The sequence below is a fragment of the Lycium barbarum genome, chromosome 3 (genome assembly GCF_019175385.1).
Source record: "Lycium barbarum isolate Lr01 chromosome 3, ASM1917538v2, whole genome shotgun sequence".
Lineage (NCBI taxonomy): Eukaryota > Viridiplantae > Streptophyta > Magnoliopsida > Solanales > Solanaceae > Lycium > Lycium barbarum.
The window spans coordinates 65,107,214-65,179,302 of NC_083339.1; the positions used below are offsets into that span (position 1 = coordinate 65,107,214).

Sequence of the window (72,089 nt, forward strand, 5' to 3'; positions counted from 1 at the left end):
TCGGGTCATTATGGACCATCCCTTATGAATCACCAATAATTTGCCAATAATATTATATAATTGTTATATCCCGTACTTTCGCGTATTCGGAAAAATTTGAGATAATTTTGATTTGTAAGGAATAAGGCCATATGTTGATTTGAATTAGTATATGTGTGTGTTGTTCATGAAAGATATTGGGGTGGAAACACGGAGGAAGGCCGAGGGCAAAAATTGGAATTTTGAAAATTAGTTTCGGGAATTACAAAACGAGAATTATCATTAATTGGGCTCAAATAAAAGAGCAAAATGAGGCCCAAAATGAGGTGGGGTGGCCGGCCATGTGCCTTGGCCCAACCACCAAATTAATGAATATTTTTCCATGTGACATAATTAATATAAGAGTCTTCATCTATTAGAAGACTCAAGAAGCAAAACGAAGAGAGAGAAAAACAAAAGATGAAGAGCAAGGAGATAAGGGCCATTTCGGCCAAGGCAAGGGGAATTTCACCCCTCAAAATCTTGCCTCTAAAATTATTGTTTTGTGATTTTCCTACTATATTAAAGGCCCTCTACAACATGGTGCAATTGTTTGGGAAGAAAGAGCACTAGTTCCTCCAATATGACAACATGGTTGAGTGAAGGAGATTGAAGAAAAAGGTAAGAATTCATTCCATGTTATTATGTTATGAAGGTTTGTTTGTGTTGTAGTGTATGAAAATGAGTAGAATTCATGAAAACATGAAAGTTTGCAAAGTGGGTGTGTATGTATATATGTGGCCGTGTACGTGCTTGGTTGTGTAGTTAAGATGTGTTGAATTTTATGTTGTATTCTAGTTGTGTGTAGGGTGGAATGTATATTGGAAATGAAATTTGAATGAATTTGGTTGGAGTTGGAAAGATGATATGTGGTCGTGAGGTGTATTGGAATTGGAATGGGAATGAATCACTTTTGTTTAATATGTTAGTTGTGTTGTTGTGATGCTTGCAATGTAAATGAAGATAAAATGATATAAGTTTGCACTGAAATGGAATGTAGAAGTTTGTGTCGTTTAGTATGATTTTATGACATTATGAAAATGGAGTTGTTAAGGTGCAAATTATGATAATTGTTGATGAATTTGGGATATGGAAGCATGTTATGAATAAGTATGTTAAAGATTAGAAGTTTTGAATGAATTATGACTCGGGCGGAAAGTTTGTATATTATGTATATCTTGTGAATATTTTGTAGAAATGATATGAAATGCTTCTAAATTGTATTGTAATGATCTTGAGTAGTGATGAATATGAAAATATTGAGCTTAGTTTGGAAGTGTGAAGTCGGAATGAACGTTATTGCATTATGTCGGAAAGTAGAACTAGTTGCCTTATATTGCGATGATTGTTGACATTGTTGATGTTGTTGGGTTGTTGTTGCTACTATTTGAGCCGAGATGATTCTCGGGGGCGCTATATTTATAGGGGAGGTGCTGCCGAAATTTCGGTAGAAAAAACTGAAGTTAAGTGCATTCTTAAGTCTTGAAATTCCTAATTGGTAACAATGACCAATTGCAGATTTTGGACGAAACGGGAATCGAGTTTGAACGAGCGTACGAAGTGAGAAAGGTATGTAAGGCTACCCCATTCCTTCTTTTGGAATGTCCTAGGTATACTAGGTCGATATCGGAGCCTTGGAGGCCATTCTGTTCTTGGAAATCCGAACTAGAAATTGGGTACTATTCATTCAATTCAATTGAAGCATAAAACTCTCATTTGTGTTAAAAAAGTGATCTAATGCCTGAAGCGTTTGTAAATGTATTCGAATCGCTTCGAAACTTCCCCGTATGATCTCATAGACCCCAAATGTCCGTAACTCATGTCCGCCACCTCGACTTGACCCGAGGTGGGCCCGCTAACTCTGAAACTCTTTTGTTTGCTCTATAAAGCTCATTTTTGTATAACGTCGGCAAAAGACTTTTGTTTATGAACTTGGCTATTGTAAAATAATGTTTGGATTGCCACGATGTCCTAAATTATATTTTGAACTATAATTACCGTTTTGGAAATACTTTTGTGAAATGAACCCCGTTTTGATTAATTGTTCGAACTATTTTGACTAATGAGTCAACATGTGATTTTATCAAGTTTGCAAAAGTATTTTGTTATATGAATTGCATTGTTTGCTCACGACTCCGCTCGTGCCCTTATTATGATTTCGTTCACTGGTTCCCGGGCCGGTTATGATTCGTGCGCCCTATGATTAATTCGGCCGTATGCTGTGTTACGGTTCCCGAGACCTCGCCATAGGGCCGGGTTCCGTTTGGAGTTATGCTGTGATATGGCTGGTGATATGTTATGATGATATGTGTGTTCGGGGATGTACGGAGATTTGAACCTTCTGGTGTTATGCTGTGTGTGGCACCTGCGTCGGAGGGGTGACCAGGTTCCTGAGCTTTGCATGATTTTTAACTGCATTATGCACATACGTTTTGGTACAGATTTTGATATACTGGTCAGTATTCCTTTTTTTGTATCCTGTTTGGTTTCAGTTGCGGTTTACACTTCTGCACTCTATGCTTTATATACTCAGTACATCTTTCGTACTGACCCCCTTTCTTCGGGGGCTGCGTTTCATGTCCGCAGGTACAGAGATCCGTGATCTGCCAGCATAGGCCACACGTCCTGCTATTACAGAGTGCTCCTTTTGATTCGGAGCCCATATGTCGGTATAAATATTTTGTGAGGTATATGTATCTGTATATTTGACTATTTGGGGTACGGCGGGGGCCTGTCCCGTCATATGTTTTCGTTTTGTATTTATAGAGGCTTGTAGTCATGTTTGTGGGTCGAGGGTCCTATATGTGTCTGTTGGATTAAGATCTGTGTCTTAATGCGGTCCGTCTGTTAAGGTGGCCAGAATGGCTCTTATGTTTATATTTATACATATGATCGGCGATGTGCATTCCGCCGCTTCTATTTGTTCTGGTATGATATTTTGGTATGCGACCGCTTAAGATAAGTTTTGTTTTAAACTATGTTTAAAATAACTATTATGAAATCTGAGCTAAGCTTTGATTTGACGATTTGGATCGTATGTCCGTTTGGGGTGCCCAAGTAGGGCGCCAGTCGCGGCCCACGGGGATGGGTCGTGACAGAAGTGGTATCAGAGCGGTTTGTCCTCGGAATGTCTACAGGCCGTGTCTCGTAGAGTCTTGTTTATCGGTGTGTTGTGCACCACATCTATAAACAGGAGGCTACAGGACATTTAGGGTGTTACTTTTCTTTGGATCTTAGATCGTGCGATAGAGCCAGCTGTAGGAAATGAATTTCTTTTTCTAACCTTTGATTGCAGCTGGAGAACGGTATCGACGTAAGACAGCGACTGCTGATATTGGAAGCTACACAGTACTCAGGTAAGCAATGATATGAAAGATGTATGTGGGGTAAGGTGTTTGAAATGCGATTGGAACATAAAGTCGAACATTGAAAGGAGAAATAAAACATGAAAAGTGTAGCAGGTGCAGTTGAGTTGGGCATGTGAGGTAAGCCTCGACATCTGTATACTTCTATCAGAAATTGTTAACCCCGTGTGGCTATGATGTGATATGATATGATATGTATATACGTATATGTGTTGGCCCTGCGAGGCATGGTTGGTATTTCCTGTGTACAGGTTTGGGATAGTAAGAAATACAGGGGAATCTCTGCCCAAATTTTTCTAGAAATACGAAAAGAAAAATGGGATATAAATTCCTAACATGTCTTAAAGGTCGATACCGATAGGATAAATCTATTATGGTGGATTAAAAGATTAAGAGGTACCCTCCATGTCATCCGTAAGAAGCATTACCCTTATCGGGAAGGTTTGATCTCGAGAAAACATATACGAGTAGTAAACTCGCAATTTAATTGGAGGGACCAGAAATATGTTCCAATCCATTTTGTCTTAGTACAGCCCATGTGAAGGGCAAAAAAAAATGTCCGACGATCAAGTTTCCTCTAATTGAAAGAATACAAAATGTGTGACAAGCAGTTGAGAATTGAGCGGTTCGCTCTCGGCTTAAGTATATAGATATATATATAAACGTGGAGGTAATTATGTGAATTAAGTATTAAAAGATTCCGCGAAGTTCGTCGGACTCTAGCTTTCTGTTGCGGGTGGTCGGAAGATACCCTACCGTAACATTTTATCAGTTCTCCTCGACTGAGTGGAGATAAAATTTATGGAATAAAAATTTAAACTCGTGGGCTGTTTGAAATTATATATATATATATGCATGAAGGTAAATATTGAGGATTTACAAGGGGCGACACGGAAATCATAAAGTCAGAAAAGTAATAGAATTGCCGAGGTGGGACCCGCTACGAGAACGTTTTGAAACATTGTTAAGGCCCCGACTTGTCTCAAATTATGTGACAAAGGCTGTGTGGGGCAATCGGTGAAATTACACCCGTCTTAACGTGCCTAAATTCATTAAAGTTGTAAGGTTAAGCGTGCCAGGGCCAGAGCAATTCTGGGATGGGTGACCCCCTGGGAAATGTACAAAAATTTTTGCAAACATAGGCATAAAAGACGAATAGGAAATTCTGGGTAATCAAAAGGGAATTAGGATGTGTGATATGGCTAGAAACTTTATAGGGGCCACACGAGCTGAGACGGATTAGATTGCTAAAACGGGAAGAAAAAGAAGCGCAGCTCTGAAACTAGGGTAAGTATGAACAAGTGATTGAAGATGTATTGTAAAAGAAATGGTAGTGATATATATGTGTATGTATAGGGCCCCATTTATGACTGTGTTGATTGATTGGCGGATCTTGATAGCCATTATTGTAATATATGGAAAACATTAACCGAACAGAATCTATGAGATAAAGTGAAAAGTATGGTACAGATGTTACGAAATAAACTAAGATTCATTTTGCTACCGGTTGAGATTGGAAGATTCTAATACGACGATTGTTGGAAAGAAAAGAGAATGATTGAGTGGAAGGTAATCAAATGTCAGAAAAAGTGAACCGTAAGAAACATAGTTGAGTAGAACCTCTAAGAGAGTCAACGGGGAAAGCACGAGAATTATTTGTGAAAGCGGACTAAAATGAAGCAGTGCAGGACAAAGGAAACCTATGGTATGGAATGACGAATCGTGTGTGTATCGAGTAATTCGAATATAAAAAAGAACAGAACAACGGATAAGGAACGGGTATGAAAGAAGGAATAACTTGGCCAAATCATCCAATGAGGAAGGATATAATTATTAAAAGATAAATTGCTATATTAATTACGTTATCTGAGCGTCAGCTATTGGATAAGATGGTGTACTATGTAATTATGATTCTGTTAAGGTTTCGTACGAAGATAACCAAGTTGTAGATTAGAAAGAAAAGATACGAATATGGTGTAAGTATAACTCCAAAGAGGGGTAGCGAAGGAGAGTGAGCAAAGTAAGTGTACATGCAAACAACTGACATACAGAAGACTGAAGCGATAAAGGACTGGCTTAGGCCTTAGACATCGACAGAAATATGTAGTTCTTTGAGAATGGTCAGATTATGGCCTATGTTCCCCGGCAGCAGACCGCACGAGGGAAAATTAGTTCGCTCATGAACTGGAATTAGCTACGGTGACTCATGCCTTAAAGATACGGCGGCATTACTTACACGGGGTCCGCGTTGATATTTATACGGACCCTAAGAGCTTTCAGTATACATATATTTTAAGAAAAAGGAGCTGAACTTGCAGCAAGAAAAGATGGTTCGAATTATTGAAGGATTATGATGTTAATATTTTGTACCACCCTAGGAAAGCTAACATTGTGGCAGACGCACTTAGTCGTGAACCCATGGACGGCATTGACCGGCGTACATGCAGAAACAAAGAATTGGTTTGTAAAACTCATCAGTCGGCTAGCCTTGGAGTCTGTTTGGTCGGTTCTGAAGATATTGAAATTTTCGTCTGAGAAGTTACAGAATCATCGATTATAGAATAGGTAAATCAGCGTCAGTTTGAGGACTTTATTCTTGCATGATACAGAGATACGATCTTTGACAAGGAAAATACTCAGTTTGAGGTTTCGTTTGATGAGTATTATTATACCGAGGTAGATTATGTGTGCCCGACATCGTAGGGCGGCAACGGCCAATTATGAGCGGAGCGCATAATGTTCGGTATTTCGTTTATCCCGGATCCACTAAAAGGTACCATGACCTCGGATGTCTATATTGGCGGAATAGTATAAGATGGGACATCGCAAGGCTCGTGGCCCAGTACCCGAATTGCCAACCAGTCAAAAATTGAGCATCAGAAACGGGGTGGACTGTTCAGGAAATGGGAATTTTGATATGGAAGTGGGAAATAGTCAATATGGATTCCATTACGGGTTTGCCCCGTATTCCACGGAAGTATGATTTCCATATGGGGTATGGTTAATAGGCTGACAAAATCAGTCCATTTTCTCCCCGTCAGAGCCACTTATTCAGTTGAGGATTATGCCAGACTATATGTATTAAAGGAATAGTGAGACTCCACGGAGTTCCTATATCTATTGTCACTGACAGAAGTACTCAGTTATGACTAATTTCGGGGGATCTGTTCCCAGGAAGGATTAAGGGCTCAGGTAAGTCTGAGCACAGTATTCCACCCTCAGAGCAGACAGGCCAAACACACTAGGCAAACGCTAGAAGATATGTTGTGGGCCTGTATTATTGACTTCGTAGGTAGCTGGGATGATCACCGCCATGGATTGAGTTGCTTATAATAACAACTACTATTCTAACATCCAGAGGGCTCATATGAGGCTTTGTATGGCAGAAAAATTCAGGTCACTGAACGGCTAGTTCGATACTGGCGAAACAGAATTAATCGGTCCAGATATGATCCAATAAGCCGTTGATAAAGTGAAACTTATCCGAGAGAGACAATTAGGAGCTTCGAGTCGACAGAAGTCATATTCTGATAAGTGACATCGACCCTGGGAGTTCCAGGTCGGTAATTGAGCATTTTTTTTAAAGGATCGCCTATGAAAGGCATAATGCAATTCGGCAAGAAAAAAGGGTAAGCTCAGTCCGCGACGTATCGGACTTTATTGGATTGTTTGAAGAATTAAGAATGTCGCCTATGGATTAGATTTACCATCTGATCTGGAAGTGGTACATCGGGCATTTCATGTATCTATACTTCGCGAATGCGTCGGTGGCCCTCCCAAAATATTTCCAGTAGAAGCGATTCAAGTGACGGAGGAATTGTTTGATGAAGAACAATCTATAATTATTCTGGATCGCCAGGGGTAGAGATTACACACTAAATATATACCCCCTATTAAGGTCTTGTGGCAAGACAATAATGGAGAAGTAATGACCTTGGAAGTTGAGGACTGAATGAAAAAGAAGTGCCCTCACTTGTCTCTTATGCCCACCGGTAATCTAAATTCCTTACTTGGCTAAATTCAAAGATGAATGCGTATAAATTGTGTTGACCATAAAAAGAAACTCCCCCGAAGTGCTTACAGACCCTACAAGACTAATCTAACATTCGAGGACGAATGTTTTAAAGGGGGGAGGATGTTATATCCCGTACTTTCGCGTATTCGGAAAAATTTGAGATAATTTTGATTTGTAAGGAATAAGGCCATATGTTGATTTGAATTAGTATATATGTGTGTGTTGTTCATGAAAGATATTGGGGTGGAAACACGGAGGAAGGCCGAGGGCAAAAATTGGAATTTTGAAAATTAGTTTCGGGAATTACAAAACGAGAATTATCATTAATTGGGCTCAAATAAAAGAGCAAAATGAGGCCCAAAATGAGGTGGGGTGGCCGGCCATGTGCCTTGGCCCAACCACCAAATTAATGAATATTTTTCCATGTGACATAATTAATATAAGAGTCTTCATCTATTAGAAGACTCAAGAAGCAAAACGAAGAGAGAGAAAAACAAAAGATGAAGAGCAAGGAGATAAGGGCCATTTCGGCCAAGGCAAGGGGAATTTCACCCCTCAAAATCTTGCCTCTAAAATTATTGTTTTGTGATTTTCCTACTATATTAAAGGCCCTCTACAACATGGTGCAATTGTTTGGGAAGAAAGAGCACTAGTTCCTCCAATATGACAACATGGTTGAGTGAAGGAGATTGAAGAAAAAGGTAAGAATTCATTCCATGTTATTATGTTATGAAGGTTTGTTTGTGTTGTAGTGTATGAAAATGAGTAGAATTCATGAAAACATGAAAGTTTGCAAAGTGGGTGTGTATGTATATATGTGGCCGTGTACGTGCTTGGTTGTGTAGTTAAGATGTGTTGAATTTTATGTTGTATTCTAGTTGTGTGTAGGGTGGAATGTATATTGGAAATGAAATTTGAATGAATTTGGTTGGAGTTGGAAAGATGATATGTGGTCGTGAGGTGTATTGGAATTGGAATGGGAATGAATCACTTTTGTTTAATATGTTAGTTGTGTTGTTGTGATGCTTGCAATGTAAATGAAGATAAAATGATATAAGTTTGCATTGAAATGGAATGTAGAAGTTTGTGTCGTTTAGTATGATTTTATGACATTATGACAATGGAGTTGTTAAGGTGCAAATTATGATAATTGTTGATGAATTTGGGATATGGAAGCATGTTATGAATAAGTATGTTAAAGATTAGAAGTTTTGAATGAATTATGACTCGGGCGGAAAGTTTGTATATTATGTATATCTTGTCAATATTTTGTAGAAATGATATGAAATGCTTCTAAATTGTATTGTAATGATCTCGAGTAGTGATGAATATGAAAATATTGAGCTTAGTTTGGAAGTGTGAAGTCGGAATGAACGTTATTGCATTATGTCGGAAAGTAGAACTAGTTGCCTTATATTGCGATGATTGTTGACATTGTTGATGTTGTTGGGTTGTTGTTGCGACTATTTGAGCCGAGATGATTCTCGGGGGCGCTATATTTATAGGGGAGGTGCTGCCGAAATTTCGGTAGACAAAACTGAAGTTAAGTGCATTCTTAAGTCTTGAAATTCCTAATTGGTAACAATGACCAATTGCAGATTTTGGACGAAACGGGAATCGAGTTTGAACGAGCGTACGAAGTGAGAAAGGTATGTAAGGCTACCCCATTCCTTCTTTTGGAATGTCCTAGGTATACTAGGTCGATATCGGAGCCTTGGAGGCCATTCTGTTCTTGGAAATCCAAACTAGAAATTGGGTACTATTCATTCAATTCAATTGAAGCATAAAACTCTCATTTGTGTTAAAAAAGTGATCTAATGCCTGAAACGTTTGTAAATGTATTCGAATCGCTTCGAAACTTCCCCGTATGATCTCATAGACCCCAAATGTCCGTAACTCATGTCCGCCACCTCGACTTGACCCGAGGTGGGCCCGCTAACTCCGAAACTCTTTTGTTTGCCCTATAAAGCTCATTTTTGTATAACGTCGGCAAAAGACTTTTGTTTATGAACTTGGCTATTGTAAAATAATGTTTGGATTGCCACGATGTCCTAAATTATATTTTGAACTATAATTACCGTTTTGGAAATACTTTTGTGAAATGAACCCCGTTTTGATTAATTGTTCGAACTATTTTGACTAATGAGTCAACATGTGATTTTATCAAGTTTGCAAAAGTATTTTGTTATATGAATTGCATTGTTTGCTCACGACTCCGCTCGTGCCCTTATTATGATTTCGTTCACCGGTTCCCGGGCCGGTTATGATTCGTGCGCCCTATGATTAATTCGGTCGTATGCTGTGTTACGGTTCCCGAGACCTCGCCATAGGGTCGGGTTCCGTTTGGAGTTATGCTGTGATATGGCTGGTGATATGTTATGATGATCTGTGTGTTCGGGGATGTACGGAGATTTGAACCTTCTGGTGTTATGCTGTGTGTGGCACCTGCGTCGGAGGGGTGACCACGTTCCTGAGCTTTGCATGATTTTTAACTGCATTATGTACATACGTTTTGGTACAGATTTTGATATACTGGTCAGTATTCCTTTTTTTGTATCCTGTTTGGTTTCAGTTGCGGTTTACACTTCTGCACTCTATGCTTTACATACTCAGTACATCTTTCGTACTGACCCCCTTTCTTCGGGGGCTGCGTTTCATGTCCGCAGGTACAGAGATCCGTGATCTGCCAGCATAGGCCACACGTCCTGCTATTACAGAGTGCTCCTTTTGATTCGGAGCCCATATGTCGGTATAAATATTTTGTGAGGTATATGTATCTGTATATTTGACTATTTGGGGTACGGCGGGGGCCTGTCCCGTCATATGTTTTCGTTTTGTATTTATAGAGGCTTGTAGTCATGTTTGTGGGTCGAGGGTCCTATATGTGTCTGTTGGATTAAGATCTGTGTCTTAATGCGGTCCGTCTGTTAAGGTGGCCAGAATGGCTCTTATGTTTATATTTATACATATGATCGGCGATGTGCATTCCGCCGCTTCTATTTGTTCCGGTATGATATTTTGGTATGCGACCGCTTAAGACAAGTTTTGTTTTAAACTATGTTTAAAATAACTATTATGAAATCTGAGTTAAGCTTTGATTTGACGATTTGGCTCGTATGTCCGTTTGGGGTGCCCAAGTAGGGCGCCAGTCGCGGCCCACGGGGATGGGTCGTGACAATAATGCATGGAATGAATATGCGTACAACATGCAATTGCATAATATCAAGTCAATGCCAAATATCTTTTTTCATGATTTAGACAAGGTGTGGAGTGATGAATGCACAATGAATCAATATCACAAGTATTAAACAAACATGGCTATCATAGGCCCATTTCATCAACAACCATACTGATCAAGTAGATTTAACGCTACCAACTCATGCCCATAAGCTTGGCATACATTACGTTATACAATTAATTTGTTTTTATTGATTTACCCATAACATGACACCGGTACCCGCACAAGTACTCGTCACCTCATGAGTACTTAATTACATTAACCAACACAATCACCTCATAAGAGTCTAGTAAGACTCAACTTGCCTTAGATTTGAAGTCCCAAAACTCACGAACGGACTTGCCCTTCCTCGACATCACCTGACGATCCCAAACTCGATCTGAGCGAGAATTAATCCTTTCGGAAGCTCTACCACATCCAAATTCACCAAATGAGTTTAATCTAGTAAAAATGGTACTCTATGAGGTTAGACGAGTCCAAGGATACCCATATTGCAATACTTTATTTCGAAACGCAAAAACGAACCCAAAAGGATAACCCAGAGCCCCCAAGGGAAAAACTGCAATTTTATTAAAAAAAATTGACACATAACCCGGGTTTCAAATTCAGAAAACCAACCATGAATCGACATCCAATCCAAGGAATTACCATTTCTCAACTTTAGGGCTCAAAACCAATTTCTACAACCCAAACACGGATAAAAATGATAACCAACAGAAGTAATCATCAGAAAATACCAAAATAAAGGTTAGATACTTAGCCCCTTTCGATAATGAGAAGAACACCATGAAAATCGCTCAAATCAGAACTTTAAAAAATATGATGAAAATGCCAAATGGACGAAGTCTGAAATTTAATACACAAGGGTTTCACATTTGCGACCGGAATTTCGCTTTTTGCGACTGGAATCTGGCATTTGCGACCATATTCTCGCATTTGCGACCACACCAGACACTAGCAACAGCCCAAACTTCGTTTTAGCACTCGAAACTCATCCAGAACCTCCCGGACACAAACCATATATGCATTTTGATCATAAAATAAGCTACGAACCTGCTCGCATACTCAAAACATGGAAAAGAGGTCGTCTTGAACCGTGGTCAACTCCAATTCCTTAACTTAACTAGTTTCTCAACCAATGACCCAAATCAAAATCACACCGAAACCCTCGGGACCCGAAACAACGAGTCAACTAAGTCATAAGTCACATTCCGCACCTAATGGAATTGACAAAACTCTTATATGGACCCATTTACCCCCGATGTTGACTTTGATCAAACTTTTTCATTTCTTAACTTAAGAACTTTAAACTTTGCTAAAATTGATCTGAAACTCACCCGATTGCCTCGGGAACAATGCCATCCATCTCCGCAAGTCATAAATACCAAGATGAAACTACGGGAAGATTTTGTTGAAAAAAAAAAGAGTTCAAAAGCTCAAAACGACCAAGCGGGTCGCTACAACATATTATTATTAAATGATAAGTGGGGTACTGTTATATATATTAATATATGTAAGTATTATTTAATAATAATATAATATTAGTAATATTTAAATACTCTAATTAATTAGTTACTATACATAATTTACTTATACTTTCTGGATTTGCCAGATTAGGTTCTATAAATAGTATTTTTCTTTTTTCACTCTTTCTATCTCTGTGTACAAGCATCCACCTATATATGTGCACATCAAAAGAAACAAATTAACAATATATGCTTTGATTTGGAGCCTAAATACAAGGTTTCATGCTTATCTTTTTGTTATTCATTTCATATATACTCTTTATCTATTCAATACTAGGTGAAATTATCATAATTTCATTAGTTCATGTGTATTTTTATCTTTAAACATTTCCATCACAGTCAAGATTCGAGATGCATCTATACTAAGCACGTTTCGTTTCAAATATATTTATGTTTTTGATCTGTTAAATTTTATTTCTTGGTCGGTTTGACAATTCTACTCATGTACAAAAACTCCCATATATGTTATTGATTCATTATTTAAGTAACTTTATGTCATGTTTGTAAATTATTAGCTTAATATAAAAAGAACATGGGAGCTAATTATGAGGATAAACACATATATTTTATAGGGTAAATGGATACATTCATGTATTGGCGAAAGCCATGATGTTTTAAAAAGTTACTCTTCCGTTTTTTTTTTTTAGCCAAATAATTTTAATCTAACATAATTTTATTTTAAAAATTAAGAAGATATATTTTTTTTTAAATTTAGTCATTCTCCAATAAGTGAGAGATACAAGTTTCTAAAAAAAAATCTTACCAATTTATCGATCCTTTGACAAAAAATGTTTAGTAGAAATAAATAGTAATTTAATCAAAAAAACTTTCAATACTATTAGAGAAAATACACAAATACCCCTCCCCCACCAACATATACTCGGATTAGTTATGACGCACCCAACCTTTGCGGGCGACCTATTACCCCCCTGGCCTTATTTTTTCTGTATTTTTGTACCCTTTTTCGGCTGACGTGGCACAAAAATAATTAGATGCCCAGTTGCAACACTCTCCGCCACATCGGCGCCACATCACTAAACCCTTCATCTTCTTCTTCTTCTTATTCATTAAACCCTCCATTAATTTTATCTTCTTCATCACTAAACCCTTCTTCTTCTTCATTTCAAGAAATCAATCAATTAACCATTAAACCCTCTATTAAATTTATCTTCTTCATCACTAAACCCTTCTTCTTCTTCTTCTTCTTCTTCTTCTTCTTCTTCTTCTTCTTCTTCTTCTTCTTCTTCTTCTTCTTCTTCTTCTTCGTCTTCATTTCAAGAAATCAATCAACCCATTTTCTTCCTCCATTAACACACACACATTCAACCCATTTTCTTCCTCCATTAACACACACATTCAACCCATTTTCAACATCATCTCAGAAGCTGGGCACAAAAAAAGACAATCTCATATACATAAACAGCAATCAAAAAGGGAAGTCGAATAAGAAAAATCCCATAAACCTTAAAGGACAAGAGAAAACAGCATACAAACTGTTCCATGTTCGAAATCAAAAGTCAAGATTAGATCTTTAACAAAAAAAAATTGAATCCGATAGAAATTAAAGATCATATGTGCATTGATGCAAACCAAAGAAAAAACAAAATGAAGGTAAGCGCTTAAGGGAAAACGAAATTCCCAAAATAAAGGTTCAGTGGAGTTATAAGACGCCGTATAGAATACGTGCATAATTGGAAAAATAATAATAGGTTCGTGGCGGTGGGGGGGGGGGTTGCCATTTTCTCTAATTAATTAGTTACTATTTACATATATGTCATTGATTCATTATTTAAGTAACTTTATGTCATGTTTGTAAATAATTAGCTTAATATAAAAAGAACGTGGGAGTAATTATGAGGATAAACACACACACACACACATATATATATATATATATATATATATAGATAGATAGAGAGAGAGAGAGAGAGAGTAAATGGATACATTCATGTATTGGCTAAAGCCATGACGTGTTAAAAAGTTACTCCCTCCATCTTTATTTTTTATTTTTATCCAAATAAATTTAATCTAACATAATTATATTTTAAAAATTAAGAGGATATTAATTATTATTTTTAATTTAGTCTTGCTCCAATAAGTGATAGATACAATTTTCTAAACAAATATTATTTATCAATCTTTTGACGAAAAATGTTTAGCAGAAATAAATAGTAATTTAATAAAAAAGTTTTAATACTATTAAATAGGTTTCTCAATTAATATGTAAAAAAATTTGATAATACAAGGTTAAAGTGTTCTATATAATTGGTTTTCGTGGACAGGTAAGCGTTTAAGGGTTACGACATTCTCAAAATAGGAATTCTCAAAATAAAAGGTTCAGGGGAGTTATAGGACGCCGTATAGAATACCTGCATAATTGGTAAAATTACTACTATATAGAAACTCAAGTTTCTATACAATAGTAAAGTTCGTCGTCGGTCTCCCCACCAAAAAAAAAAATAAGGATGGGCCCCAATCTTTAAAAAAAACTAATAGTAGAAAAAATGTTTTAAAAAAAAATTATATATTCTAACATGAGTTTCTATATAGTAGTAAAGTTTCGTCGTCAGTCAAAAAATGTTAAAAAAAAATAATAATAAGGTGGGCCCCAATCTTTTATAATAGTAGAGATTATAAAAAAAACAAATTTAAGGTGGGGCCCACTATTCTATAATAGTAGAGATTAAAAAACAATTAAGGTAGGGTTCACGCAGAGAATTAGGAGACAATTGCAAAAATAAAAATAAAAAATTAAGGTGTGGTCCACGTGAAGAATTAGGAGACAATTGCTAGGAAAATATTAAGGTGGGGTCCGCGTGAAGAAGTTGAAGACAATTGCAACAGAAGAAATTATGATATTTAAATGATGATAATAAGTTCAGAAAATGGTAAAGGTACGCTTAGAGAAAATGTAAAGAGGAGAAGTTCGGGAAAAAAAAATAACGATTTAAATTGAACACAAAAACTGCTAAAGAAGTCATAAAAGCAAAACATTTAAAACTTATACCTTTGAGTATAAGTTTAGACACATACGTCTCACACCAATAATGAGGAATAATATCAGGAAGACAAAATATAAACGATCATAAAAATAATTAAGGTGGAGCCCACTCTTCTATAATAGTAAAAAAAAAATTAAAAAAATTTAAATTGGGGCCCACTTTTCTATAATAGTACAAATAAAAAAACAAATTTAAGGTGGGGCCCACTCTTCCATAATAGTAGAGATAAAAAAAAATTATGGTGGGATCCACGTGAAGAATTAGGAGACCCACCTCCTACTCATGTAAAAAAGAAAAAAAATAAGGTGAGGATCCACATGTGTGTTGTGGGTCCTACCAAAACTCTCTCCCAATTTTTTAGGCTCATTGTCATTTATGCCCTTATTTTGTGTTGCTGTTTAATTTTTGTCCCAAAAAATAAAAAATAAAAAAATAAATTGTGGGGTATAAATTTATATTTCTGCATCATAGTATCTCACAAGTTATGTTCCGCACCATTAAAAACTTATGGCCACTACGTATGAAGTTTAGCAAAAATAACAGCCTATGTCTATCTGGGAAAAATATTTACCTAAAATGACTCATATTTTTAATATTACCCAAAATAACCCTTTTATACACTATTCTACACTTTTATATAAGATCGACACATTATGTACAGTAAGTGTATAATGTTGTATATCGTGTGTATAAACACTATTGTAAAAGAAGTTGGTTATACAGATGTAAATTAAAAATATAACTACGTGGATATAATATTTTATGTTGGATTGTATATTATTGAAATTATTCCTAAAATTAATTGCTAAAGGCAAAAATTAAAAACTAGTCCATTTGAAGGACGATTCGTGCAATTTCTTCCATTTTTTCAGTTTTTAATTTGTAATAGACAAATTCCCTTTTTTAAAACTAAACTATATAAAAGCATGAGTTGAAGAAGTGGATCATCAACCAAGGGCAATTTGGTCAAAGCACTTGCCATTTTCATTAGTTAAAAGTAGAATCTTACTATAGCTTAGTATTAAAGATATTCGTACTTTTTCAATTTTGCCCCTGCTCATAAAAATTGCATCGCAACAGATGATGTCATTTCAAGGGGCATGTATTAATTATGTTTTTGGCCACGTGTCACTTTTACACTCCTTTTACTTTTCACTATTTCATCATGCTCACATAATTCCACTTAATAAACAAGTAACATTTGTGTATATGTATTAATGTTCATCTATATATATGCATCGACAGTGTAAATTTAGGTATGTTTATTAGCAATATAAAATATATGCTATCACTACCCAATACATAAATCTTTATAATTGTACACAACGACATATACATAGATACGCTATAATCCAAAGTGGTTTCGTCTAAAAAAAACAAAAAAAGAAAAAAAGTGAACCCCACCACCTCCAAGCTCATGTATAAAAAATAAAAAAAGGTGGACCCCATATTAAAAAAATAAAGCAATATAAAAAATAAAAAAAGAGTCGACCCCATATTAAAAAAACAAGCAATATCAAAAAAAAAAAAGGGCACTCCATATTAAAAAATTAAACAATATTCATATAATTCTCAAAGTATCCCTATTAAGTCAATAATGGTGAATTCATTGCCACATGCGTATCAACCCATTAGTGGGAGCAAATGAAATTATTATACAGCAAAAAACGTAGACCCCATATTATTGCTTTTCTTCAAAAGGCTAAGTAGCCAAACCAAGTAATTTCCTTTCTTTTCTTATATTAGCCTGAGATCTAATTTAGATATTTAACTGTTGTATTTGATATTCCGCCATGTCATTTATTTGTTATGTTTACGAAAATAAATATACTTAAAATATTTATATTTTAAAATAAGATAGAATTTAATTACATTTTCATTTTTATTCTTACTCTAATAGATATAAAAAGAGATTAATGTCGTAAAATAAAAAATAATATTAAATGGAGATCAACTAATAAATAAGGTAAATTAGTCAAATTATAATTCTAATTGATGTTTTCTTAAAAAACTGTGCAAAAGATAACATAACAAGTAAAATGAACTAAACCAAAAATATGCACCAAAAATTTAAAAATAGTAGTTCTTCGTTTAAATAGAAAATCAAATTTCTACTTTATTTCGTTTTAAACATGTAAAATTAATTTAATAATTTGAATTAGAATTATCCAAATTAAAATTTGATAAAAAATAATAAATATTGTTTAGGTCCAATCTACATACATTAACAATAGAATATTTTACACTTTTAAAATAATCGAATTAAAATTTAAAGCATCAACTAATACTTAAATATTGCTATTGTTCTGTCTCAAAGAGAGGAAAATAGTTTCCTTTTAAACAATTCTTCTTTTTTAAAAAAGTATTAATAAATTTTTGCAAACTTCGTATTCGTAACAAACACTAATATTATAAAGTTTTGGATACGAAGCATAAACTACAATGTTATATTAATCGTATTTTGAACATCGTATGTATGTATATGTATATATATATATATATATATATATATATATATATATATATATATATATATATATATATATATATATGCGTATGTTATTAGCAATATAAAATATGCGTATATTATTACTACCTAAACACAACTACATACACATAGATACACTATAATCTAAAGTGTTGGCCTGTGCGCAGCACGGGCATACACCATCTAGTGATAATAGGTAGTGGGTGGGTAGGTGGGTGGCTTTTAGCCATTTTCTCTAATTAATTAGTTACTATATATATAATTTACTTATACTTTCTAGATTTTCCACATCAGATTCTATCATTAATATTTCTCTCTCTATATATATATCTCTATGTACAAACATCCACCTATATATGTCACGTCAAAAGAAAACACATTCACAATAGTATGCACTGATTTGGAGCTTAAATATAAGGTTTTAGTTTTAAGGTATCATGCTTATCTTTTTGTTATTCATTTCATATACGCCCTTTATATATTCAACTTGTGTTAGATTAGGGTTTAGATTTGTATCTTGTTAATCCGAAAATTGAGATTTTTTTAATAATAGAGTTATATTTTATAGTGTAAATGGATACATTCATGTTTTGGCGAAAGTGATGATGTGTTAAAAGGTTACTCCCTCCATTTTTAACCAAATAAATCTAATTTAACATAATTATATTTTAAAAATCAAGAAGATATTAGTTATTATTTTAAAATTCAGTCTTGCTCCAATAGGTGATAGGTACAATTTTCCAAAAAACAATTACCAATTTATCAATCTTTTGAAGAAAAATGTGTAGCAGAAATAAATAGTAATTTGATCAAAATACTATTAAATAGTTTTTTTAATGAATGTATCAAAACTTCATAAGTACAAAGTTAAAAGTGTTTCGTTTTAGTCAAATTGTTTCTTGTTCCCTGTTAAAAGTTTGACCCTTGTCCAGAAATAATTTTTGACACAACCACAACTTCAATCTTCGAAAATGACTGAAAATTGGAAGAGTGATTGAAAAAGATTTGGGGGGAAATGACCAAGAAAAGGGGATGATAAATAGGGGCTGAAGTTTACCGTTGGAGGCCTTTAATTTAGGGTGATTTAGACTAATACGTAGACTTAAAATAACAATTGAAGTCTTTTCTTCAATCCTTATGCACCTACAAGAGGTGTATACATTCTTGGACATGTAAGAGTTTATGGGTTACGAAATTCCCAAAACAAAAGGTTCAGGAAAATTATAGGACCCTGTATGGAGTGCGTGCGTAATTGGTAAAATGATAATACATTCGTGGGGGGGGGGGGGGGGGGGGGGGGGGGGGGGGGGGAGGAGTTACCCATTTACTCTAATTAATTATACTATTTACATAATTTACTTATCCTTTTTGGATTTTTTGTATCAGGTTCTATCATTAATATTTTTCTTTTTTTGCTTTCTCTCTATCTTTGTGTACAAACATCAACCTATATATATATATATATATATATATATGCAGATCAAAAGAAACAGATTCACAATAATACACTTTGATTTGGAGCTTGGATACAAGGTTTTAATTTTGAGGTATTATACTTATCTTTTTGTTATTCATTTCATAAACGCTCTTTATCTATTCAATTTTATCATAATATCATTAGTTGATATGTATTGTCATCTTTAAGCATTTCTATTATAGTCAGGATTCGAGATGCATCTACAATAGTATTAATTATTATTTTTAAAATTTATTCTTTCTCCAATTAGTGATAGATACAATTTTTTTAAAAACCTTACCAATTTATCAATATTTCGAAGAAAAATGTTTACCAGAAATAAATAGTAGTTTTATCAATTTTCTTTTAATACTACTATTAAATAGTTTTTTTAATGAATGTCTCAATACAAAGTTAAAAGTGTTCCGTTTCAGTTCTCTGTTGACCCTTGCCGAAAACGCCTGTGGTTGTGTGAGTGGTCAAAGTTACAAACAAATCGAAACCAAATTCGGATCCAATAGTCCGACCAATTTTACGTCCGCCAAATTTCAAACGACCTTATCTCGTCGATTCGATTGTAGGTTTCATTCTTCTAATTGTTCTATACATTGGCAACACTTCTAATTTTGCGTATATCCATGTTTTGTCTATTAATTATCAGTAATTGGGGAATTCCACAGGTTATCTTATTTTTTCTTTCGGTTTTGTTTGTTTGGAGTTGCCTATGAAGAATGACCCTAGCGTTTAGCTGCAATTAAGTAAAGATGGGATTAGCTGAATTATTTACATCTGAATTATTAGCTGATTTTACCCCCCCCCTCCTTATGAGTAGTATTAGTTAGTAATTGGGTAGATTCTTTTCTTCAAGGTGTAGTACTAACGTGTTGCTTCATTTGCTTTTTATCTTGCTATTTTGTTGTCATATTTTTCTTAATACCATGCTTCAAATCCTTTTCTTTTCATTCGAGCTGAGGGTCTATCGGAAACAAACTCTCTATCCCATAAAGGTAGGGGTAAGGTCTGCGTACATCCTAGACTACACTGGGTATGTTGTTGTTGTTGTTGTAATGATTCACTGACTGTTCGGCTGCAATTGGTTATTGCTTACCGATTTTATAGCCCTTTTTCCTTGGTAATTTGGAAGAAATAGTCTTTTTGGATAAAGAATAAAGTGTATATATATATATGTAATTCATTTGAATGTGATGTGAAAAACCAGCTTTTGTTATGTGAATTCAGACACTCATCCTTAAAATCAGGAACTAATTGAGAAGCAGGGAGGTCTATTAGATCTTAGAGGACAAAGTATCCTGCCTCCACGCGTGTTTTGAAGGCTGAACTAGGTGTAGTTGTAGTTCAATTTGATTAAAGTTTTTCAAGATCAAATTCACCAATTACTTGTGCTGGAATGAATATATTTGATGAGCTATTCTAGATCGATAGTTCCATTGGGTTGCGTTTGCCCAGAGATAGTTTCCTCAGCTTCAAGGAAATGGAATTGCTCACTGTTGAGAAATTGGTCTGGTGTAAGATTTGGCCCGGGGGGGGGGGGGGGTCGTTGCCAGATTCTTCTTTTAAGAAGGTTTAGTGGGGACTACGAAAAGGAGAGGGAGAATGGCATATCTGCAGGTGGGAGGGAAACAGAAATTGGGAAGGTAAGAAGACTTGACTGGTTAGCGGATGCTATCCCGCAGACATCTGTGTGATCTCCATAATTTTCTTTTTGTTCTGCTAGTTTTCAGATTACCATATGAGATATTCACTTTTTTGGGGACAAGTCACTATATGAGAGACTCACTTATTCATATTACACTAGAGACAAAAATGTTGCAGATCAATCTCTGTCTCTCTTCTGAATCACTCTTGATTGTTAGGAAGACACTGATTCCTGATCTTTTTGAGTGATTAATACTGTTAATGTATCACATGACTTGCTAATTTGTTTTTTTGATAATTACTTGCTAATTCATTGTGGTGGGCCATTCTGGCAACCTATTCTTCCTTAAGTTGAACACTACTTTTTCAGTGACATTTGTATTTTTCTTAAAGCATTTGTACATGAGTTCCAATGGTATATTGCTGTGGTTCCCCTTTCTTTGTAAATCAAAGAACAAAGTTTTGTTCATGCTATAGCCAAAAGTGTATCCCTTTCGCTGGATGAAGAAACTTCACACGAGTTGCCATGTTAAGCTCCACTCACATTTTCTGTCTGGTAGTTCCAATTTTTTTCTATTGGTTCTTTGCTTATCAAAAAGGCTCCTAACATGTAATCTCATTCTCTTTATTGTATCATTTTCTTAAAATGGTTATCCGGTTGCACTTTGATAAGAGGCTATTTATTTCCATACACTCATATTGTGAGACTTCATGGTTTGTTTTTTCAAGTGAGATGAGAATGATTGTTCCTTTGGATACCCCCCCCCCCCCCCCCCCCCCCCCCCCCCAAAAAAAAAAAAAAAAAAAAACTACAGGAAAGAGGAGGAGGAAAATAAGGCTCATGTATTATCTGAGGGAGAAATCTGAATCAGATTTTACGATTATCTTTCTTTCCCTTGTTGCCCATTATGTGAAGTACTTTATGATTCTCTTCTCACATGATTTTAATTTCTGAATCTAGTGAAGTTGAGAGAACTATGAATATACATTTGAATACTGTGTGACAAGGATGCCAGGCATACCTTTAGTGGCTCGTGAAACCACGTAAGATATTCCCTGTGTCCTGCATTTGAAGTGTTATATTTATGTTTTTCAATGATTACATTTTAAGATACTCAAATGCACTTACAGAAGCATGGATGTTGATTGTTATATTGTAATTTGTGGAACAGGAACTACACTTGCTACTGCAGTTACTCTACAGTTACGGATTCGATGTGCAGGCAAGATTCTGCTACACATTTGTCTGCAGAGGAGGAGATTGCTGCAGAAGAAAGCCTTTCAAGTTATTGCAAACCTGTTGAACTCTACAACATTCTCCAACGGCGTGCTGTTAGAAATGTAATGTACTTACGTGAGAATACCACTTTGCCTATTCATCAAGGCTAATGTTTTTGGTGTCAGTTTCCTAGTTGATGTTCATGGTCTTACAAATGTTGTTGATTTTATTGGTTTTGTTTATCTGCATCAAACAGTCATTTTAAATGTCAGTTGAAGTTTTTGTGGTAAAATACTCAAGAGCATTGTCGTTTTTCTCAGCCATTTTTCTAAATAAATGCATCTTATGTCAGTTCCAAGCGTTTTCGATAAATGCATACTCAAGATTATTATCTTTCTCTGACCCATGCTTTTGAGCTGATGTTTTAGATCCTGAGTTCCATTTTTGCTTGTTACGAATTGTATGAGTTTTAATGTGATTGGTCTCATCACTTTTATGAGATGCTAATTATACATTCATCATCTGTATTTTGTGTAAGATGTTTCTAAAAGAGGGTAGAATATCATGCAGCCTTCCTTCCTTCAAAGATGTTTACAGTACAAAATTCAAGCGAAGCACAAAAGGAGGTATATTCTGATTGTGACTGCTTTCACTCCCAATTTTTCCATTATTCCAGGTTATGTCTCATATGCTAGATGCTCTGAGGTACTTTTAATTGTCATGTGATATCGTCTATGTTGCTTTGGAAGTGAAGCTCTAAATTTGTGTGGAGACATGACTTTTCAGACTTGATTCTATTTGGAAATTTTTGTTTGAATATTTCATAATTGTAGTTGCTGTTTAGTGTTTTTGTTTTTGTTTTTTTGTTTTTTGACAATGGCTGTTTAGTCAATATTATTCTATTAAATTTCATGAATTTGTATAGAAAGTCGGGAAATGTTCAATGATCTAAATCAAACAAGTTCCAAGTGATAAGACATGTCTTCACAATATGATTCAGTGTTTAAACTTTATAGTGCTATGTCTCTTTGGTAAACATTTTCCTTTTGAAATTTGGTAATAAGTACTTACACATTTAAGACTTGTACAGTAAGCTTGCATGATATGGTCGCTTCACCTTATGGCTGCAAAGTAACATCATAAAAGACAGACCTAATTACTGCTGCCAAGTTTGTCTAACATTTTTCCTTTCAAAATTTGTTATAAGTACTTACACATTTAAGACTTTATAGTAAGCTTGTATGATATGGTCGCAATCATTACGCATTTAAGCTTGTATAGTACTTACACCTTATGACTAATTATTTTAGGATTCGAATGGCAATATCTGTGCCAGCAACTGTGAACGATGAATCACAGGTCCAGAATTTGTTTCCTTTGTGTGTAATTTTGGCAAGGCCAGTATCAAGTTCTGCAGCTGCTGAGGCAGTAAGTTCTTATCTTGTGCAAATACGTCCACTGTGTTCTAATCTTGTATGCTGTTGGGTACCTTGCTAATGCCCTTTGGTTACAGCATTCTGCTGTCTATAAATTTAGGCGGGCATGCATATCAACCTCATTCAGTGGAGTTGATGGGATAAATCGAGCTCAAGCAAAATTCCTTCTCCCTGAAATGAATAAACTATCTGCTGAAATAACTGCTGGCTCTCTTGTCATCCTGTTTGTCAGCTTTGGTAGGTATAAAGTGCTTTCTGGAATTTTATTTGTCGAGATTCGATATGAGGGCCAACTATATATGGTTTTCTGCCTTTGCAGCCGAACTTGCGAGAGATCATGTGGATACATCTTCATTTCCATGTAAGTAGCAGGGAAGTTGGAAAGATCCTGAGTTTGTGCAGTTACCGGTGTCAAATAAACTTTATCTGGCATTTACGCTTGCTAGCTTTTTCAAACTCTGCAACTTTTCATTTTGTTCTCTTTTGCTATATATGTGTTTTGATGGTTTGTTAAAACTTAAGCATATGTATATTGTTCAAACATTGCAAGTCTAGCCATCTATATACTTACATTTTCAAAAAAAGTCTAACCATCTGTATTGTGCCACATCTGAAAACATGTTTCTTCAGTTGTAAGTGACCTATTTCACATGCCTGAATTAAAAGGAAAAAAATATAATGACAATGCTGTAGTAATTGCAGTATGGTAACCAGTACAGGAGGTCTCTATGCTAATTCTTTCCTACTCTTATCTTTCTTAGGGATCTATATGTTTAGCTGATTGAGGAAAGAGAAATTTAGAATTTACCTTCTACCTGTCCCTTTATGCTTTATAATAGTGATTCTCCTTCACACTATCCTACATGAACACTGTGTCTTTAATTTTCCTTTCCTCTCTTTCTATCTCTATGGACCTGCCAAGATATGGACATCTTTTAGTTCGATGCTGTTAGAGAGTACTCCCTCCGTTCCATAATCAGTGGTTTTTTAGGCTTTTCAATTTTTTCCAAAATAAGTGGTGCTTTAGGATTTCAAGAAGACTTTGGGAAGATTCTTCCAAGATTACCCTTATTGAAATAGTCAAGATTCATTACTACCTTTTTCTTCCTAGAAAATAGTAAAACTTGATTAGGAGTAAGTTAGTAAAAACACTTCTAATTTTGTAGGAGTGAGCAATTTCTTAAGGGGTGTGCATGAGCCTAAAAAACCACTTATTATGGAACGGAGGGAGTATCTTCTAACAAGCAAGGATTGTGTGAAACCAATCAGATACTTAACACTTAACAGCAACACAGGAAACTTTGTATATCTCAGTCTAATCTAATGGCTGCACAGCAAGCTTAATAACAATTTAATTCATAACTCTAAACATCAGTATGGAAGAGCCTTGGCTCATTGGTCCATTTGAGTCTTATTATGAGTAAGAAGAGGTAGAGAGTTATATTCAACTGAACCACATTTGCCTTTTCCAATAAAAAAATCTAAGCATCATTATGAATTCATGTTTGGGGTTTGATGTTTATAATATAACTACATATTTTGAATTTTATATCTGGAATGTTGTCAACAAATCTCAAAGAAGTCCACGGACTTTCCTCAGTGTTTGGAATAGGCACTCATTGTTAGGCTTCATTAGCACATGAAAAGAAAAACCATATAGAGGTTGTTACTATATCAAATTTAGGCTGTCTGTTTGCCTTATTGTCATTTGCTGCTTTGTACTTTTTCATTTTTCAGTATGCTTGATAACCTCCCTTTTCCATATTTAGTTGAGATTTAAGTTTTTGACCCTTTCTTCAGGTTTCTCATGGTCCATCATCTTTGTTGTTTCTAATCTTATTTTCAAATTTTGGTAGTGAATCTTGAAGGGCACTGCTTGTTGGGCAAAATGCCGATGGAATTACTTCATTTATTGTGGGAAAAGTCTCCCAATTTGAGTTTAGGGGAGAGAGCTGAGATGTTATCAACAGTTGACTTGAACCCTTGTTTCATGAAGGTACGCCATAGCTGAAGTTGCTGAATAGAAGTATGTATTGTTAGTTCTTTTATTTTTATTTTTTATAATCGAGAAATCCCCCAGAAGGGGTGCCTTGGAGTAACTGGTAAAGTTGCTACCATGTGACCAGGAGGTCACTTGTTCGAGCCGTCGAAACAACCTCTTGTAGATATGCAGGGTAAGGCTGCATACAATAGACCCTTGTGGTCCGGCCCTTCCCTGGACCTCGCACATAGTGGGAGCTTAGTGCACTGGGTTGCCCCCCCCCCCCCCCCCCCCCCCCCCCCCCCCTTTTTTTTTTTTTTTTTTTTTTTTTGATAAGGTAATAATTTTATTAACAGTTGGGGGAAAAGACCCCGTATACAAGCCGTATACCAAAAAGAGAGAACGTACATCAAAACATGATTCTCAAAAAAGGAGACCCAATTTTCTATACAAACAGGGGTCTCATGGGAACACCAAAAGCAAACTAGAAACAAGAGACTATTTTGCAGCTTTACAATATCTAGTTCCACCCCTTCGAATGCCCTCCTATTTCGCTCTTTCCAAATAACCCACATCAGTGCTAGCGGGGCAACCTTCCAAGCCCTAGGACTCCTCTTCCCCTTTCTATAAACCCAACTATACAAAGCCTCCTCCACCGTTCTCGGCATCACCCATCGCATCCCAAACCAATCAAGAACCACCCTCCATAGTCGGTTAGCCACCTGACAATGCAACAAGAGATGATCCACATCTTCACCCGTACTCTTACACATGAAACACCAACTTACATGGTTGATCTTCTTCTTTCTCAGGTTTTCTGCTGTCAATATCACACCCCTTGCTGCCAACCACGCAAAGAAACACACCTTCCTCAGAACCCTGGGAACCCAAATAGCACGATGAGGGAAAATACATTCATCTCTCCTTAATAACCTTTCATAAAACGATTTAACAGTGAATAAACCAACTCTACTCTCTCGCCAACTACAAGTATCCGATCTATCGGTAAGAATATTTTGTCCATACAGTAACTCAATCAAACTATAAAATTCTTGCAGCTCCCAGTCCTGAAAATTCCTCCTAAACCTCAGATCCTAATGAACTTCCCCCTCGTGAGGCCTCACAATTTGTTGGACTGTCATCTCTCTTTGACAGGACACTCTATATAAGTTAGGGAAAGCTACCCTCAACTCATTCTCTCCACACCACTTGTGTGTCCAAAAATTAACTCTACGACCATCTCCAACTTTGAAAGAAATGTGTCTACTAAAGTCTTCCCACCCCTTCATAATACTCCTCCATAGGCCACATCCAAACGGTGTTATGATGTCTCTAGTCCTCCACCCACCTTCCATAATGCCATACTTCTCTGCTACCACCCCCCTCCAAAGTGCGTTCTCCTCCACCCCAAACCTCCATAACCACTTCCCTAGCAAGGCTTTGTTGAAGACCCCAAGATCTTTCACACCGAGTCCTCCCCATACCTTTGGAGATGTGACAGCTCTCCAATTCACTAAATGAAACTTTTTAGAACCATCCGCTGAATCCCATAGAAAATTCCGCTGAAGTCTTTCTAGCGTTTCTGTCACTTTACAAGGAGCCTGCAGAAGCGACATGAAATAAGTTGGGATGCTAGACAAAGTGCTCTTAATCAATACTTCCTTCCCTCCTTTTGATAAGTTTCTCTTTTGCCACCCCGCTAGCCGCTTCTCAACTCTTTCAATCACCGGATTCCACACCGCTAAATCTTTGTTTGAAGCACCCAACGGAAGGCCCAAATATGTGGTAGGAAGCGTGCCCACTTTACAATTTAACACTTGTGCAATCTCATCCATATTAACCACTTCTCCTATCGGAGTGATTTCATATTTCCTAAGATTGATCTTGAGGCCTGACACAACCTGAAACCAAATAAGTATCTGTCTCAAGTAATCTACCTGAAATACCAAGGTATCATCCGCAAATAAGAGATGTGTAACCGTCACATTACTGTGTCCTCTGAATGAAGCATCAAAACCCTTCAATAAGCCTCCAGTGACTGCCCTATCAATCATTTTGCTCAAAGCTTCCATTACAAGAATGAAAAGCATAAGGGATAAACGATCCCCTTGTCTTAACCCCCTCGAGCTCCCAAAGAAACCGCAAGGACTCCCATTCACCAAAATAGAAAACCTAGCAGTAGAGATGCAAGCATTCATCCATTTCCTCCACTTGTCCCCAAACCCCATCTTTTGCATTATAAAGTCTAGAAAGTCCCAATTCACATGATCATAAGCTTTCTCCAGATCCAACTTACATAAAATTCCTGGCTCTCCTTTCTTCTTTCTAGAGTCAACCACTTCATTCGCCACTAAAGCTGCATCAAGGATCTGTCTTCCTTCCACAAAAGCATTTTGAGAGGAGGATACTGTTTCATCCAAGACCTTTTTTAGTCTATTAGAAAGCACCTTAGAGATAATTTTATAGATGCTACCCACCAGACTAATAGGCCTGTAATCGTTGATGCTCGTCGCCCCTTCTTTTCTCGGCACAATAGTGATGAAAGATGCATTAAGACTTTTCTCGAACTCTCCAGTTTCATGAACTTCTTCAATGGTCTCCATCACCTCGACCTTGACTATTCTCCAGCAATGTTGGAAAAAAGCTAGAGTGAAGCCATCCGGTTCCGGTGCCTTGTCTCCTGCACAACTCCCAATCGCATCCCTTACTTCTTCTTCTACAATAGCCCTTTCCAACGACTCCCCCATCCCCTCCCCTATTTGACTAAACATTATTCCCCCAAGCTTCTGCCTCCACCTAACATCTTCTTCAAATAACCGATCATAGTACCCCACAATGGCCCCCTTAACTTCCTCCTCCCCCTCAAAAACTACTCCATTCACTTCTAAAGAATCAACAAAGTTCCTCCTCCTATTAGCCACCGCTACTCTATGAAAATACTTTGTATTTGAATCCCCCTCCTTCAACCACAATGCCCTCGATTTTTGCCTCCAACTAGTCTCTTGAGCTATTGCCAAATCAGCTAGCTCCTTCTTCGCCTCCTCCTTCATGATACTCTCCCCCTCATCTAACTCCCTCAACCCTTCCACTCGCTCCATTTCCCCCACCACATTAATTAACTCCCTCATTTTAACTTCTACCCTCCCAAACACCTCAGTATTCCACCTCCTTATATCTCCTTTTAGCAATTTTAATTTGCTGGCAAGTCGGAAGGAAGGTGTGCCTACAACTTCATAACTATTCCACCAACCATTAACTCTATCTTCAAAGTCTGTCACCTGAAGCCACATATTCTCGAACCTGAAAGGAATACGCATGTTCCTCCTTCTACTCCCATCAAGCATGATAGGCGAATGATCCGAAATCAATCTAGGCAAAGGAACTTGCAGCACATCTGGCACCATCTCCTCCCAATCGGTAGACACCAAGAATCTATCAAGTCTAGATTTTGAAGTTGAAACTCCTCCTCTGAACCATGTAAAACTTGCACCTGTTAATGGAAGATCAGCAAGAGAAAGATTGTTAATAAACTCCGAGAACTCTTCCATCGCCCTAGACAACACCCTACACCCCAACTGATCCTCCGGGAACCGTATTGTATTAAAGTCTCCCCATAAGACCCAAGGAACCTCCCACCTCGCCATAAAAGTAGTCATCTACTCCCAGAACCTCTCCTTTGAATCCTCCCCTACTGGTCCATACACACCCCCAAATCCCCACTCTTCACCACTCCCCACTGTTTTTAACCGGGCTGCAATCATGAACTCGCCCTTACTTACCTCCATCACCTCTATTTTCCTTTCATCCCATAACATTATTATACTCCCTGCATTCCCTATAGCTGGCACACAATCGTACTTCACCCATTGTCCCCCCCAAACACTTCTAGCAACCACATCTGTCATTACTTCTATTTTTGTCTCTTGAAGACACAAGAGATCCGGACTCCACTCCCTAATCCCCACTTTGATGATGTCCCTCTTATTTGGGTCATTCAACCCCCTCACATTCCATATAATGATTTTAACTTCCATGGACAATGTCTTTACCCTTGTTCCCCCTCCTCTCCTCCCCTGTAGCACCACTGATTTCCTTACTTCTACATCTCCTCTCATACACTATCACTTTTCCTTCCCCCTCACTCAAACTTCTATCTGTCTCTTCCCTCCCGTAATCTTCTTCCCGTTCTCTATCTTCTTTTGCCTCTTGTTCAATATTCTTGAGCAAAACTACCACCCTATCCTCCTTCCCTTCAAATAACACCCCCAAAAATTCTCCAAACCTAAGGTAATTTTCTCCCACCCAACTTGTCAAGTTACTTGCTTCCTCAACACAAGCTAATGGCACCACATCTTCTATTTGAATGACTTTACAGCTGCTGCCAGTGCCAAACATCGACTGAGAACTAGCTGATAGTTGAGAATTAGCTCCTTCCCCCATAGAAAAGTGAGATTTTGAGTTTACGGAGGTCCCTCGGATACTTCCCGGTCCATTCCCACTGATTTCTGGAAGAAAAGGAGCTAACTGAAGATTTCCGGCGTCAACAGTGACTTTTTCCAGCACCGGCGAGGTCACCGGAGCCTCTGTAGCCTTAGATCTGAGCACAATAGGCTCTCCCAGAGTTGTAGAACTCCCAGACCCCATCACCTGGTCAGATCGACTGCCCCCCACCCCTGATTTGTGACTTCCGAAGTCGCCGGAATTATTTTTCCGGCAACCCGCGCACCTGCAACAGAGGTTGCGCCCTTCTGCTGCTCCCTCACGCACGAATCAGAAGACCCAGGTGCTTGACAGTGATCCTGAGGAGATTCCCTTCCTTCTTGCTCAATTTCCGGCGCCGGAGCATGAAGATTCCGGCTAGGCGGCTGCTGCTGATTCAAATTTCTGTTTCCGGTCGAGTTTTTTGCCATCTGGCCATATGACCTGCTCTGATTAGTGAACTGGTCCAATCTGCTCCTCCAACCCGGTTCACTAATCCAAGGGTATTTCTGTCTTTTCACATTGTTAGGGTTTTTTTTTTTTATCTTTCACAAATTCAAACTTCCTGTTGCCTCCTTTCTTCTTCTCCATGACAGACCTCCTATCCATGGCTTCCGGAGAAAGAAGATCACCCTTAACAAAAACCCTGCCCCTCCCCCCTCCTATTCCTCCTCCCCTCTCAGGATTATTGTTGTTTCCTTCCGTCTTTTGCGACATCGTCATTGGAGTAAAATCAATGGATAACCATATTCTAAACTCCATATCACCATCATCCACCACAACAGAAATAGGAACTCTCCCCCCCTTTTTCACCAAAATTCTCACTCTAGACATATCATGAAGACTGCAAATAACATTCACAAATCCCCCACATAGATCCCCAACTTTCTTGAAAAGATCAACACACCAAAGATGGACCGGGAGACCCACCAGATTAACCGTCACAGTGTTGGTGCCGTAGGTGAATCGACACACCCTTCTTGCTCCCTCCACCTCTCTAGCTTCATAAAATTTCCATTAAACCATCTTCTCCCACCATGAAGTATCTTGATAGCCTGATCCTCATTCACAAAGCGAAACAAAACTTGAGTATCACTCAGCTGAGTGATTTTCAAGCCATCTGTAACTTCCCACTCCTTAGTAGCCCAGTTTCTGATTGCCTCTGGTGAACCCACCCATTTTGTGAAGGAACCAACCAAGCAAGACTTTAAAAAACTTTTTCTCTTCCGAATATGTTCCTCCGACAGCGAGAACATAGGTTCACTTGTTGACTCCTTTTTACGGCATATACCTCCCAGGTCTAAAGCTGGCCAGACCAAGGCTTCCTTGAAAGACATATGCTCCAACTTCCCAGATTCTAGAGAGAAGTAGGAGCTTCTCTCTCTAGAGGACATATTTCCGGGTTGCCCTTTCTAATCGAGAAAATCCCCCAATAGGCGGTGGTGCACGGTTCGAAACTCGGTGGATAATGCCCACCCTATACCCTTCCCCATTTTAAAAAAATAGTAGTAGTGTGTATTGCTAGTTTGATATTGTTTCGTGGACTAATTTGTGAACCAACATCTCATTGACAATCTGGAAGAGTGATCAAGATGATCACTAGTTTTTTATATCCTTCAAATGTACATCCTTAGTTTTACCAAAACAGCTTGTGGTTTCAGAAGTTTTCTTCAACCAAGCACCAATAGAAAAAAGTTTTGCAGTTTTTGCAAAATACTACTCCAGAGGTGCTTTTCAGATTTTACAAAAAACTGAGAAGCTTTTCTGTGTTGGTGTTTGGTGGAAAATTTTTTGCGTCAAAATATTGCAACACTTTCTGGAAACAAACGGCAGCTCTGTAAATTGTAGTTTTGCTACTGCTGGGGGCGTTGCAACTGCCCTTAGTCATGTCATTATGCCTCCCTTTTCTTTACCAAACTGAGTAAGTAGATTTAAAACCAGCTTCTGATTCACTTGGATTAAAACATGACTAATCTTCTATACCAATATTGAATCTGGATATGATCTATCTCATTGGCTTACTTGACTACGTCTGAAGCATTACTCAATTTTGAATGTCTTTTGTTAGTTAAGGCAGATAATTCTTCTCTTGCCCATGTTGCTTCTATATGTTATATTTAATAGTTCTGTAAGTGAAAACAAGAAATGTCTGATTCTCTACCTCGTTAATCATAAGCATTGATAACCAAGCAGTCAGCACTTCACATATTTGGTAGAGATGCTGATTCTTCTAGATAGACTGTTTTCTTTTAGTGTTTCATGATGTAGAACCCGTTCATAGTGGGCATTGCCAGATGTTGTACAGAGGCTGGTTCTTCTGGATAAATGATGCTGGAAGGCCATTGCTGAAGTACTTCTGATTAATTTGCGCGTGAAGTTGTTCTGGTGTTGATACATGGTCACACATAATGAAATAAGTAATAGTGATGCATAGTCAGACATATCGATTAGTCAACAGTTAATTGTTACCGAGATTTTTTTTTTTTTTAATCAAAGAATTTTATCCTCTTTTAATTACTCCTATTTTCTTGCCAAGAGATCCTTGCTGTACGTCCTCCATTGAGGAAAAAGAAAAGACTAACCCCCACCCAAATAAAAAGAAGAAATAAAGAAAAACTAGAGGAACCACCTTCTCTGACAGCTTTTGTGTCTTCAATATGCAGACAAGCTGTTTGGACAAAGACAGATGTATTTCCTTTCAGTATCCCCGCAGTTCTGCGGCTCTGGTAGGTCATTTTGTACTCAGTGCCTATGTCCTTGAGGATTGTAATAAAAGATATTCAATCTGTTTGCTTATATAATTGATTTTCTTGGATGCTGTAATGGTTGGATTACGAAAGGCAACAATACAGCAGCTGCAAGTGAAGATTGCTGCAGAAGAAGCTGGTGCAAGAGAAAGATCACGTTATGATTCTTTCTCCTATAGTGACATTCCTACAACTTCATTGCCTCAAATAATTAGGTGAAGTTACCCATTTTCTGCGCAGCATTTTTCTCCATTTTGTGGTGACTTGTGTGTATTGCCTTTCTTGTCTCTGTCGTTATGCGATGTTTTTTTGTCCCTAGCTGTACGAGAAATTATCAGTACCATCGTTGTTGACTGCAATACTTCCATCATTGTGCTAATTCTTCTTCCCCAGCACCTACTTGCATTCAATTTATCGCTCATTTGAGCCCATGCCACTAGGTAGATTTGCCCTTTTAGCTCAGGTCAGCATTCAGGGGCATACTGCTCTAGCAAAACTTAGCTGAGCTCAGATCCCCACAATTATACTGGTATATATCTACCTTGTTAGAGCAGGATTAGCTTCCTCCTATGTTCCCAGCAAGTTTTTGTGCATGTTTGGTAGACCTTGTTCTTACCCATCTTTGCTACCTTCACCAGTTTGTAAATCATTCACATATTCAACCAAATTGATCAAGCCTGTGAATCCATCTCGTTTTCCAATGTGAATGTAGTGATGCAGCACAAAGTCATAAAAATACTATATATCAAACCATGCTCTATTGAACTCTGGTTTTGAAATAAGTCAAGATGCTGATTTATGTCTTTTCTGCTGCATGTCCCCTTTCAAGTTTCATTATCTCTTTAGCAAACAACATTTCCTTATTTTCTTTTCTTTCCTTTTGTTTTAAGAGAGTTTTGAAGGTGTGGACTTAGCTTGATACTGAAATTAAAGAGCTTCCCAATTCTTTATGTCCATTGTGAAGTAAATATCTAATCCTTTTACTTATCTCGCTTTCTAGGTTGAGGACAGGAAATGTTGTTTTCAACTATATGTACTATAACAATAAGTTGCAGAGAACAGAAGGTAAACTTAATCCTATTCAAAGCTTATTTCCTCTTTTTGCTTAGTTTTTCTTTTTGCTGTTTTTAATTTTTTCCCCTTTTGTTTTATTCTGTATATACTTGATTTTTTTCTGGAATAAAATACCACTAGCACACAGCTAGATGGTTTAATTAAAAAAAAAAAAAACCTTAATTCATCATTCTATGGTAAAGCTATGTTTTGTTTAACTTCATATTTGGCTGCTTTTGTTTAATTTTTCGTGATATTGCCACCAATATCTGTAGTTTGCTCTGGGTGGTTGTTCCTTGTGCTTTTGAACTGAGGTGATGACTCTAAGTTGGTTAGTTTTGTTTTGTAAAGCGTTTTCTGTTATTTGGATGGATTTAAAATGATTAAAGTAGGGTTCTTTTCCGGTTAAAGAATCAGGTCCATTTTGTTCTTTTCTTGAAAAATAAAATCTTGTCGCCTAAACTACATCCTGAACTCACTGTTACTTTGTTACTTGGATGTCTTACTTCCCTTTACTATACATGGGTGCTTCATGTTATTGGGTCATGCAAAAAGTGGCTAAGTTGAAATTTTGAGTACACTCTGATTCACAGCTTTTGATTCTGGGCATAAAGCAAAATTATATCCTTTTGAAATTAATTGTAGGAGCAATCAACTAAAAGTCTCCAACTTGCTACTTGGACTTTAGTCTTTCATATGTCAAACCAATCTGTCTGAATTGCCACCATCCTACATATAACGAAATATATTCAGCTCTTGGTGTGAGTGCAGTTAATAGTTTTTGAATGGTGAAATTGATGAGATTTGCATTGCGTCCTTCCATATGCGCGCGGAATTCTTTTCTTTGATCAAATTCCTTCCGCATGAATATTTCTTGTGCAGTTCAAGCTACTTAGTTACTCTTTTTTTTTTTTAAAACTTGCAGTGACAGAAGACTTCACCTGTCCTTTCTGCTTGGTAAAATGTGCTAGCTTTAAGGTAATGACTGGGATAATCTTTTGTTTTGTTAATAAAACTGAGCTATACGGATTTAGTCGGAAATGATTTTGGCAAGAAATTTGAGTTGAATGAATTAACTTATTAGTTTAATATTTTTTATCTTTGCTTTTTTGGTTTAGGGTTTGAGATATCACTTATGCTCATCCCACGATCTGTTCAACTTTGAATTTTGGGTTGGTAAACTTCAGCAAGCTTCAAGTAAAATTTAAATTTTGTATTGTTCTAAGATGTCAAATTAACCTTCGTATCATTTTTAGGTAAATGAAGAATATCAAGCTGTCAATGTATCTGTGAGAAGTGAGATGTGGAGATCTGAGGTCAGTATGTTTTCTTTTCACTTGGGGGTGAATCATATACTGTTTGTAGTGTCTGTTCCTTGCACAAATCTGGTGCAATGCAAAGTAGCTTTCTTCGATATGACAGTAGGAGATGGATGCTGAACTCTTATTTTAGGTATTTTGATCTGTCTAATCATGTCTGCAGTTGACCTTCTAGGAAGTTTTACTGGGTTCTTGATGAAAAGAAAAGCTATGTAGTTTAATCGTAAATATCTTTAATAAGGTCATGTCTTTTGAGGGAATAGAGACGAGCTTTGTACACCTGAGGAGTAGCCTCTTTTCCCTTATTATGTTTTGGTGCACCCATGACACCCCGTTATGTATAGGATATTGAGTGTCTTCCATAGAGAACCATTTGTTTTGGTGAGGTTCCTCTACCTTTTGGTATACTTCTTGTATACGGGTATTTATGCCCTTTGTTAATAATATTTTATCACCTTACCAAAAAAAGCATAAGGTCATGCCTTTTATTTACATGATGCCTGGTTAGATTCGAACTTCCTCCATAATTTTGTTTAGGCAGAGGTTTGAAAAGTCAGTTATGTAATATTTTATTCATTTCTGATACTTGAAATGCTTGACTACTCTTACTAGTCATGCTTTTTCTAATGTGCGAATTAACTTGCTCTCTGGAGTGATCTTCAGATTGTTGCTGATGGTGTGGATCCTAAGCAACAAACATTCTTCTTTTGGTATGTAACTGTCATGCTCCTTCAGTTTGTACTGTAGCTCTTTGATGTTACTTCAGAAGTATGTTATGATATTCGCCACTGCTTTATTGTAATTTATGCTCAGTTCAAGGCCACTAAGACGGAGGAAACGGCAGGATTCAGTTCAAAATTCAAAGCATGTGCACCCATTTGTTTTAGATTCAGATTTCCCCTCATCAAAGAATGAGCTCAATGACAAGATTAATGGTAATGGTGACTCTCTTTTGTTTCTTTTTTCCCACTGTATTCCTTGGATTATTCAATTTGTTGATAGTTTTGAGAGGTTGGATAGCTGTTTATTCAATTTACTTATGTATTCCTTGGTAGAAGTGGTAGATCATGGTTTCTTCTGGATACACGTAAATGAATTTTACTTGTTGTCAAAGTTTCATCAATATCCTCTTCTTCTTCTAAGTTTAAAGGTACTTGGTTTCTTACTGAAAGTGCAGCAATGTTTGAGCCGAGGGTCTCTCGGAAACAGCCATCCTACCTTGGTAGGAGTAAGGTCTGCGTACATTATACCCTCCCCAGACCCCAAGATGTGGGATTTCACTGGGCTGTTGTTGTTGTTGTTGTTGTTGTAGATAAGAAACTTTCTAGATGATATTTTCCTTGCATACTGTGCAATAAAATTAAGAATTGTCTTGCCTATGGAAAATAGTAGCAGATGTTCCTTGACTACGCCCCTCACTCGTTGAAGACTGAGCAAGTTATCCTGGTGGAATTTGTGTGCTACCGGTCCTCGGGGATTTCTCGCTTATCAATATAAAAATATCCTAGTGGAATAATGATTTTACAAATTTCACACATAGGAAAATGGTACCCAAGGGCACACATGCTGATGTGCATCTATAAAGTTTAAAGATTAGAAGTTGATCAGAGAATCATTAGTTAAAAATTACTAAAAGTTAATCAGAGCAACATCAACACAGTAAAATTCCCAGTATTGGTCAATAGTTTTCCTACTGGATTTTTTCCGTCTGAGAGGGGAGGGGACCCTTTGTTACCCTTCCTGTTCATCATTGCTATGGAAGGAATGAATGATATGCTACAAACTGCTAGAAACAGTGGATGGATCACTGGTTCTGAAATCAACTCTAGAACAACAAATAACCTGGAGATTTCACATCTCCAGTATTTAGATGATACACTGGTTTTTTGTGATCTAGTAAAGAGCAGTTAATGGTACTGAGGGTAATTTTCATCCTTTTGAGGCAATCTCTGGTTTGCACATTAATTGGGGGAAGAGCTACATCTATCTAGTAAATATGAATATAGTGGAGGAGATTTACATGCTAGCTGACATACTAGGAGGCGAAGTGGGACATCTACCCACAATCTACTTGGGCATGCCTTTGTGGGCAAAGGGCAAATCAAAAGGGATATGAAGTGGAGTAACAGAAAAGTGTGAGAAGAAGTTGATAAACTGGGAATGCAATATTTATCCATAGGTGGGAGATTGACTCTGATTAACAGTGTATTGGATGCATTACCAACCTATATGATGTCTATCTTTTCAGGTCCTGTAGGTGTGGTGAAGAGATTTGATACCTTAAGAAGAAATCTCTTTTGGCAGGGCAGTGGAAATAAAAGAATGGAAAAGGGCTAAAAATACCCCTAAATTATGGAAAATGGCTCACAAATGTCTTCCTCTCTCCTTTTGGCTCAAGGATACCCCTCAAGCTAACAGCCGAAACCTAATGATGTTTTGCAATTTAAAATTGCCACGTGGCCTGTTTTGATTCGCGACATATTACTTAATTTAAAAATTAAACCAACCCATTTCTTAAATCCAAGCCCGTCCCTAATTCTTTGACCCGTTTCTTTCAACCCTTGAACTAACGATCCATTCTCATTTTAGTCGCAACATTCAGCCCCTGCGCCTAACCTTCAGCCTAACCTAACCAAAAGGGCTAGATTTTTTTTACAGAACTCAAATTTAAATCCATGATCCGCCTCTACTCTCCTTAATAGTATTTTCCGGGGGAGTTGATATCTTTTATGTACCTATGTGTGCTTAAAAGGTAGAAAAGGTTTTTACTTTTTGCATATTTCTGTAAATGTGAGCTGCTTGCTGGATCAGCCTCCTCTCTCCCTGAGTCTCATGGTATGCCCCTGCAATGCCTCAAGATGATTCGCATGGCCCGATCGCGATTGCTCGGGCACGTCCCAGATGCATGACGTGAGTTCTGTTCCAACCCTTCAAAGTCCTAAGTAATCCTGGACTCAAACCCACAATTCATAATCCAAAATGACAGAGGTTTGAATGTCTGCAAAATCAATTTTCGTCGTAATGCCCACTCATTTGCTAACTCAGATTCTTTCTTTGCAAAGTTAATTAGAAAATTGCTTGATGGAAGAGAACATTTACCAAGTTATTGAGTGCCATAATCTAACGGTCTAATCTGAAAAATTGGCGTCTTTCTGCTTGCTCGACTATTGGTGACTGTTGAATGCCATGGTCTTCTGTTTGACTATTGATCCAGGGATATTGACTGAGTTTCTGTTTTTGTGTTCTTCTAGAGGGAGGGAGAATTGGCTTCCTCTGATCTTTTTTTTTTTGGGGGGGGGGGGGGGGGGGGGGGTTACTGTGTGTATTTTTTTTCTCTTGAAGAGAAAATTGGCTTTCACTAGCTTTTGTGTTAATCGAGACTTCGAGTGAGATGGAACCTGGGTATTGGTTTTAAGGTGGCGAACTACGGATTTTGTTATATATTAGAATATAATATAATGGAATTATGTTTAACATTGTCAAAAAAATAAATATAATGGAATTCATTTGCTTAATGGATTTTGTGGTAGAAATGATTTGCTTATATAATAATAGCATATCACATTGATATAGGTATACTAGTGATAATATTACCATTCTCAAAAAAAGATATAGGTATACTGGCGGCCTGGTGGGGCTTTGAGAGAGAATTAGCTTCCTACTGGAAATATTGTTCTATGATGGTGTAAGGATATAGTGTAGTGGAATTCATTTGCTTAATTGTTTTCTGGTAGAATTGATTTGAATATAATAATGAATTATGTCTTATTGATATAGGTATACTGGTGGGGTTTTAAGAGGCAATTGACTTCCTACTAGAGAAGTCGTGTTATGATGGTGTCAGAATATAATATAATGGGACATTCTTAAAAAGAACGGAAAAGGGGCCAAATATACCCCTGTACTATCGGAAAAGGGCCAAATATACCCCTTGTTATACTTTAGGTCTAAATATACCCCTACCATTATACTATTGGTTCAAATATACCCCTCATCCGTTAAAGTTGTCCAAGTTGGACATTCAATCCTACGTGGCATTGTCATTTAATGAGGTGGATGTCACGTGGCATGCCACCTCAGCACCCTAACCCATTTTACCCCTCCCCTCAAATTTTCTTCCCCACCATATTGCCGACTGCCTCTAAGTGGAGTCTCCGGCCACATTTCCGATGACGGTGTATCTACCACCACATTTTCGCCGGAATGTTAATTTTCCGTTTCCAGCGACTGCTCTGCAGTGTAAACAACTTAAATGAGTTTGGAAGGGTCAATTCCCAGTCGTGTCTTTGCCTGGGTTTGACGCCGGAGGAATTAGATAGAGAGAGGGAAGCGGCAGAGGCGGTGACTGTGGCGGCTGCTGCCGTAGCGGTAGATTAGTTAATGCGCGAATCATCCTACAGTTTCTTCTTATTGCTGCTCTTTCCCATAGTCCATGCTCTGTTAAGGTGCCTCTCCTGTTGTTCATCCAAGCTCTTCAAATCAATTTGATCAGCTCTTTTTTTTTTTTTTGATGAAGTAAGATGTTGTCTTTGATATAGGGCAACTGGAAGGTGCCATAATACAGAAGCAAAAGCCAGAGGGCTTTTGAAGCAAAAAACATGTTAGTCTCCATTACATTAAAGCCATACTAGTACCATGGAGCTAACAAAGTCCAAAAAACTATCAATGCTATTAACAGGAGTAAGAAAATTCCAGCTAAACAAAAAAACTAAGCATTTAGCCTTCAGTGAATGTGTTGGAGTTGATAACCCATCAAAACACCTGCGGTTTCTTTCATTCCACACGACCCAAAAGATGACTGCTGGGATCATTTCCCAGACCTTCTTGAATGTTTTGTCAACTCTCCAAAAAATCCAGCTAGTGTAAGCCTCCTTAATGGTCCGAGGAAGGTTCCAAGATAATCCAAAAATTGATAAGAACAAATTCCAGATATCAGAGGTGACAGGGCAGTGAAGAAGTAGGTGATTGACACTTTCTAAGCTTTGGTGGCATAGATAGCATCTGTTAACTAGTGAGATTTTCCTTTTGCAGAGGTTGTCCTGAGTTAAGGCTGCTTCCTTAAGAGCTGTCCAGGTGAAGCAGGAGACTTTGAGTGGCATTTTTGTTCTCCAAACATACTCCCAGGGCCAATCCTCAAGCACACCATTATGAGAGCACAAAACATTGTATCCTTCCTTGACTGTAAAATTCTTTTCCTTTGAACTTCCCCATAAGATTCTGTCTGGCTCCTGATCAGTAAAGATGAAAACCTCCAGTGTGGCTAGGAGAGCAATCAAATCATTGATCTCCCAGTCATTTAGGTTCCTTCTTAGTAAGGGCCTCCAAGTGTTGTCTTCTCTATTTTGAGCAATAGAGGAGTCCTTGTCGCTGGCAATAAGGACTATGCTAGGATAAGAGTCCTTCAGTAATTCATTTCCAATCCACCTATCTTTCCAGAATTTCACATTCAAACCATTGCCCACTTTATAAGACATGTTCTGAAAGAGGGCTTGATGGAAGCTGCTGATATGTTTCCAGGGGCCAACCCCATGTGGAAATGTGCTATCCTTAGGACTCCAATGATTCTGAGCTCCATATTTGGCAATAATTATTTTTTACCAGTAATCTGCTTCCGGTTGACCATACCTTCACAACCATTTCATTAACAAACTCTGATTATGTAGTTTTAGATTCCTGATGCCTAGTCCACCATTAGCTTTTGGCTGAGTGACTATAGGCCATTTCACCAGAGAGAATTTGTGAGTCTCACTGCTTCCTTCCCATAAGAATCTCCTCCTTAATCTGTTTAATTGTTTTAGGACAGAGACTGGCATAGGAAATAATGATATGATGTAGGTTGGGATGCTGTCAAGCACACTACTAATCAGAGTCAGCCTACCTCCCATAGAGAGGTACTGCATTTGCCATGTTGCAAGCCTTTTCTCCACTCTTTCTATCACACCATTCCATATTCCATTAGATTTGAATTTGGCACCCAGAGGCAGTCCGAGGTAGGTGGTGGGGAAGGAACCAGTTCTGCAACAAAGAATTTCTGCTAATTCACCCAAGTTATGAACCTCGTTGACTGGAAATATAGTACTCTTGAGCATGTTTATGTGCAAGCCTATTAAAGCTTCATAAAGGAGCAAAATGAGGTTGAGATTGACAACTTGGGATCTTTCAGCACCACAGAATATCAATGTGTCATCTGCATATAGCAGATGAGTCATTTGGATTACATCCCACCTGAAAACCTTTTATCCACTGAAGTTCCTTGGCTTTTCCAAGCATCTGAGTGAGACCTTCCATTGCCAGAATGAAAAGAAAAGGGGAAAGAGGATCCCTTTGTCTTAAGTCCTTTCCGGGGGAAAAGAAACCAACCTGACTTCTATTAACCAGCACAGAGTATTTCACGGTTGAAATACAAAATTTTATCCACCTTATCCACCTTTCTCCAAATCCCATCTGTTTTAGGATATCAATGAGGAAGGACCAACTCAATTGGTCAAAAGCTTTTTCACTGTCTAATTTGCATAAAAGACCTGATTCACCACTATTGATTCTCCAGTCAAGAACCTCATTAGCAATCAAGGAAGCATCTGTAATTTGCCTATTCTTGAGGAAAGCACTTTGTTGTTCTGAAATCAACTTGCTAATGACCCCCTTCAGTCTCTCTGCTAGTGCTTTGGCCACAATCTTGTACACACTTCCTATTAGGCTAATAGGTCTATAGTCCCTGAGCTCTATTGCCTCTTTCCTTTTGGGGATGAGGGCTATGAAAGAAGCATTACAGGACCTCTCCATGTGGCAATTGAGGTGGAAGTGGTTGATAGCCCCCATTAAATCTGATTTGATGAAGTTCCACGCTTTCTGGAAAAAAGCAATGGTAAACCCATCAGGCCCTGGCGCCTTATCAGGAGCACAAGAATTTAGTGTTGCCAAAATTTCTGCCTCTTCAAAAGGTAACTCCAGACCCTCGCTCTCCTCTGCTGTTAGTGAGGTCAGATTCTCAAAAGTTGCTGTTGGTCTCCATGGTTCCTTTTCTGTATATAGAGACTGATAATAATTCAAGATTTCCTCCTTTATTTGATCCCTGTCCTCTATGAGTTCTTGCTCCACCAAGAGTCTGTCAATGCAGTTGTACCTTCTTTGAGAGTTTGCAATTCTCTGAAAGTACTTAGTGTTCCTATCCCCTTCTTTAAGCCAAGAACACCTGGATTTTTGCTTCCAAGATATCTCTTCTGCTAGAGCAATCTGCTGGAGCTCTAGTTTCAGATTAAAAGCTTTGAACTTCTCATCAGCTGTTTGTACTCTCTGGTCAGCTATCTGATCCAATATCTTGAGATCAACCAGAGCCTTGAGTCTTCTATTAGCCAGCATGCCATACACATCCCTATTCCATGTTGAGATGTCCTTCTTCAGGGACCTAAGCTTCTGAATAAAAATGAAGTCCGGAGAACCAGAAATAGTATAGGATTGCCACCATTCCTTTACCATTTCCATAAACCCTTCATACTTGAGCCACATGTTTTCAAATTTAAAATAAGAGGGATTTGGTACCCAATCATCACTTTCCAGGACAATTGGTTTGTGGTTTGAGACTGCCCTAGGCATTGCTACCTGCTTCACATCTTTGAATGCATCACTCCATTCATTTGAGTATAAGAATCTATCAATTCTTGAGGCTTGATTGTGGTTCTCGCCCCTGGACCAAGTAAATTGAGCTCCATTTAAGGGAGGATCAATTAGTTCCAGCTCCTGAATGATGTTAGAGAAATCACGCATTGCCTTGGACCTCCTAGAGCAGTTAAGTCTTTCACTTTCATATTTGCAAACGTTGTAATCTCCAGTAATTACCCATTGATCCGACCATAAACCTCTGATAGCTGCAAGTTCATGCCAAAATTCAAGTCTTTCAGGGTTTGTATGTGGTCCATACACCCCTGTAAGTGCCCATTTGAAGTCTTCAGTTAAGCTTTCGAATCTGCAAGTGATTGAAAAAATCCCTTGTTGAGTATCTACACAATTCCACAACCTCCTATTCCACAGTACAATAATTCCCCCTTTGCTCCCGTTAGCGTTGAGTTCAGCCCATGAAGCCCATCTGCTTCCCCAAATTTGACTAGACAAATAATTATTCCAACCCCCAATTTTTGTCTCCTGTAGGCAAACAAAATCAACTCTCCAGTTTTGAATTAGAGACTCCATTGTTCTCCTTTTATTCCTGTCATTGAGGCCCTGCACATTCCAACTAAGGATTTTTACCTTCATCTGGAAGAAGAGTTTTGAAACCTGCCCCTACCCTTTCTTTCATTGTTGTCCTGAAGCCCCATGCCAATTTTTTAAGTTCTGATTCCCTCTTACTCCTCCCCTTTTTTTGACTTGCACTGCTCCTAGCCTCTTGCTGTTGTGCCAATAATTGAGCCTTTTGTCTCTCCTCCATCCTTAGAATAATATCAAAGATGTCGTGTTCAAATCCTACCGCATTGACCCCAAATGCTTTGAAAGCTTTGACCATCGTAATTTTTGTCCATCTCGATGTTTCTATCATTGTAGGCTTGTCCACCACTGGCATGCCATGGTCTACTCTATCGTGCCATGGAAGGGGAAGAAAATCATTGAAAGAAATTCAAAGAGAGGTCTGATTCCAAATCAGATTCGACCTGGTGTGGCATGCATGATGTCTGCTCTGAATTATCATCCGTATCGGAGGGCTCTCCTCTTTCTTCAGTACTCATGACGCTGTTCGCATACAGTTCTGCTGCCAAAGGGTCGAAGGAATTTTGATGCTCAAAGGGGGAGCACCTCTGTATACATGGGTCGGCTGTATTCCCCTTTGCTTTCCAAGAGGAAGTAAAATTAGGTCTTTTTCTTTGCCTTTTCTGATGTGGGCCTTTTGAGTAGTAACCATTAAATGAGCCCAATAACCCTTTTCCTTTAAAATTTAGGGCTTGAGCTTTTACTTTGGTTATATGTTTTGCTGGCTCATTAAACCTCAAGCTCATGCCCCTCACGTGACTCTTGTCTGCAAACGTAGGGCCCCTCCCTTTTCTGCCAGCTGTAGCAGCACGTGAATTCTCTGGAAAATCTGATATCACTGATTGCCCACAATAACCACTGGATATTGGCTTGGACCGGTACTCCGAGATAATTGCAATTTCAAATTTCAAACCCCCAAGAACAACTCCAATCCTTGCCGGAATCTCTGTGCCGGTGTTTCTGATGCATATTCGAGCCCATAAAAGGTGATTCCTGTTTTTCGTATCTTCATCTTCTCCAATGTAACCACCGCACAAATCCCCGATGGATTTGAAGGTTGTCGATGTCCATGCATTGAGAGGGACTCCAAAAGCTTTTACCCATATATTTTCCGGCCTATTGGACTCTGAGATTGTGCCAAAATCCGTAGTCCACCATTGAAGGGCAAGGTGTCTCCCTTTCCAAAACCAGTCCCCTGCTATTGTTCTCATCGCCTCATGTCTAGATGGAAATTCAAAGAGAAAACAATTATGATCCACGGGGGTTACTCTGAGTCTAGCGCTGATCTTTCACCTACTCAAAAACCATTTCTGAATGATTTCAGAATTGGGGTTGATGTTGAAAGGATCGTTGAAGACGCCAATCAGGCACCTGGAGAGGGGGTGCTCTGCTTCACCCACCTTTGGAGATGTGAATGTCGACTTTTCCGGCCATTTTCCAATTTTTGCAGCATCGTAAAAGGTTTTCTTCAAAGGAGAAGGTGGGCGGAATGGTCCATTAATGCTGGGGCTTCCCAAGAATCGAAGGATTTTGTCTGCAATATCTACCCAGCCGATGTTGTACTTCACCTCCGGAATAATCACCGCTGATTTCCTTTCGCCTTGCCACACTTCCAGTCTTACAAATCTACCATAGATGTTGTAATTTTGATATACCCTGTAAAGAAATTGTTGCTCAATTCTTCCCCATCTTCTGTAGAGATCCCCTGTTCCCTTTGATGCTTGCTTCATAGCATTGCAAATCCGTCTTAAGTTCTTTTCATCGACATTAATTCTGCTAGTGAAGCGACTGCTCCTTTCGATGAGAGAATACCAACTGATCTGAGAGTCCCCTGTGCTAATTAATTCAAAAGATTTATCCCCTGAGATAAAAAAAGTCGGTTTCCCCATAGATTGAAAAAAACAGTAATTCGAACAGGTGAGGAAGAAAGAAAAAGAGGAGAGAGAGAAGAAAGGGAGGTTTTGATAGAGATAGAGAGAGGAGGAGAGAGAAGGGATGTTTTTCGGTGATCAGAAGGATCACCGGAGTGGAAAGTACCGACCAAAGAGACCTTCTAGGTCACTGCCTTGGGAAAAGTGTCTGGGAGCTTTTTTGCCTCTGCATTATGAGCAATTTACATCCTGGCAGACCACGACAATGGATTCTATCAATTTGATCAGCTCTCACAAGCCCATCACTCCTCTTCGGCCCTTCTCCATTTCGTTTTCTACTTACTGCGTTCAAATTGATGGATTTTTGGGCAGTGTATTATATCGGTAATGGACTAGATAGCGCGTACTGATTGGGTGTTTGGTGTTTATTGTCTTACTACTTTTAGTCGGTAATAATGGTGGCAATGGTGGTGGAGGGGAAGAAAATTTTAATGTTGGAAGAATAAATAGAGGGGAGGGGTAAAATGGGTTAGGTTGCTGAGGTGGCATGCAGTGTTACTAAAAGCGAAAAGCGCAAAAAAGCTCTAAGGTCAGCTGGGGCTTTAAGCGCAAATAAATCGTGTGCTTTAATGAAAAAAGGCGCAATGGTGAAAAAATACAAATATATATATATGTTTAGTCCAAGACTACTAATAATAAGCATGAAACAATAAATATATGGACAAAGAAATTGTAAAAACATTATGATAAAGTGAAATATCAATTATCTAGTGTCACCTCTTCAAGAGAGGCTCATTGTCAAGGAAAAGTATGTCTTAGAGCCTTGTTGATGACACTGAAGCGAAAATAAAGCAAGGCAAAGCGCTCAACATGTTTTGAGCCTCGCTTCAGGGCTTAAGCGCGCCTTTGACAACACTGGTGGCATGCCACGTGGCATCCACTTCATTAAATGACAATGCCACGTAGGATTGAATGCCCAACTTGGACAACTTTAACGGAAGAAGGGTATATTTGAATCACTAGTATAACGGTAGGGGTATATTTGGACCCAAAGTATAACGAGGGGTATATTATATATTTGGCCCTTTTCCGTATAAAGAATGATTATTGTATAATAAAATTTATTTGCTTAATCGTTTTCTGGTGGAATTGATTTGTTTATGTAATAATAGTATATCATATTGATATAGGTATACTGGTGGGGCTTTGAATTAGCTTCCTACTGAAAATTCAGTTATGATGGTGTAATACAAAATTATATTAGGAATATACAAACTCTCCCCTGAACTGGTCTCGGGATTCCAAAAAGATACTTAAACTTTGTGGGGGTCCTATGACTTTATAGTCGTTAAAGTGGTATCAAATCACCTTTTTTGACTAGCACCGGTTTTAAGAAAGCAGTGTATGACACATACCAATCATGTTTTGCCATGCCATTTTTGTTTTAATTTTTATACTATTTTTTTATTTTCTCTTTCTTTTTTCTATTCTTCTTCTCCTGCAACCTCCCACGCTGCCTCCTCCGTAGCCACTACCACCACTGTCATAACACCACCTCCACCGGAAATCAAATGAAATCACCGGCAAATCAAAACCACCGGAAATCATCATGAAAACAACCAAAAATCAAATCAAAAAACCACCAAACAATAGCCAAATCAGTATCTCAGAAATCACCACCAGATCAAAATCTGAAAATTAAAATCGCCACCAGACCAAAATCTGAAAAGCTAAATCATCACCAAATCACCACCCAACCAAAATCCAAAAATCACCAGATCCACCAAAAATGTGAATACTAGAGAAAATTGTTGGGAGGAGTGAAAATAACAGAAAAAAGAAGAAATTTGAAACCACCGCCAAATCAGAACCACCAGAATCAGTTTCCTGACTTAGCTTTCTTGAGAACGCTGCTTTCTGATTTAGGGGCTGGGTGAAACAAGTCCTAGTTTGACTGCCATTTCTTAGCGTTTTGGTCTTTTGAGTGCGATTTCTGTTGGTATTGATATTGAAGCACCGTTGTTTTTCTTTATTGCTAATAATGATATTTCTGTTTATTAATGTTTATCAGGTGTTGCTGAGGCTGTAGAGTGTGATCCATCAAGTCCCAATGGTGTAGGCGTTTCCTCTGCAACCGGTCATTTGTATCCAGATCCTGATTCTGTTCAATCAGTAACAGGAAGCACTCTTGCACCCCCAGCACTGCTTCAGTTTGCTAAGTCAAGAAAGTTATCAGTTGAGCGCTCTGATCCCAGAAAGTATGTTCACGGCACAATGTGAAGTAGCATTTTTATTTAACCAAATGATTTTCGGTGGAAAAGATTGTGGAAGAACTTCAGTACTGTGTCCAATAAATCATCAATTAGCTGATTTTGTTGGCTGCATTAGGCATTAAGCCCTTGAACTTCTCTGTGGATTATTGACTGTCTAATCTGGTTTTTATTTTATTTTATTTTTTTTTTAATTTTTTTTACGACTGTATCCCATTGGGTCTACAGCAGTTATGGTGTTTGGTTTTGGGAGGTGGGTGTAAACCTGCTCCCATGTTTTGTAAATTTAAGGTTTTGATGCCTGTAGTTTGAGAATTTTAGGAAATACCCTGTTACCATTATTAAAAAAAAAAAAAGAATCTTAGGAAATTACTGTGGAAGATATACTTTCTCCCCCTTTTAGTTTTTTCTCAAAATTCAATGGTGGCCCATATCTTCAAAATCTATCTTGCTCTCTAGTTTAGTGACCAGTAGTGTCACTGTCTCCAATTTGGGCCTACTGCAGTTGCAAAGTTTTTTTTGGCCTCAATTTTTAGTATTATGGGAAATACCTTGAAAGATATACTACCCCTCTAGTTTTTCAAAATATTCAACAGTGCCCCCATCTTCAAATGTGGTCTTTGCCTTTGATTTAGTGCCAAAGAAGGCCTAGTTATGGTGGCTTTCTGTTCTCCCTTTTAAATAGCCTCAATCTTAACTTTATCAAAAACCCTGAACATGACCAACATTTTACTATGCGCCAGATGGAGTGGTTCTTGACTATCCTTTCTGCAATGTGATGGTACACTTGTATTTAGCGTTTCTGTATTATCTATCTTCGATGTCTTGTTGTTTTGAATAATGTCTTAGATGTGATACTAATTGGGATAAATTTGACTACACAATTTTCTGTATTATGGTTTACCTTTATAGTTCGTAGATAAGATTGTCTGGCCTTTAATACAATTTTGTTTTTCTCTTACAGTCGTGCACTCCTGCAAAAAAGGCAATTCTTTCATTCTCATAGAGCCCAGGTAATTAGTTTCTTACCTTATGCTCTGGGATGCTGGAATTCCTTTTGGTTCCTCATAAGCCAACAGCACGTGAAACGTTTAACAGTCAGGATTATTTTGTATGTACTCAAATGTATACAACTTTCTTAAAATCTTACAGAGTAAAAATCAGAGTCAGTGGTCCAAAATGTGAAGCTTTTGGCCGAGTCAACTTGATAGATTCTATAATTTTACGGACCCAAGGCCGAGGCATATTTTCCTATCAGGGAATGATGGATACCCTCCTTGCAGCTATATATAAAGGCCTTGTGTACAAAATTTATATGATAATCAATTTATACTTGGTGTAAGAGAGGATCAATTGGCATTTGAAAGTCGTTAACGAACAAGGTGTATGCGATATGACAACATAGGATGATGTTCATTTATCCAGGAAAAACATGGGATGCCAGTCAAGTTTTTAATGATAATTTGTTTTTAATGTTAAAATCATTTGATCATGTGTGTCATCCATGAAGTTTGAAAGATGAATTAGCAGAACACACATTAATATCTGTCCAAAAAAAAAAAAAAAAAAAACAGAAGAGAATGAGTAGCCATCTTTAATTTTCCCTGGAGAAATTGCATACAAATTTTGTTTAGGGATTTCACGCCCCTTGGATGCCTTTTTATGTTTCACATTTACTTAACTAAAAAGAGGACCCTATTCAGTAAGAACTCCTTTCTTCTTTGCATTAAAATGTATTGACCTCTCACTTACGTGCAAGATGATTCATACATATAATTGTAATGAGGAAGCCAGACATTCTGCAGCTGTTTAGTCAAATGTTAATTCTAATTGAAGAAAAAAATTTGTAGCTTAAATAGTTGAAGCTTAACCTATGGTACACATGGTAAATTTGGAGGACAAGAAAAGGAAAAAACGTTCCTGTAATTGTTCAAGTTTGTCAAATGAATTGTGGATACATATGCATCAAACCAATAATGATTCATACAAGATAAATCTTTGAATCTTTAACTAGGGAAAGAAAGAACTTTAATTTAGGGTGTGTTCGGTATAGAGGAAAACGTTTTACGGAAAATGTTTTCCAATTTTTTCATGTTTGTTTGGTAAAAAATTTTGGAAAATATTTCTTCAGGTAAACAAGTTCCTTAAAAATGAGGGAAAATGACTTCCCTATTGAAAGCAGGGAAAACAAGTCCCACAAGTGGCATGCCACCAACCACCAAACCTTAACCACTCTCACTACCCAACACCCCCCCACCCCTCCAAAAATATATATATATTTTTTTAAAAGTTTTGTATTTTTTTTTGGGCTTTCTACACCACCCACTCCCACCCAGAACCCCCTCCCTAATTTTCTCTCTCATATTTTATTTAACTTTTATAAAAAAATTAATAAAATATGGGAAATTTGTGTGATTAAATTTGGTGTGAGGTGGGTGGTGGTGAGGGGTAGTGGGTGGGGGGTTTTTGGGGTGGGTAAAAAATATTTCCCATTTTTTATTAAGTTTTAATATAAGTAAAATAAAATATATGAAATAGAAAATTTTGGAGGGGGTGGATGGAGCTGTGGTGTGGTGTGGGGTGGGGTTCGCGTGGGTGGTGGTGTGGGGTAGGGGTGGGTGAATATGAAGTGCGTTCGAAAGTGGTGATTGGGTGGGGGTGGGACTTGGTTGGGGGGAGGTGGGGTCGGGTTGGTGGGGTGCAAGGTGGATAAAAAATATTTCCCATTTTTTATAAATTTTTTATTGAAGTAAAATAAAATATATGAAATAGAAAATTTCGGAGGCGTGGGTGGGGGGGTGGGGGGGGGGGGATTTGGGTGGAGCGGTGGTTGGGTGCGGGTGGGATACGAAATTGAAAATTTGGGGGGAGGTGGGATTGGGTGGAGCGGTGGTGTGGGATGGGTGGTGGTGTGGGGTACGGGTGGGTAAAGATGAAGTGCGTTCGAAGGTGGCGGTTGGGTGGGGGTGGTTGGGTTGGGGTTGGTAGGGCTTGGGTGGGTATGTTCCACAACTGAACATGAGAAAAATAAGTAAGAAATTCACTTATTTTCCACTATCCCAACCGAACATGAGAAAATGAGTAGAAATTCACTTATTTTCCAAGAACACATTCGGAAAACATTTTCCTCCATACCGAACACACCCTTACTTTATTCATTTTTCTGTTTATAAAGAGGTTTCCTTTCATCCGAAAATTGACTCCAGTTTTTTACATTTTTTTCATCGCATTGGAAGGTGAAGCATTTTTGGAAAAGACTGATAAGAGTTGAACATAATAAGAGCTAAATAAATCAGGAAGCCTTGGTGATCTTGAAATACTGGGAAATTGCATTTCAATATTTCAAATAGTATCAGAAGATATGTCCACTTAAAAGAATAGTATCAGAAGATATAATTTTCAGCTTACATTTGCCGCTGTTTTGACTGTTGGCGACATATATGTGGAAACTTTATGCTTTTGAGTTGAACCCGTGTGTTGATTAGTTGGCTTCTCTTTTCCTGATCGTGTTATGGAGGGAACTGAAGGATTAGTATGGGAGACTAAAGATCTGAAGCTAACAGCTGGCTCCTTATTTTACAGAACACTACTAATTTGTATTTAATCTAATACACATTTGTTGTGGACTCTCATGAAGTATTAGTTCAGCACTTAGTATTCAGTGTTAAGTAATTCGATACTTAAAATTTCTTATTATCGAATCAGCAATTGCTTAATGGTACCAATGTAAGCACTATACTAATGTAATCGAAAGCAACTTGACTTGTCACTATATTTGAAAAAAACAAATCATTAGATGCCACATAACATACCACAAATCAAGTTTAAGCTTAAAACTAACATGTTTAGTATTTAGTTGGAATAATTTTTTTTTTTGGAATGGTAACAAGTTTGCATTGAAATCAAACAAAGGCCATAGTTACAAGGAGGCTAAATACAAGCTTCAGTTTTTTTGCACACCAAAAATGTAAAAGCAGAATACAATTAAGCTTTATCTTCTGGATCGGGTTGCTTTTGTTTTCAAAACATCTTGAATACCTTTCCCTCCAGATATTCCACCATCTGCAGCCTGGGATCATACTCCAACTAGTTTTTTGAGCTTCTGTTCCTCCTTTTCTGCCCCAACTAGATAGCATATCTAGTGTATTCATTGGTCCAGCTCAAACTAACATAGCTAGAAAGATTTGCCACAGTTGAATAGTCACCCAACAATGCTAAAAAAGATCGACTATTTGTTTCTGCATATTTTCCACATAAATGGCTGATAGAGCAAAGGTGTATTCCCCTTCTCTACAGTTTCTCGTGTCAAACAAGCCCTCTTAACTACCAACCAAACAAAACATGCCACTTTGTATGGTATCTTGGTCTTCCATAGTTGCTTCAGGGCCACTGCACATGAAGATTGTTGTTATGATTCCTCATGTGATATGCTGTCTTGACTGAAAAGCTCTTGAACTGTCTCAACCACCATATTCTATCCTGCTCTGGTGAGACTCCATTGAAGAGATTAAGAGTGTTGAGAAATGCTATGAATCTGTCCATCTCCCAGTTACAAATATGTCAACAGATTTTAAGAATTTCAAAATTAAACCTATTATAAATAAACAAATTTTTAGTTTATTAAAAAAATAATTAAATAAATTTACTTTTCTGGTTGGAAGAAAATAACATAAATAAATAATATGCTTTATAAAAAATAAATTTTCTTCCAAGCAGAAAAATAATGATTAGAAGCATAGTAGACATTAACAAGTTGTTAACCTTTCAGTTATTTACTTTTGTTGGTATAACCATCTGGTATCCGGAATCCACTGGCTTGGCTAATCCAGAGTTGGCGGCACGTAGGGCTAATAAAGAGGGAAGCGCTCCCTACCAGGAGTTTACCCATTCCTAAGGCTCAACTTGAGACCTCTGGTTAAGGTGGTGGGGAGATCCCAGTCCATCCCACCCCTTGGTGGTAGTCGTTATCCTTTTAGATCACTTGCATATCTACCAATGGGGTGTTAAAATTCAGTAACTTAAATTATTCAATGATCAAGACTTCGGTCTCTAAGTTTCAATTTTATCAAATGCCCTACCACTGAAGGCTTTTCCATTGCCAAAATATTGCTGATATTTGTAGTCATGCACTGGCGCATAGGGTTCATTGTTGGGAGCTTCCTACAATGTTATGTTTTAAAAACTCCTTCCCTGTTTACCTCTCATGTTAAGTTTTAAAAACTCCTTCCCTGTTTACCTCTCATGTTTGCTGTTTAATCAGAGATATAAGATTTCTTCACTAGCTTCGGGTATCGTTCATGGGATGTGTATAATCTATAATGTTATTTGTAATTCAAAATCTATAATAATGACAGTTCAATATTGGTTTCCATTGTAGTGTGGTCATTTCCATTTGAAATAGCCCAAGTTTTTGAGGTCTAGAGGTGAATTATCTTGCTTAATGTGACAACAACAACATACCCAGTATATTTCCACGAGTGGGGTCTGGGGAGGGTAGAGTGTACGCAGACCTTACCTCTACCTCGAGGAGGTAGAGAGGCTGTTTCTGAAAGACCCCCAGCTCAAATGACACAAAACAAGGAAGTTAGAAAAATACAACGCAGAATTAAAAAGGCATAGCAGGTAAGACATAACCAACAACAGAGAAAGCAACATAGCATCCAGAGCAAAATAAAGCGATAACTGAAGCACAAGAAACAAACTATATTAGCAGAAATCCAAAGCTAGAAACTATGTGAACATCTTGCTGAATGTGACACGGAGTTAAAATAGATTTTGAAATGTTTGTCTGCTTGTATGAATCCTAAAATATTTGGAAGAGCTGACGTAGCCAATATATGGCGTTAGAAATCTTGGAAGCAATGCAGAGTCCTTTTAACTTTTGTTGCTAATGAAATTTTTTATTTGGGTGAAGCCTATGGCACTGGAGCAAGTTTTATCAGATCGAGACAGTGAGGATGAAGTTGATGATGATGTTGCAGATCTTGAAGATCGAAGGGTATGCAGCATTATTATATAAATTGATCTTTATTTTACTCTGCGTCCAAATTAATTGGCTGACTTTTTGGGTTAGTTTGCCCTGTCTTGACCCTTCAAATAAACGACAAAAACTTGCTCTCTTAACTTAGTGGAAGTAACGATATATTCACCTTACTGTGATATCTTCGTATTAAACTTTTTCACTTTTGTTCGTGATAACGTTTATTTTAAGTATATCGTTTTAAATTTACTTTATTATGCCATCCAAATTACTCTTTCATTTTCAAATTTTGTTTAATTGGGTCATTCACATTTAGACTTGAGAGTAGCGGGATTAATCTGTAAAGGGTGTTTTGGAACACCAAACAGGACTTAGTAACCACAATTTGGTCAAAATGACGGGATTACTGGCTGGACTACTATCTGATTTTTGTATAACAGGCTAATGACCAGATTGCTTCTGGAGTTATGCAGTCTTAACATTTTCTTGACAAGCGAATCAGACTTATTTCTATGAACATGCAGTTCGACAAGCTGATATTTAAATGCATAAGTGCTGCACCTGTTTCTTCTAATAATTCCATGGGCACCCCCCTCGTGATCTTCACAAATCCTGCACACTAGCAATTCAATCGCCCTACATGTTAGAATATGAATTGGAATAGGATTTGTATATAGTATGAGTATCCTACATGGAAAAGGATTGGGATATAGTGTCTATAAATATGAATTGATATAATGTTGTAGATACACAATTCAATAATATTTTCTCCCATAATTTCTCACACTACAAAAAGAACTTACAATAAAACAAGTATAGCAGAAGAAGAAATTACATCAACAGCAGTGGTATAATAATTCTGATAAATGAAGGAAAAAATGTAGAAAATGGACAATTTGCAGAAAGAGATTTTAGTAAAAATGGTGAAAGTACAGCAAAACGCGTCCATAGAAAAAGAAAGAGAGCTAGAAAACACAATTATAAATCATAAGACAAATAGAAATAAAGGATTGCTGAAGAGAAGTTGCAGAAAAACTGGAGGAAATCAAATCGCAGAATATTTAACCAAATCTTTGAAAAAGGGTGGAGATTGGCACTTCGTGGTGGTGGAGGAAGATCAACGTCATGGAGGGTGAATGGAGGCAGACCATCATCAGTTGGTTTGGGAAGGAAGATCAATGTAGGGTCTTCTTTTGGTGGGAGTGGGGGGCTTGAGACGGGTCATTGTCATGGGTGTGTGTGTGTGTTTTATTCCCCCAATTCTCTCCCCCCCCCCCCCCCCCCCCCCCCCCCCCCCCCCCCAACCAAAAAAAAAAAAAAAAAAGAGACCAAAATATGCAAATAAAACACTAATTTGGCAGGTAGCACAGGCTACCAGAAGTGGAATAGGACCAAATGTCTCCTTGGATGTCCTTGGTATTCATTTTGCCTTTCACTTGCTCATCCTGGAGGGCCACATGTATCAGATTTCTCTATATTGCATGAGTGAGTTATATGGACCCATGTTTACTAGAGTTTTTAAAATTATCAGCAAGCCGTCGTGTCGTATCCATATTACTTGCTGCTGATGCTGTTCTAATTCTCTTAACAGCTGAGTACATGAGTTCAAAATCTCAAGTAATGACAAACATTTTGATAAATGGTAAATTTCATTGATCTAAAGCATATGTAGTTATGTACTGTTATTGCTTAACTAAAACCAAGGTCTAAGCACTTTTTAGAGATCTATTCATAGTCCACTATTTTCCTTAAATCAGATACAGCAAGAAAATCCCCTTCGATTTGCCTCAAATTGCACAAAAATGGTAATTTGAAGGGTTTGGATGAATATTGACCACTGGAAACAAACTGGGGAAAGTGTTCTTATGTCTGGTTCTGACTTGATGATAAACATTTTCTGTCGAATACTTGCTTGACACTTGAAGGAACTGCATAGTCTCAACATGAAATTAGGCGAAGCCATGGAACTCCTTGAGTTGCTTTAAAAGAATACATTTGAGAACTACTAAAGGTTGTGACCCAAACCGTTCCCTCTAATTGATTCCCCTTCAGAACTGCCGCAAAATTTAGTCAATTGAAGAGGCAAGATTTTGATTGTTGAAGATATTTGAAAAAGTCATTCAACTAACTTCAGACATGTTACAGATGCTTGACGATTTCGTGGATGTTACCAAGGATGAGAAGCAAATGATGCATCTGTGGAACTCATTTGTCAGGAAGCAAAGGTACTGTCTTAATTCGTGTCTAGTTTTATTTGCTAATATGGTTTTCCTTATTATTATTATTATGGGTACTGTGATATGGAGGTGTGTATCTTCTGCCCTTTTTTGGTGAGGAAGGGCTGGTGAAGTAATAGATGGTGGTAACTTAGGAGTGTAGTAAGAGTGTAACCATCTGCAATTAGTTTCTCCAACCTTTTCCCGAAATGTGGAGTTATACGAAGGTAAATCTCATTTACTTCTTTAACAATGTACAAAAGCTAAGGGGGTGAAAACCTTTTTCAGGTGAAGTGGATGGACCAGTCCACCTCTCCCTTCCACTATCTTTCTGCTACATGTAATCAAAAACAGTGTTATATTAGTGAGTAGATGCCATTTGTTACAATTGAGCCAACTTGCTAGTTTCAGTACGAGAGTGACTTCTCCATGTACCTTATTAATAGGAAAAAAGAAAAACAAAAGAAGAGTTCATTGCAAAAGAAAAGGTCGTCCTTGATTTGATGCTTCCAAATAGACATTTCATGAGAAGTTCTGGAAAGTGTTGTGCCATTTAAGGGTTTTGAAGAAGCACCTATCTGTTGTTATTAACGAACTTCTCACTAAAGTAAATTCTTATGAAGTTGGGAGTCTTTCTTCCCCCTTCATGCTCAAGCAGACTGGTAATACTATATAGAGCAAAACACACAATTATATAATGCAACAAAGGGAAACATGTGTGGATCTTCTCTTGCTGATTTACATACATGCTGGTGATAATGAATAGTAAAGGGATGCATGTTGAAAAGTTGTGTTGCTGAATTCCCTTCTTGGTATACCATATTTTTGTCACTGTGACAGGGTGTTGGCAGATGGTCACATCCCTTGGGCATGTGAGGCCTTTTCAAAGCTGCATGGTCAAGAGTTTGCCCGAGCACCAGCCTTGCGGTGGTAAGTAATCTTCTTATTTACCTGCATCAAAATCTGTTATTTCTATATTTACTTAATCCAAAAAAAAAAGATCTGTTATTTCTATCTGATGCTATCCAATCCATACACCTGTATTGTGCCTTTGCTTGGTCCATCCAAGATCCTGTATATTTTCCAGAAAGGAAGTGCTCTGTTTTCTGTGCAACACTACTAATATGTATTAGAGTGTTGGTCGATCACGGTGCTTATTTGGAATTTGTGAGCTTGTTTATCTTATTTACTTTTGTTTACAGTTTCTCGTTAATCCTTACTCAAGGGGATGAGGCATTTCAGTGTATAGCGCAGTGAAAACAAATTTGTTGTTGGGGTTGTCACACAAATACATGTTTTAACGGATCTGATGAAGCAGTAATAGTACCGTCAACAAACGTCTAGACATTTTTAATGGCAATAGACTGGTTTCCCCCCAGAATTGTTGATTTAGATTTAACTCAATAAGTGATAGCTCATCATCCACTGTAGCATGTTGTCATGTACTCTAAAGTTGCTCATTGCTAGCGTAGCTTTTATGTATAGTCCAATGTTTAATGGCAGGTGTTGGAGATTATTCATGATCAAGCTGTGGAACCATGGCCTTGTTGATGCGCGTGCAATCAACAATTGTAACCTAATATTAGAGCAATTCCAAAGCCAAGACAATGATTCTACTAGAAGCTGAATACCAGTGTGACAATTTGTTACCATCTAGCAATGGATTTGGTACTGATACAGCTTTGTGGCTGGATCTGCATCTCCGAATTCCAACATCTGTTTTCTTATGTTATTGTGGCTAGATGATTTTTTTAAATATCTTTTACGAGTAAGATATGCTAATTTAATGTTCTATAGGGGGGACAAATAGTGGCATATGCTGTTCTGAATTAGAAAGTACTGATTCTCATTGTTCAAGGGCTCTGTTATATCTTGAATATGAATCTTTTTCAATCTCTAACTACCCCTATACACTTCACAAGGAGATGGTGCTTGGTTCTAAAAAGTGATATCAAATCCAGACAGCTGTGCTTCCCTGCGTGTTTCCATTTACCTCTGCGACACAATCTATATACAATATAAATATTCTTTGAATTGAGTAGCTAGCAAATGAATAAGCGGCTGGTATTATGATGGCAGCATTTCTGCTGATACGTGCTTTTGCGCCTCTTGGATATGCGATTATGTTTAAGCTCCTTTTGCAGTTCTCGATGGTATAGTACATGAGAAACACATTTTGCATTATCCAAGAACAAGTGTTTGCTATTCTTTATCTTATAGTCCTGAAGATTTCTTCAATACATAGAAAGATCGATAGAAGACTGTTCTATAACCCTCGAAAGAACTCAAAAGCAAAAGTGGGTTTGCAACAAGCTTATGACTCAAACGAATATAAGACGACACATGAAAAAGCAGGTGTTGGTGCTCTAAAAACTTGGATCTGGAGAAGCAAATTCAAGAAGCTCCCTGTCATGGTTAAAGACAAATCTTGTTGACTCAGCATACACAAATGCGTCTATTCCTCTACTTTGGTTACTCACCAAGATGATTAATCTGCTACTAGACAATTTGGTATGCTCACTTTTACAAGCCTGCCCAGCCAACTTCTATATCATGAAGTGGAAATTTCAGTAAGCTGCTAAGATGATATGCGTTTTCCCGAGTTTCGAGAAAAGTTTAATCTTCCAATGCTAACGCAATAAACTCTTTAAGAATTAGATTGTCTTTGACATTATCCCTGTTGTAGAGTTGTTGCTTTTCCTTTCTCATTTCCCTCACTATATTTGATTATGTCTTGTCTTCCTCAGTGAGAATAGATATGTTAGAATGTTTCCAATAGAATTGGGTGGCAAATCTATTTGTTCTCGCAAGTCAAAAGAAACATACGATCAAATATGTACCTTGTGTTAGAATTAAGAAATTTTATGACTCGGATCTTTTATTCTCTTATTTATTACTTGTGTCTAGAATATTTCCAGTAGAATTGGGCGTCAAATCTACTTGTTCTCGCAAGTCAAAATATTGAGACATTATCCATGATTCCACGGTTGAAAACTTGAAATGAATCACCAGAGTTTGCTTTTACTGCATCAGCGAACGTTTAAAGAGAGAATTGACAACTTCCTTGCGTGTTGATTTTGGACAATTGATTTAGCAGCTAAGGCCTTAATAAATTCGTTAAGTTTTTGGGCGGAGAACGTGTACCGTATGTGAATGCTGTCGTCTTTCTTGGACGTGCAAACCGAGGATAGGAAAAGGACCACTTGGTGGTGGAGGAAGAGTCCGCGGCTTAAATGACCCAAAAAGTGAGATTGGGTACCAAATTAACGCAGTAACACAAAAAGTTACCAAACTACCCTTTGCTCACTAATTTAGTACGCAATAGGACTAAACTGTAAATTTTCAGTAACGTCCTATTGCGCACTAAAATACTGCACAAAAGGTCTTTCATAAAGTACACACACTTGTGTAATTTCACGTTTTTTCCATATCTTGGCCAAATATTAGTTATGTTTCAAAACGCCGGATATCAATATTTTATATAGAACCTGATATCTTTTTTTGCGAACAATAATGTAGGCTAAATACATCAAGTATACGTAAACGTTTGGATCGTCGTTTTAGGAGTTGTAAAGGGCCCTGAAGTAAGTGTTGTTTGTTTGGAAACTTGTTATCTTTAAGTTTAAGTGTTTTATTTTATAAGGTTTTGATTTAAGCGTTTTATTATTTAGTCAGTCAAGACATTACTTCATTTCGAATATGTCGAGATTTTTTTCATAATTAATTTAGGACGTCGCATGAGTTATTAATGATAATTAGTTATCTTAGTCTTTATTAGCGTTTTTTAATTTAGGATGATGCTCTATGTTATGATCATCTGTCCTTCCCTTCCTTGCGCCCTTCAGCATAACATGCTTCTTCTGGGGCCGGATTTGTATGGTCGGAATCTCATCAGCATCAGAAGATGGGTCAATCTCAGCTGGAGACGGGTCCACAGGCGCAGAAGAATAAACCTAAAATATCATATAAATAATTTAGTTTAGATTTATTCAAAACTAAACCTAAAATAACATATAAACAATTAAAAACCTAATTATAATTTAGATCTAATTAATATATTATCTTTTTTTGTAAAAAATCAAACCTGTGTGTCGACGGGCTCTTGAGACGGATGATGAGAGGGCTCCCAAGCTGGCTCCTCAGTGATCTCCTAAGTGGGCCTCGGAACCGGAGATGTAGATGGTGCCTGTTGACACCTAATTTTTGACATCCCGTAATTTATTTCAATCACTCAGAGTCCCCGGATAATAAATAAAATGAGCTGAGCATCTTGAAAGATTTAAATAATTTTTTTATAGATTGTCCAAGTCAATATTTCACTCCCTTAAATTAATAAAAGGGATGTTCATGCATCATAAATTTATTTAGAAATTAATGAGTATTTTCATGATATTTTGTGAGATTTTATTAAATTAAAAAAAAAAAAAAAGAGAAGAAGGGTTTTCATTTATTTAATTATTTAAAATTATCAAAATTTTGCAAATACTTTATTTCCTTTTAAATCCATGAGGTCTGGGTAATTTAAATAATTTAAGTAATTAACTATTTAACCCTTTTAATTTCTAATTTTTATATAATTGGCATGATTTTTCAAAAAGTATGCATAATTTCCCATAAATGTTTAATTAGGATAATTAATTAATTAATTAATTAAATGATAATTATTGCAAATTGATCCTTGTTATATAAATATTTTTTCCATGGCCACAATTAAATTAATCAGTTCATGATTTAAACAAATTAGAGTTATTTTTGCAAAATCAGTTTGTTAATGTTTTTATTTGAAATAACCAGTTTAATTTAATTTCAAAATTTGCTAATTAGGCCAAAAGGCCATAATTGAAATGATCATGCCAGGTTAATTAATTAAGGCCATTTTAGGCCTATTAACAATTTGGCTGACTTTTAAATTATTTTAATAAAATAATTATGGCCTAATTTTTCCTATAATTTAAACTTCATCAATTTTAATATTTTTCGAATTATTTGTTCTTATATATATATATATATATATATATATATATATATATATATATATATATATATATATAGTGTAGACATAAACACTTGGGCCCTTCTTTTAACACTCAGAATTTGGACCAAGTCCAGCCCAAGCCAGGCTGAGACCCGACCCAATTCGTTTAAATGAATACGAGGTATACCCCCCACCCCATAATTCATTTTTCCTTTTTGCGAAAAAAAACCCCTCCCCTTCCCCCGCTTCTCTCTCTTCCATTTCCGTGTAAACCCTAGTGCCACCTTAGCTTTCCATTGTCTCACTCCGCCAAAAATGGCGATATCACAGAGCTGGGCTGACGAGTACATCTATTATATTCTGTTTACTCTTTATTTTCAGATTTGTAGTTAAAATCGTGATTTTCTTTTGCTTTTAAGTTATTTTGCTTATTGTTTCTCGCATATTTTCTATTGGTTCATGGTTGTTGGGTCAGATCGACCCAAGAAGGGTAAGATTTGATCGCATGTGTTGCTAAATCATTAGATCTAGGACGTTGATTTTGTTTACTGAGTTTTTGGTTGTGGAGGAGGGTTTATCCCACATCGTTTGTTGTTGGTTTGGTTGAACTTTTGGGGTTCTATAAATAGAACCCTACTCTCACAAAAACGGGAGGTCGAAAAAAAGAAGGAAAAATAGCAGAGAGGAAATAGAGAAAAAATTGAAAGTAAAGAAGTTGGAAAATTTCGATTTTTCAAAAAGCTTCTTAGTAAAAGAATTTTTAAAACCTTGACTGATATAGTTGGGTTTTTTCAGTTAAAATATTTTTCTTTTTTTTTTTTCTTGTTGCTGAGTTGTTGAGGTTTGGAAGCAGAAAAGCTCCCAAATTCATTCTTTTCTTGGCTGCGCCACACAAAGGTAACTCCTTATTCATTTTTATTTCGTTATTTAGAGTTTTTCCTAGCCTAAGTGTATTTATATTAGTTAAGTTAGCTTGTGATTGATACTTGTTAATGGTGGTTCCTACTGCTAAGGGTTGCCTTATTTAGTTCTGTGCTTAAATTGTGGCTTACTTAAGGTAAAAACAGTAGAATTAATGAGAATGTTGTGTTGAAACTCATTTAGGAGGTAGGTTGCTTGAACTTCCTATTGGTTTGTTTATTCATGTGATTCTAATGTTCACTTACTGTGAAGGGGTGTGATTGAAGTACTTTTAAGAAAAAAATTCCCTTTTTCCTTTCTTTCCTTCTTGAAGTCATGGTAGTTTCTGAACTGTAAACTTAAGTAGAACTAATGTATTAAAGTTCAATCCTAGGTGTTATTTGAAGGAGATGAGGCAGTTTCTGTGTTGGTTTAGATGAATATGGATTAGCTTACTTGTAATATGTGCTTGTGTCTATAGTTGGAAATCACATACTTTGCTAATCAGTCATGAACTGGCCCTCCTTATGAAGCAAAGTCTTTTATAAAATCATCTTAACTGTGAATGTTTTAACTTAACAAGTTGGTTTAGATGCAATTTCTGATGTGTTCACTTCTTTCAAAAACACTTAAGTACAAGTTGAATATGTATGCTGATTCCTGGAAGATATCACAGTAGATAGTTCCATTTTCCCTTTCCATCCTTCTTAAGTAATCTTACTCACATAAAATAGAGTAAAGGTAAGGATTAATTAACAGTTTGCCTTTTCTATTAAATAATATTCAGATCAAAGGGAATCAGGTCCAGTTTGAGTTTGTAGGTTGGTAGACTGTTAATGGCAATACCTGTGATTATGTTCTCATCTAATGTAGGCCAGATTCTGTGTAGTTGTCTCTGACTTGTAGTAAATGTGTGCTGGTTGTCTATGATTTGTAGCAAATCCTAAAACTATTATGATCAAGGTGTTTGAGTGTTGAAATCTATTTTTTCCGTTGGGTTGATCAAGGCATAGCTTCTTGTCTGAACTTGTTAACTAAACATATAGTGTTCATAACTTGTTCTGTGTAGTCCATGTCATAAGTCCTTCACCTGGAATTGATCTATTCCTAAATATTCAGAGTTTGATAAAAAGGAAAAGTGAAAATAAAGGATTGACTCTAGGAACTGTAAGGATAAGTCCTCATTTGAAGATTAATTAGAGTTAATCTAACTAGTAACTAACTAACAAGATGGCTGTCAAATCTGTAACTTTGATAGTGATTATGTTGGAATTGAAAGGTATAATAATGGAAGGAGATAGTTGTCTAGGAGGGAAGTCTGTTCTGTTATCTTTGATCTCCTGTTGTTAGTCCTATCCTCATTAGTTGTTTTATCTAAATGGTGAAGTAATTTTTCCATGAGAGTGGGCTGATTGGCCATATTTCTTGCATCTGTGTTGCATCTCATTCATGTATAGGTCCAAATTTGGTAGATGATCCTAAGTGTTAAAATTTAACAAGTTTTAAGTATCAAAAGAAGGGTGAAATGAAGCAATTTGGTTTTGATTTGTCCAGTCTTGAACAGTTTGGAGACTGAGGCTTTTGTTTTGAGACATGAATTTTGTTTTGCTTTTCTGTGTGCATAAGTGAAGGATATAGTGATAATAACTCATGGTCTTTAATTTGTCTAGGCTTAAAAGGTGGAACAAGTAGGAAAGATCCTATAAATCTAGTCTGAATAAAAGAAGGGGATAAAAAGGATATAAAAGAGAGAAAAATAATAGTTGAAACCTTAACAAATGTTTGGCTTTGATATGTGAACTGTCTAGTCATCCTTTTAGTATATGCTAAAGGGTAATAAAAGGGACCATAAGTGTCACGATCCAACCGGAGGGCCGCGACGGGCACCCGGGCACCTCTTAACATACCTTTACATTCACATCCAGGTGAGCCATATATTAAATCATACATTTCTATTCATCAATCATACGAATCCCATTGAGCAGTAATACCTTTATATCAACATTAGCAACTAAGCCCACATCAATGTGCATAAGCCGACGAGGCTAACAAAATGATATCCAAAATATAGGCCGACAAGGCCAAACACATCTAACTATATACACATGTCTACGAGCCTCTAAGGAGAGTATGTCATATCATATAGGCGGGACAGGACCCGCTATGCCCATAAATATATACACAAAAGAATAAGTACCAAAAGCTTTAGCTCCGAAAGAAATGGAGCTCCGCTATGTAGTCCCTGAGAAATGTAGCTATGAGTCAAGTCTGTCTTCCTGGCCACCTGCGGGCATGACGCAGCGTCCACAAACAAAAGGACGTCAGTACGAAGAATGTACTGAGTATGTAAAGCATGATCAATAGCAATATAGAAGCATAATAAGCAACATGAGAAATAGCATAAGATGAGAGATAGTAGAATCATCGTCATAAGCACTTGCTTTTCATAGGGACTTTCCATTGCTAATGCGTGACTGTGTACATACATCCATATCCGTATCCGTTTTCATATCCGTACTCATTTACATTCATATCCGTAATCGTATTCCTATACATATTCGTATTCGTATCATATTCGTATTCATACTCATATCTATATCATATACATATCATTTACATAGCATGCCCGACCACGAAGGTTCGGTGTTTCACGTACCCGACCATGGCTAGGCTCGGTTATCATACATACCTGGCCAACCAAGGCTTAAGGGTTGCACATACGTGGCCCTACTAAGGCTTCAGGGTTTATCCGTACCCAACTGCAGAGGTGCGCGCGCGTTACATAAGTATATACATATTCTACCCGACCTTATAAGCTCGGGGTTCCATAATATTCATACATAGATACATATACATGATAGCTCATAAGCATCTTTAGCATCATTACCATTTTCATCGTCGTCATTATCGTTATCACTATCATCGCCGTTCATTACATCTATCCTTATAGGATTACTCGTCATGTGAGGAATTTAGGACAATCGTAATACATATCAAGAATTATAAGCTTTGTGGCCTTTTGAGGATAGAATCATTTGGAGAGCGTCACAGGCTCATAGAAGAGTAGATATTTGGCCAAAGAACCATGCCTTATGAAAGAAGGGTTAGCCTTACATACCTTTCCGTTCAACTATTTTACCACTTGCACGTTCTCCTCCAACGCTCACGTTTCTGCCTTCATTAAAGTTGTACTATCATTAGAAATCGATAGCTAGCATACACGACTAAAACTAGAGAAAATCGGACAGCATCTCCCTTATTTATACGACATTCCTCCATATCGTATATCTACTCCCAAACGTCAATAATACATTCACAATATCATAACAATAGTCCTTATTCATCCACATTATCTATATTTCTCAATTCATTTCCAATCACCCATATCCATGGTCATAACACACGACTACGTTCATTCATATACATTGCCTATCCCATGTTCTTATCATCATTTATAACATATCCATATCACAACACATCAAGAATCATGACTCAATTCAAGATATTACTCAAAATGGCATTATTTCTACATTCATGACCCATTTTCTATCTCCTTCTACAATCCAAGTGTTTCAACTTTCAAATACTTTAAACAACATGGAAATATCATAAATCTTACCTTAGATGTTGTAGGAACAAGCTTTGGATGGAAATACTTCACTTGAGCCAAAACCCTAGTTCATCTCCAATGAGATTTCTTGACTTGGATGGACTTTAAAGGGGTTTCTTACACTTGATTCACTTAGTTTATGTTGTTGATCACCACTATCCCTTGAATTCTTGTGGGAGAAGTGTAGAGAGATGTTTTAGAGAGAAGGGGTGTGATAGGGAAATGAAATGAAATGAAACTTGGATCCTTTATTTAATACACCAAATTCTGTCCCGACCAGTTCTACGGACCAACATACGGTCCGTATAAATTATACTGACCGTATGTCTGGCCGTAGATTTGGTCCAGAGAGGGGTGTCAATCTGGGCTGAATGTACGGTCCAACATACGGTCAGTATGTTTTATACGGCCAATATGTTTGACCGTATAATCCCAGTTTTCCGAAGTTCGTTCTCGTCGACTCGTTTGATCTCCAATCCTTATGGAACCTTCTTAGCACTTGTTTATCACCTCATTAACAATCCAAGGGACGTTATAACTCTTCTCCAAAGCATTATTAGATCCTCATTAACTTGTTACTCGTAAATCCTTTTCGATACCTCTCGTATGCCTTGCCTTCTCTTGGCAACTTTCTCCCCCTATCTCAAACATCTTTGAAATCTTAATTAGGGTCATCAAATGCCATTCCTTAATTATCGAAATACCGTATACTTCGTGTTCTTCGTTAGTTTATTCACTGAGCATCAACGAAATTTTTTTTGGAGGTGTAACATTCTTCCCCCCTTAAGAACATTCGTCCTCGAATGTTAGGTTCTTGGGGATTTTATAAAAATTTTGCCAGAGTTTCCCCTATAATATGGCACTACCATCCTGTCACAACAGCCCATAATAACAATGCCTCATAGGGCCACAACATAATAGCAATAGGATTTGGCCACACACGACCTAAAAACATAAAAAGGAAAACATACATACCTTATGATTTGACGTCTCATCTTGGATCTCTTCTAGGGGCTGAAATAAATGCGGGTACTTGGACCACATAATTTCTTCCGCTTCCCATGTCATTTCTTCTCGTTTATTGTTTCTCCATAAAATCTTAACTGAGGCTACTTCTTTGTTTCTAAGCCTCCATACTTGCCTATCATATATGGTAATGGGTACCTCTTCATAAGTCAACTTTTCTGTCACTTGAACATTATTTACTAGGACGATCCTAGTAGGATCTCCAACACATTTACGAAGCATCGAGACATGAAAAACTGGGTGAACTGACTCCAAATCAGGAGGTAGATCTAATTCATAAGCCACTTTGCCTACTTTATGCACAACCTCATAAGGCCCAATGTATCAGGGACTAAGTTTCCCTTTTTTGCCAAATCTCATTACACCCTTCATTGGTGACACCTTTAAGAATACCCAATCTTTCACTTGGAACTCTAAGTCCCTTCGACGATTATCCGCATAGGACTTTTGACGACCTTGAGCTGCTAATAACCGATCTTGTATGAGCTTGACTTTCTCTATGGCTTGCTGGACCAAGTCTGGCCCTATCAATTTAGTCTCTCCTAGCTCGAACCACCTAATTGGGGATCTACACTTTCGCCCATATAAAGCCTCATACGGTGCCATTTGGATGCTAGAATGATAACTATTGTTATAAGCAAATTCAATGAGTGGCAAGTGATCATCCCAAGCACCTCTAAAATCTATCATACATGCCCGTAACATATCTTCAAGAGTCTGAATGGTGCGTTCAGCTTGTCCATCGGTCTGCGGATGAAATGCCGTGCTAAGGCTCACTTGGGTCCCTAAACCCTCTTGGAAGGACTTCCAAAAATTAGCTGTAAACTGAGTCCCTCTATCAGAGATAATAGATGCTGGGACACCATGGAGTCGCACTATCTCCTTGACATAAAGCTTTGCATAATCTTCCGCCTCATATGTCATTCTGACTGGTAAGAAATGAGCTGATTTTGTGAGTCTATCTACAATCACCCATATGGAATCATACTTACGTCGAGAACGGGGTAAGCCTGTAATGAAGTCCATGTTAATTACTTCCCACTTCCAAGTTAGAATTTCTATAGCTTGTAGCAATCCGCGCGACTTTTGGTGCTCAATTTTCACTTGTTGACAATTGGGACATTGAGCTACGAATTCCGCTATATCTTTCTTCATCCCATTCCACCAATATATAGATTTAAGATCATGGGACATTTTCATCGCTCCAAGGTGGACAGAATAACGGGAGCAATGGGCTTCTCTCAATATTTGGTGGCGTAAACCTGCCACATTAGGAACACATAATCTGTCTCGGCATCGGAGAACTCCGTCTTCTGAAATCTCAAAATGACTCCTCCTCCTTCTGAGGGGGTGTATCTCTGTAATGCATTAGCATGGGATCTTCGTATTGTCGCTCTTTCACTTCCACTACTAGCGACGAGACTGCTGAATTCTGAATGGTAGTTCCCCTGCTATCTGAGTCCACTACTCGAACTCCCAGGCTAGCTAACTGCTGGAGCTCACGAGCCATTTCTCTCTTCTCTGGTCGTACATCACAAAAAATTCCCATAGATATACGGCTAAGAGCATCAGCCACAACATTTGCCTTTCCGGGGTGATATAAGATATCAATATCATAATCTTTTATCAATTCCAACCATCGTCGTTGCCGCAAATTCAACTCTTTTCGCTTGAAGATATACTGAAGGCTCTTATGATATGTATAAATATCCACATGGACACCATATAAATAATGTCTCCACATCTTTAATGCATGAATCACTGCAGCCAATTCTAGATCATAGGTTGGGTAATTTTTCTCATGTTTCCGTAATTGCCTTGAAGCATACACAATCACTTTACCATGTTGCATCAACACACAACCTAGCCCAATGCTTGAAGTATCGCAATAAATAACATATCCTTCCAATCCCTCTGGAAGTGTAAGGACTGGGGCAGAAGTCAATCTATCTTTTAACTCTTGGAAACTACGTTCACAAGCATCTGTCCATTGAAACTTCGCTGATTTCTGGGTCAACTTTGCGAGTGGTGCAGAAATAGAAGAAAAACCTTCAACAAATCTCCTGTAATAACCTGCTAAGCCCAGAAAGCTACGAACCTCCGTAGGAGTTGTGGGCCTTGGCCAAGTCTTCACGGCGTCAATCTTTTGGCTATCTACCCGAATACCATCGGCTGCAACAATGTGCCCTAGGAATGTCACTGAGTTCAACCAAAACTCACACTTAGAAAATTTTGCAAACAACCCTCGAGTTTGAAGAACTCCAAGGACGGTACGTAAATGATCCACATGTTCTGCCTCGGATCTAGAATACACCAAGATATCGTCGATGAATACGATCACAAATAGATCTAAGAAAGGCCTGAACACGTTGTTCATCAAATCCATAAATACTGACGGTGCATTAGTTAGCCCAAATGACATTACCCGGAACTCAAAATGGCCATATCTCGTCCTGAATGCTGTTTTGGGAATATCTTCTTCTTTCACTCTCACTTGATGATAACCCGACCTTAAGTCTATTTTAGAAAATCATTTGGCACCTTGTAATTGGTCAAATAAGTCATCAATCCTCGGAAGAGGATATTTGTTCTTAATCGTCACCTTATTGAATTGCCGATAGTCAATGCACATTCTCAAGGAGCCATCTTTCTTTCTGACAAACAATACGGGTGCTCCCCACGGGGATGAACTAGGCCTCATAAAGCCTTTCTCAAGAAAATGTTTCAATTGCTCTTTCAACTCTTTCAATTCTGCGGGTGCCATTCTATAAGGAGGAATAAATATAGGCTTAGTGTCTAGAAACACATCAATAGAAAAATCAATCTCCCGCTCGGGAGGAAGGCCTGGAAGCTCTTCCGGGAACACATCCGGAAACTCATTTACTACAGGAACTGACTGAAGAGTCGGCGGTTCAGCTTCTACATCTTGAACCCAAACTAGATGATAAATGCATCCTTTCGTGATCATTTTCCTTGCCTTTAGATAGGAAATAAACCTACCTTTTGGTGACGCCGTATTCCCTTTCCATTCTAAAACTGGTTCTCCCGAAAACTGGAAACGAACCATTTTCATTCTACAATCAACATTGGCATAGCAACAAGCCAACCAATCCATGCCCATAATAACATCAAAGTCTACCATTTTTAGCTCATGCAAGTCAATCATAGTACAACAGTCACAAACCACAACTATACAGTTTCTATATACTCGGCTAGCTACTACCGATTCACTAGCGGGTGTAGACACCTCAAAAGGTTTGATCGACTCCGGTTCGACTCTAAATTGACCCGCAATATACGGAGTAACATATGAAAATGTGGAGACCGGATCTATCAAAGAATATACATCATGAGAAAATACCGATAATATACCTGTGACCACATCAGGAGAAGACTCAAGATCTTGGCGTCCGGCCAATGCATAAATATGGTGCTGAGGACCGCTAGAACTGGGGACTCTCCCTCTGCCTCTACCATGTCCGACTGGCGCATGTGAACTTGGCCCCATAGGGCGTACAGACGATGAAGATCCGGCTACCGACCCTGAACGCTGGGTCCTACCTCTACCATGAACTGAGGGGCAATCATGCATAATATGGCCTGGTCGACCACATGAGTAGAAAACCTCTGAACCCAATCGGCATAGACCCCAATGTAACTTCCCACACTGGGAACATCGTGGTACGGGTGGCCTCGCCTGACCTGAATCACCTCTGAACTGAGATCCCGAAAAGCTTTGACTCGGCCCGGAATGAGTGGATCTATCAAATCTCTGGCCTGAAAACTGGGGAGGCGCACTAGTCATAGAATGGCCTAAATGCCTAGAAAACTGCTATCTGTGCCCGCCTCTATATTCACTCATCGGACCCGAAGATCTGGCCCTCTTACTATGTCCCCTATCATGTTCACGTTCACTTCTTTGCTGTTGTAGACTTTCTTCCAAATTCTGAGCATGGGCCTGAATGCGTGAAATATCCATATTGTCCTGAAGGGACACAGTCAAGGACCTATCCATCAAATGTGGCCCTAGGCCTTTCACAAATCGGTGTACTCGGTCACCCATATCTGCTACCATGGCCGAAGCATACCTCGACAAGGAATTGAAGCGGAGACTATACTCTAAAGCACTCACGCTACCTTGCTTCAAATTCAAGAATTTATCGGCTCTAGCTCGCTGAACTTCTGGAGGCATGTAATGTCGGAGGAAAGCATCAACAAATTCTTGCCACACCGGGGGAGGCGCATTGGCTCCCCGTGAAGCCATCCAAACCGTGTACCAATGGATCGAGACATCCTTCAATCTATAGGACGCTAACTCCACCGATTTGGTGTCCGAAACATGTATCAAGCGAAGCGTCCTCAACATTCCATCAATAAAATTCTGAGGGTCCTCATCCGGCTTTGATCCAAAGAATTCCGGAGGGTTCAAGCTAATGAAGTCACGGGCCCTTGCACTAACAACCCTATCACCTTGCCCTGTACTTTGCCGCTGAGTCTGGGCAGCAACCAATTGATTAAGCAAATGAATGACCTCTTTTACATCTTGGCCTGAAGCATTCGGTGGAGGAGCCGGAGGTGCTGGAGCTGGGGCTGAGACTCCCTCACGCTCCTTAGAAATAGGCACTGTCTGGGAGGACTGAGATTGAGCCGCATTCTAGGACTCACTTTACTCTACAACTGTTGGCGGTGCTCTTTCAGCCCGCTTTTCTGCCACTGTCTTGCCCTTTTGGGCTGCTGTAGCCTTTCTCTTTACAGGTATCTCTGAAATACACAATACACGGTTAAGGAAAAGGAAGTTCTTATATCATAGCTCTATCGCACGATGTTATGAAGAAAGAAGGTCAATCATTCCTAAGAATGCCCGCAGCCTCTTGTTTATAAGTGTGGCGCGCAACACACCCATAACCAAGACTCTACTAGACACGGCTCGTAGACACACCCTACGACAGAACTGCTCTGATACCACTTTTGTCACGACCCAACCGGAGGGCCGTGACGGGCACCCGGTGCTAGCCACCCGGGTACCTCTTAACATACCTTTACATTCACATCTAGGTGAGCCACCTATTAAATCATAATTTTCTATTCATCAATCATACGAATCCCATTGAGCAGCAATACCTTTATATCAATATTAGCAACTAAGCCCACATCAATGTGCATAAGCCGACGAGGCTAACAAAATGATATCCAAAATATAGGCCGACAAGGCCAAACACATCTAACTATATACACATCTCTACGAGCCTCTAAGGAGAGAATGTCATATCATATAGGCGGGAAAGGACCCCGCTATGCCCATAAATATATACACAAAAGAATAAGTACCAAAAGCTTTAGCTCCGAAAGAAATGGAGCTCCGCTATGTAGTACCTGAGTAATGTAGCTATGAGTCAAGTCTATCTTCCTGGCCACCTACGGGCATGACGCAACGTCCACAAATAAAAGGACGTCAGTACGAAGAATGTACTGAGTATGTAAAGCATGATCAATATCAATATAGAAGCATAATAAGAAACATGAGAAATAGCATAAGATGAGAGATAGTAGAATCATCATCATAAGCACTTACTTGCTTTTCATAGGGACTTTCCATTTCTAATGCGTGACTATGTACAAACATCCATATCCGTATTCGTTTTCATATCCGTACTCATTTACATTCATATTCGTAATCCTATTCCTATACATATTTTTATTCGTATTCGTATCATATTCGTATTCATACTCATATCTATATTATATACATATCTATATCATATACATATCATTTACATAGCATGCCCGACCACGAAGGTTCGGTGTTTCACGTACCCGACCACGGCTAGGCTCGGTTATCATACATACCTGGCCAACCAAGGCTTCAGGGTTGCACATACGTGGCCCTACTAAGGCTTCAGGGTTTATCCGTACCCAACTGCAGAGGTGCGCGCGCGTTACATAAGTATATACATATTCTACCCGGCCTTATAAGCTCGGGGTTCCATAATAGTCATACATAGATA

The 72,089-nt window shown here is 37.8% G+C and overlaps 1 protein-coding gene across 4 annotated transcripts; it reads left to right on the plus strand.

The window, feature by feature from the left end:
• The first annotated feature begins 19,504 nt into the window (after positions 1–19,504).
• On the plus strand, positions 19,505–57,551 carry LOC132631509 (polycomb group protein EMBRYONIC FLOWER 2). 4 transcript variants are annotated; one of them, XM_060347082.1, is made up of 22 exons: positions 19,505–19,685; positions 21,731–21,808; positions 21,937–22,105; positions 22,554–22,609; positions 23,294–23,411; positions 23,497–23,656; positions 23,739–23,780; positions 25,276–25,415; positions 32,543–32,605; positions 32,720–32,841; positions 33,627–33,691; positions 34,605–34,657; positions 34,798–34,851; positions 34,936–34,995; positions 35,662–35,708; positions 35,812–35,933; positions 47,179–47,365; positions 48,342–48,390; positions 53,292–53,375; positions 55,503–55,582; positions 56,414–56,503; positions 57,077–57,551. In XM_060347082.1, the coding sequence occupies exons 2-22, from the start codon at positions 21,774–21,776 to the stop codon at positions 57,198–57,200; spliced, it is 1,920 nt and encodes a 639-aa protein (XP_060203065.1). In that variant the 5' UTR covers positions 19,505–19,685; positions 21,731–21,773; the 3' UTR covers positions 57,201–57,551. The 4 variants fall into 4 exon arrangements, with proteins under 4 accessions (XP_060203065.1, XP_060203063.1, XP_060203066.1 ...); XM_060347080.1 differs by having other exon boundaries at positions 19,506–19,685; positions 21,726–21,808; XM_060347081.1 differs by lacking the exon at positions 19,505–19,685 and adding an exon at positions 19,714–19,788 and having other exon boundaries at positions 21,726–21,808.
• Positions 57,552–72,089: the final 14,538 nt, after the last annotated feature.

Bases quoted from the DNA above. Each gene is read 5' to 3' on its own strand.
- LOC132631509 (XM_060347082.1), top strand. From the start codon at position 21,774: ATGCCAGGCATACCTTTAGTGGCTCGTGAAACCAC. The intron at 22,610-23,293 runs GTATATTCTGAT...TAATTATTTTAG, and splicing joins CAAGCGAAGCACAAAAGGAG to GATTCGAATGGCAATATCTG. The intron at 34,852-34,935 runs GTTGGTAAACTT...TATCATTTTTAG, and splicing joins TGTTCAACTTTGAATTTTGG to GTAAATGAAGAATATCAAGC.